Genomic DNA, 72,089 nt, shown 5'->3' on the forward strand with positions numbered 1-72,089 from the left:
TTATTTAATAAAAAAATGTGCATGCGTAAAAATAAATTTATTTTATTTGTTTATTCACTGACGCCAGAGTTAGGAATAAAAAAATACTGATTTAAATTTGTTTTGTTTTTTATAGCTGCGTAATATTTACCAACACCATAGTTGGAAATATTCATAGTTAAATATTCACTTGTGCTAGAGTCAGGAATATTATAAGCAAATTTTCATAGCATAAAATAATAAACATTTAGCAATTTAAGATGAAACTAGCAATGCAGCCTGCCTCAGGTAGGACGTTTAAGGGGTGATAATATCTTCCCTTTTACGTAACCAGTCCCGAATCATAAAATCTCTATTGACCAGTTAGGGTTCCTAGTGACCATAATACTAGGTGGCGACTCCTTAAACAAAGACAATTCCCCATTAAAGAACAGGATGCCAAAAATCCGTTCTTTCCAAAGGTTTAAAAATTTTTAAGGCCGCCGCGATGTCGGGTGCGACAACAAGTTAACTCGGATCATTTTTTTTATCTCTTGTTAAAATATATATTTTTTTAATTTTATATACATTGGGTTAATTAGGAATTAGATTTTATATTTACTTTAATTTGTTGCATATTAAATTATCAGTGTCTCATAACTCAAGTCGCAAATTCATTTAGTTGACCCACATATTCACAAAAATGTGAATATTAAACTAGAGGACTTCTATTTAAACATAAAAACATAGTAACAGATTGCATGAAATCTATCTGATTTGATTTGAAACCAATATATAAGCATATCTACCATTTTTATTGGAGTTTCCTTGTCTTGTTGAACTATCATCTTGTGTTGAATTTGTTGCCATTGAAACTCCTTCGTCCTCCAATGTCTCTCCACCAGAACAACCTTTAGGGATTAAGTCACGAGCAGTTGGCAAGACAAAGGGTTGCTATAAATCCCAGGAAATTAATAAAACAGATTTATTTGCACCAGATAGAACTTCATACAATTTTTTTTTTTTTTTTCATATGAAACTCTGTCGAATTCATATATGGCTAAACTTTAGTACACAAGGTATAAAATCCATACCTAATATCATGAATTATCAAAATAATCATTTGAAGAAGAAAAAAAAAGGAGAAGACCAAATAAGAGTTTATCAAGGATGAAGCTCAATGAGAGCTCTTGTGCCAAGCACGTTATGTATCTTATAGCTGATGAAACCTGCATCAAAGAAGAGCTTAGCCCACTCCATTTCATTCCTTTCTAGGCCAGTAACAGTCACCATCATTTCTAGATCCCAAAGCAGTTGCGTTTCATTTGACTCCTCGCCGTTTTGGCTCCCTCTCACTATGTCTATGATTATCACCTTCCCAACCTTCTGCTGGCCCTTGCTCGTAATTACATGTTTGCATTGCGTTAGTATTTTCGCGCAGTCTTCATCACTCCAGTCATGCAGTGTCCACTGTTCATCATTTTCCATGATTAGGACATGTTACAATTACAAAATAAACTAAAAAAACTATCCAGGTTTCACAATGCATGCATTGTTCATCAAGACTCATTAAACTACTCACGTCATTATTCATAACTATTTTTACTTTTTTAGGTCCATGTAGTTTTTGTGCTTTGTGCTTCTTATTAAATAATATTTATGTAGTCTTTTTTATTAAGGATAGAATAGTACTTTCAATTTAACCTATATATACTTTATTTATATTGAGGTTAAGACTATGCACTCATAATATATAGATTATTCAGAATTTTAGCCTCCTTTTTGTGTTTGATTTCAATTATTTCAATATGATATTAGAGCTGGTTTTATGGAACGAAGCTTAATCCCGACCACAACTTAATTTTTTGGAGTGATATTTTGTCTTCCGCTTCTGCAAAAATTTGGTATTTCATCTTCCCTTCAACCTTTGTAATTTGATATTTGCATTTAGTTTCTATAATTATTTTGGTATTTCATTAAGATGATATTTGTTTAGTTTCTGTAATCTTTGTTCTTTGTGACCGTTGATTATGGCTACTAAAAGAGATGATTCGCTTTAGTCTATGAGTATGAGGTTAGATGGGAAGAACTATTTGTATTAGAGTTATGTAATGAGAAATTTTCTTCAGGGTAAGAAGATGTGGGGGTATGTTAGTGGAACTTATATGATACCTAAGAATATTGAGGAGGGTGATGTTGTTTTGATAGATACATGGGAAGCAAATAATGCAAAGATCATTACTTGGATCAACAATTCTGTTGAACATTCGATATGTATGCTGTTGGCGAAGTATGAGACAACAAAAGAGGTTTGAGATCATCTGCAAAGGTTATTCACACAATCAAATTTTGCGAAACAGTATCAATTAGAGAATGGCATACAAGCTATTCATCAAAAGAATATGAGTATTCAAGAGTTTTATTCTGCTATGACAGATCTTTAAGATCAATTGGCTCTTATATAATTGGCAGAATTAAAGGCATATGGTGCTTATATTGAGCGTAGAGGGCAACAACGATTGGTACAGTTTTTAACAGCACTTTGCAATGATTTGAAAAGACTTAGAGGTTTAATTCTGCATCGTTCTCCACTACCTTTTGTTGACTCTGTTGTTAGTGAGTTATTGGCTGAAGAAATACATCTTCAGTCTTATTCTGAAAAGGGAATTGTTTCTGCTTCAAATCTTTCAGTATTAGCAGTGTCTTTTAAGTCATTCTCTAATCATCAGAATAAGCCTTACACACGGGTTAGCTTTGATGAGTGCAGTTTCTGTAAGTAGAAAGGTTATTGGGAGGCTCAATGTCTTAAGTTGAGACAGCAGAATCAAGCTTAGAAGTCTGGCAATTAGTCACAATCTAATGCTCATAAACCACTTCAGAGTTATAAACCACCACACCATAACACTGCAACAGTAGCTTCCCCCATAATATTTTGGCTGGGTAATTTCATAACTTTCTCTCCTCGCAACCACAAGCAATGCATGCTGCTTCTTCTTCCAAAGGTATGTTGCCTCATAGTTCCTCAGGTATGTCACACTTTGAATAGGTCTTAGATTCTGGTGCTTCCCATCATGTCTATAGATTCCTCATCTTTTACCTTTGTGTCCCCTTTGTCCTCCATTCTTGTTATGATTATTGATGGCACTCTCATGTCCTTAAAAGGTGTTGGTTCTGTTGTCACACCTCACTTGTCTCTCCTTAATTTTTATCTTATTCCAAAACTAAAATTGAATCTTGCGTTTGTTGGTCAAATATGTGATTCTGGTGATCATTTAGTCCTGTTTTCTGGTTCGTTTTGTTGTATACAGGATCTGCAGTCTCAGAAGCTGATTGGAACAGGCCATAGGGAGAATGAACTATATATTTTGGATGAGTTAAAAGTGCCAGTTGCTGCTGCTACCACTGCCACTACTATCGTTGATTTGTCTTCCTTTCGTTTGAGTCTTTCATCTTCTAGTTTTTATTTATGGCATTCCTGTCTAGATCATGTTTTGTCTTCTCGTTTGAGATTTTTGGCATCCACAGGAGCTTTAGGAAATTTGAAAACTTGTGACATTTCTTATTGTAGTTGATGTTAATTAGCAAAAAATTTTGCCTTACCTTTTAATCAAAGTATTTATGTTTCTTCTTCACCATTTGATTTGATTCATTATGATGTATAGGGACCTTCTCTTGTTGCCACAAAAGGAGAGTCTCGATATTATGTCTTTTTTATTGATAATCATACTCATTATTATTGGGTTTATTTAATGAAACATTATTATGAATTCTTTAAGATATATGCAGCTTTTCGAGCTCTTATCAAAACTCAATATTTTGCTATGATCAAATGCTTTAGGTGTGATTTGGGTGGGGAATACACCTCTAATAAATTTTTTCAATTGCTTACCCTAATTATTCCTCATTTAGAGTCTTTGGTTGTACTTGTTTCGTTCTTCGTCCTATGTAGAACGAAGTAAGCTATCCTCTCGATCTGCTATTTGTGTCTTTCTGGGTTATGGTGAAGGTAAAAAGGATTATCGTTTTTTTGATCCAATAACTCAGAAACTTTATGTGTCTTGTCATATTGTATTCCTTGAGCATATATCTTTCTTTTCTATTTCATCCACTACTCATAGCCGACTAAATATGATCTTATTAATTTCTTTTGTTTTTTTCTTTAAAAATTATGTTATCATGGTTTTATATGTTGAAATGTGTTTCTTTATGCATGCTCTCACATATACACTAACAGAGTTTATTCTTGCATTACATTAAAAACCGTTATTACAAAATAGAATTATAAGTTACTCTTTTAAAAAATTAAAAGAATAAAAAAAGTTGTCTTTTCATTTACATTGTTCAAGAGGCAAGAATTTCTACATTTTGATCCTTTTTGTTTTCAAAATATACATTTCAATCATAAAGCTTTATTTATATTATATTTCAGTCCCTAGCTAACAATTGAGAGATGAGAAAGAGAGCCATCAAAAAGGGAAGGAGAGAGAGTTTTTGGTCAACCCTGTTTTGGCCACACAAAAAATATTGATCATAGTGTCAATGAGTTTATCTTGAAGAGAGGAGTTCATTGAAAATGATTTGATCCTTTAATCTTGTTGAAAAAAATAGTTCAGAATTCAAAAAGTTTGTTTAATCTTGGGTTCTTAGTTTGATTTAGGGCTGAGTATTTTCAGTTCGGTCCGGTTTTGGACCAAAATAAACAACCAAACCGATTTTTTAAAGATTTTAAACCAAACCGAACCAAAAACCGGTTCAAACTGATTAATTTTGGTTCAGTTAGATTTTTTTCCCTTCCAAACCAGTTTAAACCAAAATTATGATGCTCGAGCTAATTTCATATTCAATCCACTCCTTCTACAGGGAATGTTACAAGGCCTACCGGTTGCAAACAAATAGAAAGCAATTCCTAACTTTATGCATACACCCAAATCTCATCCTATTGAGGTCACTAAAGATTTGATCAAGTGCATGATAACTGGATTCAACTAAAAGCATTTCCAAAAGCAATTACCAAACATCACCATAGGGAAAGAATTAAACAGAAGCGTAAGCAGGTCTTGGCCAACAAATGAAACTACTAAAATTATCAAGCACAATAAAGCCACAAGATTTGGGCCAATAACATGCAAATCTAAGAGATGAGAGACAGAGATAGAGAACATGGAAGAGAAGAAGACAGATTTGAGAGATAAAAGACAGAGAATAAGTAGAGGAGGCGACTAAGAATGCATTTAGGTTTAGGTATATAAAACCCTTTCAAATTTGGGAGCCAAAGGAGCATAGAGCAGGAGCTTAACAACTAACAAGTAACAATCGTAGAGCTGGGCATGAAGAAAAAGCAAAGAGGAGAGATGCAGAGAGCAAAGGGAGGGGGGGCAGCTGAATGTTACTTTAGGTTAAGGGTTAAAAAACATTCTATTTATACTTGCTTTTTTCTTAAGTGCGTGCCTGGTTGAACTAATTCGGTTCAATCGGCTTCAGACTTTAGAAACCAAAACCAAACATAATCGAAACTTTTTTATGGTTTTTTAATCGGTTAATTTGGTTTTTTTTGTTCGATTTTTTTAGTTTTTTCGGTTTATCGGGTTTTTTGCTCACTCCTAGTTTGATTAAAGTGTGTGTGTGTTGAAAATAGAGTTATAGAAGTTCTTAAGATTTTTTTTTGGTAAAATTGTGTTAAATTTAGATTTCAAGGATCCAAAAACTCGAACCCTAATTTTTTTTATTACTAAATGAAGCTAGAAAGTGTTACAATGGACGATGTGTTATTTTTCTAGATAGACATGCAGGGCTAGCCTTGCAAGCCTAAGAGTGTCAGGCCTATATTTTGAAAGGCCAAACACTAGCATGCATGGTTTACCCCTTCAAAGCCTAGTCACACATAGGCTTCATTCTCGTGGCCCATCAAGTTTTTGTTTCTTTTCTATTTATTTGTTTATTTATATTTAAAATAAAAATAATTTTTAAATAAATAATACAATAATATTTAAAAGATCATGAGACCAACTCTAAAGAATGAAAATTTTAAAAAAAAATGGATATAAAAAATGGATATAAAAGAAGTATCGATATCAATTCAGGTTAACCTTTCAAACTCGTTATCCAGATTATAAAACTAGTATAAACCTAACGAAAAAATCATTAAGCCTAATTTCGAATCAACCATATGTTAAAGGATAAAATTAAAAAAAAAATCAATTTTAAGACAAAACCTAAAGCAAAAAAATAGTAATCAAAATAATGAGAACTAAAATTGACCCACCTTTAATTTTTGGTTTGACCAGCGCAAATTCCAAGAAGAGGAGAGAGAACAGAGGGGATAAGGGAAAAACAATGTCCACGTCTATTAACTAACTAGATACAACATGCATTACCCTAATGGAAAGCCTACGGCGCGATGCTTTAGAAGACAAGATGGAAGGTTGTTTTTGGCCACCAAAGGAGTTCACACGCGCCACTTGAATGCAATGGGCCTCCTTCACATGATGGTGTGTATGGTACACACACTAACCTAGTTGGCCTGCCTATTCATCATAGTCTGCTATATTTTTTCAGTTTCAATTTTGGTTCCTCAAAATCTAATTATTTTACATCAATATTGTACTTTCATTTTATATTTCCCAAATAGTCATAAATCAAGGGTCGGGATTCTCAATACATTGCAAGAACCTTATATCTAAGGGAAAAAAACAAATTACAAATTCAAGTCTTAAATAAAATCAATGTGAATGGATTGAATTAGAAAAATGACCCAAAAAATAAAATAAACTCATCCCCTAACCATACAAATGACTCCCTGATATTAACAAAAAAACAAAAGATTGAACTGTCTAACCTCAAATTCGGTATATAAAATCTCATTCTTTTAAATAAATGAAAAAAAAAATATTTTTTTGCAAAACTAAATATCAACAAGTGACATAACATTTCTCTGACACCTTAAGATTCTCATACACAGGCATGAAAAATAAATCACCAAGACCAATTGCAAAAGAGAAATGTTAAAGGACCAAATAAAAAAAATAAATTGAGGTACTAAAGTGTAAAAAATCATAGGAATCTAAAAGAGAGAGACATTGCTCAATGAACAATGAGTGAATAACTAAGCTCTTTTAAATAAAAATTACAATAATTTTTGAATGAACAATGTTTCATATAAATCATCAAAACCAATTGCAAATCAAAATAATTTTAAAGGATTAAATAAAAAAATTAAAGACTAAAGTGTGAAAAAATATAGGGAAAAAAAAACATGGTTAGAATAAACTGTATTTCTCCTCATATGCCTACCTTGAATCACCGAATCCTTTTAGTCATTTGTTAATAATAATAATTTAACGATTTGTGTGGAGAAATTATGGTTGCTTCTTGATTTCTTGTCTTTTGTCTGACCAGTTCAGTGCAATAGACCTAACCAATATTTTCTTTATATTAATATTCTTTTTAAATTATGGTTGCTTCTTAATTTCTTGTCTTTTGTCTGACCAGTTCAGTGCAATAGACAATGCCACCCTAACCAATATTTTCTTTATATTAATATTCTTTTTAAATTATGGTAGCTTCTTAATTTCTTGTCTTTGGTCTAACCAGTGCAATAGACTATGCCAACATAACCAATATTTTCTTTATGTTAATAATCTTGTTAAATTATGGTTGATAACAAGACAAAATCATACCATTTCAACTCTATCATTTAAAAGATGTATTTAGTTAATTTGTCATGTTAGGCGTATAATTGATGAATTCATGGACCAAATCAGCACTTAGGTTATGTGTAGACTTTTGACCTTCAATATAATATTATTTAGAAATACTCAAATTTGCAAGTCTTTTTTTAATAGTTTTTTTGTGTTTTCTTTTGTAATTTCTTTAGTGCTAAATAACCCTCGTCAACATGGTATGTGCTGCGTTAATTCGTTTTTGTTAATGAAAGGTAAGCATATATGCAAACTTACATGGAAACAGCAAGAAATTACTTTGAGTAAAATTACGTCTGCAGGAGGAACTGCCTCAAACATATTCCCTCCAACATACTTCAAGTTTTTGCTGCCTTGCAAGTCAGAAACCACACGCGGGAGATCAAACACAGTGCAGTCCATGTGCGCAAACGCTTCTGCGATGCCCTTGGCCATGGTTCCTGAGCAAAAAAAATAATATAATTATTCCGTGTACTATATGTCCAAAAAAAAAAAAGTTTAACATAAAAAAAAATGTTAAGTGATACTAGCAATTTTAAAGAATAGTAGAATCATTAAATCATTGAATTCAATAAATTCAGGTAATTAATAATATAATTAAAAAATATTAACAATAAATAAAAATACTAATAATAATAATTAATTATAAAAAAAATTAATAATATCATACATGATAGAAAAAAAAAAATTATTGAAGATTTATCATTGTTTTGCCGTGAACATCACTTCGTTATCAGAAAAAACTCACCAAAATATTTGAATAATGCAAAAACACCCCACTTTCCAATTTAATTAATAATTTATGTCTATTTAAATACTAATTTGTCTTTCTGTCCACTTATTATAACAAAAAAAAAACGATGAAAGTAAAAAAAATCCTAAAAGTCAATGAAAGATTTTTTTTATAATTTAATGGTAATTGAGTAATTTTATTGTACTTGTCAATTTAAATTGTTTTATTTTAATAGTAAATTAATTAATTATTTTACTTGTAAATAATTATGAAAAAAACATTATAAAGTCATATACCGCGTGAAACGAGCGGTAGCAGATGATCAAGAGAAAAAACATTATTAAGTCAGGTCAAAATACATGGAATATAATAATAATATTAAATATAATTAAAATGGGTAAATGTTTTCCTGTACACTGTATAATATAGTACATAATAAAATATTGAGTTATTTTATAGCTAAATTCACCATCAAGATTTTTGGTCTGGTATTTCAGCTAAACTTAAAACTCTTAAACTTTACATCATATCTACTTAAACTTGGATAATACAAGTTTGATATTATTATTAATATTAAAAATATTATTATTTTTATTATAACGAAAAGTGCTAATATAATAACTAATGAATTTGAAAAACATATTATTAATTATAGGTTTTTTTTCTTTTTAATTAATCTTTTTTTATTTAATTCAGTTTATTAATATTAATTTTTTTCTATTTAGTTATCACACTTTCATGACATTGATCCCAAGTTAGACGGGTTGACCTGGTTTGACAAGTTAAACCAATTGATTCATTTTTTTTTCTTTTTCTTAATTAGTTTTTTTCTTTCAATTTTATTTTTTAATATCAATTTGATCAAGAATTCTTAAATTTTATGATTTGTTTTGTTTACCGTTTATTAGATTATTGTGATCTTATAAGAGGATTTTACCGTACCCCTCCTTGCAAAGTACTATTTATTTGAATAATGTTTTGTTTTTTATTGTTTTTTTTAATTAATCTTTTTTTTTTAATTTTATTTTATGATATTAAATTATTTTTTTTATTATCATATTTTTATGATATAACCTTATAGCCAGATCCATATTCAAAAACTCCAAATCTGATGGTATAATCAAACTCACTTCAATTTTTATCATACAAATTTAATATTTTTATTAATATTATAAATATTATTTTTAAATCAGTCACTACAGTAGGCAAACCCAATACTCAATATAGGTTTACATAAAAACCTATCATTCTGCTATTAGATTTTTTTAATATTTTTTATACCAAAATAAAATTAACCCACGGCAGCACAAACTGAATTTATAGTAATATAGCTAAGACTTGAATGCCACCAACTCTACCACAGCTAGTGCTTGACACGTCACCCATAAGATAAGACAGCGAAATGACAGGCCCAGAGTTCATTGCTTGGAAAATTCAACCACCTTATCCTATATTTTGTTTTAAAACAATTTTAAAAAATATTGAAATTTTTTTAAGTTAATTTTTTAAAATAATTTTAGATTATTTTTATCTATTGATATAAAAATTAAATTTTAAAAAATAACTATCACAATAATAAATATTCTGCACCTGCGATCAATCCACTACTCTCGAGTCAATATTAATAAAACCGCGTGTTACAATCCCAGCGTTTGACATTGACATGGATATGGAAGTGTGACGCTAATAAAGGCAAACTAGTCCAAAGTCATAACAAACTTTGTAATTTTAATAATCAAGTTGAGATTATATTTAATTGAAGAGTAAAATTAATAAAAAAAGTTGATATATAAAAAAATAAAAACAACACTGTAATTAAATGATAAAATTAAAAGAATGATAAATTTTATAAAAAAAAAATCAAAACCAATAAAAATCAAATTGAAAAACATAATTCCATCATTTTGAAATGAATAATAAAATTGAAAACCACTAATAATTTTACAAAATAACTAAGGATAAAAATTAGAAACCCAAGGGATAGAGACCACATTGAAGAATATAATATTTAGTAAATTGAAATTGAATGATAAAATTAAAAATAATAAAAAATTTTATAAAATGACTAAGACCAAAAATTTAAAATCAAAAGAATAAAGATTGAAATTAAGACGTTAACAACAAAAAAAGCTAAGCTGTAATTTTTAAGAAAAGAGAGATTATGGAAAAAAATATATATATCCATCATTGTCAAACTAGACCACCAATAGAGACATGTGTCGCACCAATAAGAAAAGAACTTAGTGACGCTTTCAACAACATGGTGGAAAAGCTTTTTTGGATGCCAAAAGGTGTCGCGCATGTCGCTTGAAAGGCATAGGTGTCCTCCACATGTCCACCTTTTTTTTTATTTTTCCAAATATAGAATTGCCCCTAAGCCAACTTTGTAATTACAAAATAATCATTGTGAAAAACCAAAAATGCCATTTGACCTCAAGCTTTGTTTTTTTATTTTAAGGGTATTTTTGTAGTTTCACTTTGCTTTTTAATTGTTTATTATTTTTATATTTGTGCAAAAACCCTAAGCTGTAATTTTTAAGAAAAGAGAGAATGAAAAAAAAAATGTCTATCAGTACCAAACTAGACCACCAATAGAAAGACATGTGTCGCACCAATAAGAAAAGGACTTAGTGGCGCTTTCAACAACATGGTAGAAGGGCTTTTTGGGATGCCGAAAGGTATCGCACGCGTTGCTTGAAAGGCATGAGTGCCTTCCACATGTTAACCTTCTTTTATTTTTTCAAATATAAAATTTCCCTTAAGCCAACTTTGTAGTTACAAAATAATCATTGTGAAAAACCAAAAACGCCATTTGACCTCAGGTTTTATTTTTTTTTATTTTAAGGGTATTTTTGTAGTTTCACTTTGCTTTTTAATAGTTTATTATTTTTATATTTGTGCAAAAACCCTAAGTTGTAATTTTTAAGAAAAGAGAGATAATGAAAAAAAAAATGTTTATCGGTACCAAATTAGACCACCAATAGAGACATGTGTTGCACCAATAAGAAAAGGATTTAGTGGCGCTTTCAACAACAAGGTAGAAGGGCTTTTTTGGATGCCAAAAGGTGTCACACGCGTCGCTTGAAAGGCATGGTTGCCTTCCACATGTCCACCTTTTTTTTATTATTTCAAATATAGAATTGTCCCTAAGCCAACTTTGTAATTACAAAATAATCATTGTGAAAAACTGAAAACGCCATATGACCTCAGGCTTTATTTTTTTATTTTAAGGGTATTTTTGTAGTTTCACTTTGCTTTTTAATTTTTTATTATTTTTATATTTGTGCAAAAACCAAAGTTGCCCCTCGGCTTAAATGATAATAGCCAAAAAACGATTATGAAAATACAAAAATATCCATTGACACTAGGTTTAATGTTTTTAATGACAAATAAGCCATTAAAAACATTATTATATTATTTAACACCCTTCAAAGTTAATTTTGAATTTTTGGATGGTGGGACAAAAACATTATTATATTATTTAAGTGAAAAAGAACTATAGATTTGTAACTACTATACTTTCTTAAGAGGTTTTAGGTTTTTTTTTTAATATTTTCTTGACCCTTCTTTCCTCCTTGCGAAAGCATTAGGTTCCTTTTTTTTATATAGTGTTTTGAAACATGAATTATAAACAGTGTTTTCTAAAAATAAATTTAAATTATTTTTGTTTAAAATTAATTTTTTTAATGTTTTCGGATCATTTTAATATACTGATATCAAAAATAATTAAAAAAGCTTATTTTGATATATTTTGAAGTAAAATACACTTTAAATCATAATTATTACCACACTCTTAAACAACCGTTATATAATATGTTAATTGGTTTAAGTTAATGTTTGCGGTCATCAAGGAAATGTACACAACCAAAAACCAAAAAGCAAGTTTTATACGTGGAGGAGCTATCCTTTTTATGAAATCCACTTACATTGACTTTTGTTATCATCTTAAATTCTATCAAGTTTTATACTTGATAGATTTATCTAGAATTTAGATGCGTTGATTTTTAAAATTTAAACACAAAATGGCTACGTTTTCTTATGTGAAAGCTAATATAAGGATATTAAAATTTATAACTATAAGAAGTTGATCAGATGGTTATGAACATTTGGTTGTTCAAGGCAATACTTAGAAGATTTTATTAAAGTTTTCTAAATATACTAGATCAATGTGAGAGATATATCTTTAAAATAAACAAATCAAACTTGAATGATAAAAAAACACTAAAATTACTATTTATCTTGATATTTATTCTTGCCAATATTCGTTTTGAAGGTATATAAATATGTAAATTGCGACGCATTTTCATCCGTCTCCTTTCTTTCTTGATATATATTTTCATATAACTAGAAAAAATATAGATTCATAATATAGAATCATTCAACTGAGTATTAGTTGGTGGCTTACTCTCATCACTAGAAAATTAGAAAGAATTGACAGAATATTTCTTCGCCATTATGGACAAACTTATGTCTACAATCACTATTCCAATGGAATAGCTGATGGAAAAATGTCACCAGCAATAAGATTCTATTGGTAAATTTTTTTAATGGGATTGCTGATGAAATATTCAGACCAAAAAATTAGATTTTACAGTCTATTTTTTGTTGGGAGTTCCATCAACAACATTAAGTACTAACAAAAATTTTTGTTAGAAATTCACCTTAATTGTCGACGAAATATTCCATTGCATATTTCATTAAAAATATTTATTCACCTATTCCATCGGACTGTGAGTGCTCATTTTTTATGGCATCACTGACATAATATTTCAACGGACTATACCATCGGTGTTTCCGTTAAAAATTCCAAAACCTCCTATAACTTTGCAGCGAAATATGACCAAACATTGCTGATGGAAATGCCAACATAATAGTCAATTCTATTGATATTTCTATAAGAATGTCAAATTTGTTTTGTGTTTCTTTGTTGGTATAATCCCCAAAAATGCATTTAGGATTACAATCTTAGAGCTTAAAAAAAAAATTGAGATAATTTCAAATTATTTTATATATATATAATTTATTGAATTTGTATTCTTAAGAAAAAAAACTTACATTTTTACTTCAAAAAATTTTAAAACTCTTTGCAAAAGTGAATTAAATTTTCACTGGCATCTATGAAGAATTTCAGTTAAAAATACTATATTTCAAATCTTTAAAAGAGATTTTTGGTGAATACTAATAATCAAATCAAACAAACACTTAGTATTTGTTAAAAAACATGATAGTTCAAGAATAAGATTGATCATTTATCAAATTGATAGTTGATGTTTTAGAATGTGTTTGGTATATTGTGGTGAAAATGTTGTTTGTAAAGTTTTTAATTTAATTTTTTTTACTTAAAATTATTTATAGTATTTTTGTATAGTTTGAATATGCGATAAGAATAAATTTAAAAATATAAAAAAATATTTATTATATTTTAAAATAAAAAAATATTTTAAAATATAATTATTGCCGTAATAGAAAATAGGCGTTGCCGTGTTCTGAATATATCACAATCCTAACAGGGTAAAAATGCCATTATATCCCAACTTGGCCATGAAAAGCAATAAATCACAGGATCAACTACTTTTGTTCACCCACCTACGGTATTTGGCCAGAAGATTTCTTTTTATATATTTTATACTAAAATGGTATTTTTAACCATAGCTTGACAAATAAACACAAAAGGGGATGTATTGATCCAGATTATTGTGTGATTTTCCACAGTACCTCATTCTTTTCATCAAAATTCTTTGTATCAAAGAGACTGCAAAGGTAGAATTTCAGAGCGAGGAATTAGAGAGAGTATATTTATTAACTAAAAACACAAAAGAAATTGTGTTTTTACTATGAATCACATCATTATTATATAATAGAATTGTTTCGTTGTTTATTATTTTACTGTTCATAAAGATATAAATCATTATAGATGGGAGCAATATAATGATATAATTATCCTTGCCAAAAAAACTTACTAAGCATGCAGCTACGAGATTGTCCTTTTTATGAAATACATTTGGCATTGAAAGAATGGTTTGTTCGGGTTTTTTTTAGTGCAATATAGATATTGATTTGCCATTCAGGACATAAAATTTTAATATTTGGGTTGGGGGCTTCTTTTGCCTTCTCAAGAAAAATAAATATGGTTGTCAAACCTCAGGCACATGGCATAGCTGCCAGACACCTAGCATTGGGGTTATGCATGTCTACCATACCCTAGACACTCGAGTCTGGCAAAACAACCACACCATAAATGCTCGGGTCAGGCATGACTGTTAGATCCTAGCGTCTTGGATCTGGAACGTCATGGGTCTGACAGGGGCACCAGAGCCATGTTGATTGAGTTAGGCAAGGGATGTCATACCAAGAAATTTGGGTTTGGCACCAATAGACCCAAGTAACATGGATCTGTCAAAGCAGCTTTTTGAACAAAACATGTTGTTTCATTTTAAAAAAAATGATGTCAAAAAGTTTTTGTTTCCAATTCAGTCTTTAATTTTTTATTTGTTCAATCACGCCCTCTAATGCAACCATATTATTCAATATTTTTTCTCACATTTACCTATTATTTTTCCTATGTTTTATATATATAATGCCTTGATATTCTTTGTTTTATGTTTTGAAGGTATTTTTGGATGTAAGACTAAACAAGAAGTAAATTGGAGATAATTGGCAGATTTGACCTCCAATTGATGTTTTGTGCAGAAATTTAGCTCTAGTGGTCAAAATAAAGTGATTCTAGTGGCATTATAAAGATAACATTCATGCCTTTCTATAAGTATATGGAAAGAAAAATAAAAATAGAAAGAGAATGGAAATCGTAAACTTCAAAGAAAAATCTCGCATTTTGCCAATGTTGACCTTTGGGCATTCTGATTTGAATATCTCAAGCTAGAAAAGTTCATTTGATGCAAACTCAATTTTGTTGGATTCCTAACTCGAAGACCTATTCGGCTACTAAAGTTCACTAGAAAAAGATCTCATATGAGAGAGATATAAGTTTTCTAAGATGACATATTAATTATACAGGCAGACAGGTTTTGTGAAGAAACAACTCCAAAATACTTCTAAAAGCATCCAAACCGACATCTAGGTCTTTATTTCAACAATTTAGCTCCTTTAAGTCCAAAGTCAAAGCTTGGAGATTTTATGCAAGGTTATTTCTCCTTTTTTAGAAAAATAGTTATTACACTACTTAAATGTAAATTGTCTACTTAAGAAAATATTATTTTGTAGAAAAAGAAAATTAGGGTTTCCTATCAAATAAAAAGAAAGAGAGAAAGGAAAGAGAGGGTCAGCCATAAAGAGAAGAGAAAATGCACCCTTTATTCCAAAAACCCAAAATCATGCATTCTTCTTTTCTTTTGATTAGTTATTCAATAGAGATACAGGGTTAAGCTCTTTTTCTTGGTTGCAAGGACATAGAAACCTTTGGATTTCAAGAACTGTAAGATTTATTTTACCTTTTCTTTTCAGTTTATATGATGAATATGTTTGTTTTTCTATGTTTATTTTCTGTGATTGTTTGTTTTAATTGCTGGAGCGGACTCTAATTTATTATTATAAACAATGTATTGTTAAGTTTGCTATCAAAATCGTAGTTGTTGTATATAAACTTGTGAAACAACTAAGTTTAATAATCGTATTGCATATATGTTATTAATCTTATGAAAAATATTCGATCAAATCAAACATGTACTGCAGACAGTTATATGCCTAGATTATTTAACTTATCTAGTTTTTAAGGCTGCCATTCAATTAAATTACTAGTGCGGACAATGTAGTTATTTGATGATTAGGGTTAGTTACACTGCAGATCGGTTAACTAACTAACATTAAAGAAAAGATAAATATTCAGAATATAAAATGATGTATCATTTCAATTATTGGTTTTGATTTTTGTAGGTGAACGTCTACTTGAAATCAAGGTTTGTTATCTTGATTGTTTTCTGATTTATTTAATTTAGCTTGAATATTTTATTCTATTTTAGCCTAGATAATCTCCAAACTCCCCCAAAATTGCATATTGTCTAGCATAAAAATCTGAATTAAACCTGTCTCATGGGATTGACCCCTTGTTTGCTCTATACTATATTATTTATTTAAGTTAAGGTAATTAATTTGCATGACTACGACATCGCAACACCCTCAATTGAGATTTTGATTTTAATAATCAATTCAAATGCTTCCCTGTCAAATTCAAATGTCAGCCTTGAAGTTGGCCGCCTTTTTCACTTTGATCATTGGTTTTGAATTTGTGTATTTTAACCCTCAATTGATCAATAAACTTCTAATTTTTTTAATTTAGCTCTTAATTTGGTCAAAATTCAGCCCCTATATTCCCGTCTCTTTTTCCAATTTGGTCCGTGGTCTTACATTTCATTAGTCAAGTCCTTAACTGCCCATCAAACTTTAATATTTATGCAATTAAGCCCCTAATTTGACCAAATTAACTCTTAAAAATATATTTTTGTCAATTTATTCACTGATATCAGGATTAGGAATAAAAATATATATACTAATTTTTTTTTAGTAGCTACGAATTTTTACCAACGTCAAAGTTGAAAATATTCGTGGTAGAATTTTTACCAACGCCAGAGTCGAAATTATTCGGAGTTGGAATTATTCAGGATCGAATATTCATTAGCGCCAGAGTCAGGAATATTATAAACAAATCATCATAGCATAAGCGAATAAATGTTTAGCAATTTAAGACAAAACCAGCAATGCAGTCTGCCTCAGGCAAAACGTTTAAGGGGTGATAATATCCCCCCTTTTACATAACCAGTCTCATACCATAGAATCTTTGTTGACCAATTAGGGTTCCAAGTGATCATAATATTAGGTGGCGACTCCTCAAACAAGACATTTTCCTTTAAAAGAACCAGATGCCAGAAATCTGTTCTTTTTCCATAATCGAGAATTATTTTTAGGGCCGTCGTGATGTCGGGTGCGACATATTTCAGGTACACATTGGATTATGAAAGATATTATGCTGGTTACACAACAGTATTAGAAGGGTATAGTGATGCATATTAGATATCTAACACTAAGAATTCAAAATCCATTAGCGGATATGTCTTTACACATAGTGGAGTAATTTGGTCATAAAAATCCTCTAAGTAAAATTGTATCATAGGATACATGATGGAATCAGATTTTATGTTGGTTAGAATCAGTGCCAATAATTTATATCCATTGCGACAATTAGTCTTAAGTTGAAAGCAATATATAATTCTCAATCTAGACATATACATCATAGATATAATATCATTAAATACTTATTATCAAATGAAATTATTTTCATTGACTATGAAAATCCAAAGTAAAATATTGCAAATCCATTGACCAAAGATTTATTAATAGATCTTATGTATAATTCATCGAAGGGAAAAGGTTTAAAAACTTAAAAGATAAAAGAGTATAATGATGGTGACCACAACTAGTTGATTAAAGATTCCAAAATCCAGATTCAAATAGAAAACTAAGTCATATAATATTTTTGGTAGCATTAAAAAATTATTATTTCCTATTTATTTCTATGATGAAATAGGTGTTAGCTGTAGTGTGATAAAATAGTGAGTTGTGCTCTTATTTATTTTTATATGTTGGTATACCAAATAGAGTATAAATGAATACTCTTAATGAAAAATCATTTATATAAGTGAGAAATGTGGTCATTTCTTTGAGAACTTTGATAAAGGCAGATTTCTATAAAAACATCCATAAATCCAGGATTTGTTTAGGGCTAAAATGAACATAATAATGAGAATCAAAGTAAATATCTAGGTAGAAAACTATGTGAATATTATTGTCTTGGTTACACTAAAGGTTGAATAGTTTAAGACATCGCGTTCCCTATTTAATCAAGTAAATATGATAGTTTTTCACTAAGAAATGCTTAAAGTTAAAAGAAACCCATCTTGATGTAGTGATCCACCAAATTAGTATCTCTCTATAAATTTTCAAGTCGTTTATACTAGTCGGGCAATTTTCATTTATTTAGAGAATTGTTGAAATTTGTTTTAATAAAACATGTTTAAAAGGCATATCTAAGATCAAATTTAAAGTGGTGTCCACTCACTTTTAAGGTCGAAACTTTGTTAAAAATTATTCTCCAACAAAAATTTATTAATATGAAACATTAATATGATTAAAATAAGTTATGGGTGAATGAGAATTGATCTCAAAGAACTATTAGTTGACATATTATTGTAAAAACAAAAACCCTTTATTCTACATAGAAAAGAAATAAGAATTTTTTTTGGTTTATATAGTGGGAAGTTAAGGAGTCATAAATGAGTCTTAACAAAGTAGTATGAGTTTAACCCACACATGCGTGATTACATCGGCTAAGCTTTGGCTCGAGCTCCTTCATCCAAGTTTCAGGTCTTTAGTCTTAGTTTTGGGTTTTTTTTTATAACATATTTGGATCATGAATTTAGGTTTATTATAAAATAATTCTTTAGCTAATAAATAATTATTTTTTGCTAGCCCAACTTTCTTTGCTTTCTCTCTTTATATTTTTTGTAATTTTTAAATTTTACTTTCATTAATATCTTGTTTATGCTTTTCAATCTTGGTTTTGGGTTATTTTTTGCTAACATATTTTGATCTTGAATTTGGGTTTATTATAAAATAACTCTTTGGCTCATAAAAGTAGCATACATGCTCTCTGAACACACATGAATTTAATGTAAAACAAGAAGAAGATATGCATAATCTCCTTTGAAAACGATATCCATAATCTTATAATACATTTAACTCCACAAAAACATGCAAAAGGGTGTGGTCATTATTGAGCTGTGAAGATCTTCAATATCTATAACTTTATTAGAGCAAAACCCCTTTTCTTTTCTCTACTTTTTTTATGTTTTATCATATCCACAACATTCTCTCATCTTTGTAACCTCTTGTCGTTCAATAGAGAAAAGAAGCGTTCGTCTTTGAAAAAAATACAGTATTTAATTTTGTTCTTAGATTTTATCAAACTATAAAACAAGCACAACAATGAAAAAAAGATGGAGTGATGGATGGTGGGTGAAACCTGGCAATTGCACTTTGGATTTTGGATTTCAAACTTGGTGGAAAAGGAGTTATAAGTAAGGAAAATTAATTCTCAATTTAACACTAATGTATTGTGTAATTTATCACTTGAATCCTAAAGTTTGAGAGTGAATTGATAACTATATAATATGTTAGGGATTAAATGTGAGGTGTCTCCCTCTCATAATCATATTAAAGTGTAAAGTGACATAAATAGAATGTATTTCAAAAGCAGACTTAAATTAAGGTTTACTTGTACAATGATTCAATATTTTTATTTAACAAAAGCTTCAAAATTAAATAAGAAATATTTGTCAGCTTTATGAAATTAAAATTGTCTATACTTCACAAAACATTTTAAGTGTAAAATAAAAATTGTTAAAGATCTTACTCGTTTTATATATATATATATATATATATATATATATATATATATATATATATATATATATATAAAATTTTCATTTGTAGTTTTCATCAATTCCTTTATTCGTGCTAAGAAAGCGTTTGAAAATATGGGCTAACCCGCGATTTTAAAAAATTTAAATTTAATTTTTGCTAAATTTTTTTTTTTTTAATATTTTGGATCGTTTTGATACGTTAATTTTAAAAATAATTTTTTTTTTAAAAAAAATCATTTTGATACATTTCAAAATGATAAACATTTTAAAAAGCAACTGCAACCATATTTTTAAACAGGCCAGACGGTTATACACGTTCGGAACATTGTTTAATTTAATTCAATTCTGTCAATCTAACTTCCTGAATCGATAACCAGTTCAAACCAACCGATTTCGGTTTGGTTCAGTTATTTTATATTAAAAACCAAAACTCAACCGACCGGTTTTGGTTTGATTTGGTTTAATTAAATATCGGTCCAATTTGATTATTTTATGTTAAAAACCAAAAACTATATTGTTATTTGGGGTTTTTTTGGACTTTTCTAATGGATTTGGTTTTGATTCAGTTCGGTTTTTTCAGTTTGGTTTGTTTTTTTAGTTTCAAGCTTATGAAACCAAACCAAACTGAATATTTTTTAAAATATTCTAAAAGATTTAATCGATTTTTTTCATGGTTTAGTTTTTTCAATTATTTTATTTTTTATTTTCTCAGTTTAATCGATATTTTAATTTTTTGCTCACCCTAATTTGACCTGTTAAAAACCTAAAATGATTTGAGACTCGGTTGTTCTAGGTAAAACTCGATTAAAATTCTATTAATATTTTTAAAAATAAATTATTAAAACAACATTATTTTGATATTATTTTTAAAATATATATACACACACACACACATCCATTTAAAAAGAAAATTATAACTGGTCTTCCCAGCTTAAGTTTGAAGGTTCGAGGTCATGCCCTAAATAAAAGGAGTCACCAAGTTGTCTTCTTTAGGGCTCGAGAAGCAAGAACACACTTGGTCATATAAACCAAAAGAGAGAATGATTATTATTTAAAAGTGTATTTTTATCAAGGTTTTATATCATCATTTTGCATTTGAAGTATCAATAATTCCTTAACTAAAACATGTTTTATAATAACATACCTAATAATATAAGATACATTTAATTTATGGTAAATGTTTATCTTAAATGCAGGCCTATCACACAAATAAAAGGATTAATTGATGAGTTTAAGTATTGAAATTGAAAGGACAAAGAGAAAGCCAAACTTAGAAAAGAGATGTTGGTGCAGTCCAAACTGGAACACTGTTCGGATGGGTCATATCTCGAGTTCTAAATGTCCAAATGACCTCAAATTTTTGGACAGATTTGGTAAGACATAGGCCTATAACTTTCATGTGGAATCCAAAATTTAAAAATGATATTTTAAAGTCCAAATTATAGCAACAACGGAGAAGTCTGAATCTGTCCTACAGTCCAGACATTGTTCAGTGTTCAGCCCATATTTCAAATTCTAGAACTCCAAATGACCTCAATTTTTTTTTCCTGAAAAGATAAGACAATTTCCTACAACTTTCATAGTATAGTTGGTTTTAATTCTGATATTAGTAATGACATTTTGTTCATACAAAAATATAAGGATTTTCACCAAGTCAAGAGTTGGCCACCCACTCAACAATTAGTCATCAAATCAATAGTTTCAAATTTTGGCCTATAAAAGGAGGCATTTGCTATGCATTTAGCGGCTTGATTGTTCAGATCAAGAACTTGTTCTTACTCCATCTCTTTATATATTTTGTAATTCTTAAGTTTTACTTTCATTAATATCTTGTTTATGCATGCTTTTCAATCTTGGTTTTGGGTTATTTTTTGCTAACATATTTTGATCTTGAATTTGGGTTTATTATAAAATAACTCTTTGGCTCATAAATAATTATTTTTTGCTAGCCTATTGTTTTGTCCAATCCAGCCCATGAATGTAATTAGTTTTCTTCAAGAAGAGTTTCTTTAAATCGTATTAGTTTTTGTAACTCAGAATCATCAAATTTAAAGCCAAAACATTCATGTTTAATTTTGATTTTATGATGGTTAATCAAAGTTAATAATGATGGTAATGAATTCTAGTAATCATCATTATTAATTCTTTATCAATTTTAATTCCAAAATCCATTTAAAAAAGGGTGAATGAAGAGTTTCTTGCATTGTTTATCCTGATTTTATATATTCTTCCTCATCTCAGTTTTAAAGTTATCTCTGCACTTTTTAAACTTTGTTTTTCCTCCTAATCTAAAGTTTAGACTCAATTTTATTAAGAAATAATTGAGTCTAAATAAAATGTTGTTATTGAAATCTTAAAAAATATATTATAAACATTTTAATTGTATTAAGTGAGGAGCAATAAAACATTAAGGATAAAAAATTTATTATAACGGTGACGACAACAATAGCAAGCAGTAGCAACAGCAACTTTATTATTTTACACATTAACATTATTTTGGACAAAACCATGATATCATGAATTTTCAGAAAACCATAATATCATGAATTTTCACACTTAAGCATAACAAAAGCAAAACATTACTAAGATCTTATCAAGGATAAAGCTCAATGAGAGCTCTTGTGCCCAGCACAGGGTGTATCTTATAATTGAGGAAACCAGCATCAAAGAAGAGCTTAGCCCACTCCTTTTCATTTCTCTCCATGCCACCAGCCTCAACCATCATTTGTAGATCAAAAAACAGCTGCGTTTCAATTGACCCCTCATCTCCATTCAGGTTCTCTCTCACCATATCTATAATTATCACCTTCCCAGCTTTCTGCTGTCCCTTACGCATAATTGCTTGTCTGCATCGTCTAAGTATTTTCACGCAGTCTTCATCACCCCAGTCATGCAGCATCCACTGTTTGTCATTTGCCATAAGATATGTAGCATGAATAAATGAACACGGGAAAACAATCCTCAAGGAAATAGAAAACATAAGATGCATATATATAAAAACTCCGTAGTATAGAGTTGGGTTAGAGATGATGTCCATCTTTGAATTCAAATCTTCATATGCATGTGTACGCAGAGGTCAGGAATGGAATAGTTTATATATGTGTCAAAATACAAGCTCAAGGACGCGCGGACGTGGGTATATAAGCACCTCTCAAACAAAAACTAATAAAAGATGTTTATATATATATGCAAATTTAACATATAGTGTTGGTAGAAGAATACTGTTACATTAATTTACCTTGAGTAAAATTGCTTCTGCTGGAGGAACTCCCTGAAACATATCCCCCGCTACATACTTCAAGTTTTTGCATCCTTGCAAGTCAGAAACCACATGGGGGAGATCAAACACAGTGCAGTCCATGTCGGGAAATGCTTCAGTGATGCCCTTGGCCATAGTTCCTAAGCCTCCCCCGACATCCACCAAAGAACTCACCCCCTCAAAGATGCCTTTACATTTGTTTAAAACCAACTTACTAGCCAGTATGCTATCTCTAGCCATGACATCATTAAGGAGATTGTTGAGTCTTGGATCTTGGCCAAGGTACTCCCAAGGTGTCTTTTCATGGGCAACACTAAATGCAATGCGATCATCATTTTGGAACCAAGTGCTCAAGCAATCCCATGGTTTTGTCAGAACCGGGTCGAGCACAAAAAGTAAAAGAGGTCTCATACTCCAGGGATTGTCCTTGAGTAGGAGACGAGCGGATTGGGTAAGCGAATAGGCTTCTTGGTTGTCAACGCCGTTAAGATTTTGCTGGGAAAAGAAACCAGAGCGCACGAGAATACGCATAAGGCGGTGGACATATTGAGCTTTTGATGGGTGGATTGGTAGGGCAGAAACAAGCTCCGAGAGGGTCATGGGCTTGCCATGTTCTTGGATCACGTCTGGTATGCCTAGTTGAACGACACATTTCAGAGTCATGGAGTTTATGAAGTTGAATATATGATTCCACACATGAGCTTGAGCTTGAAGGAGCTCACTAGCACTTTCCTCGTTAATCAACTCCATTGATTTTAAGTAGTGCAGATATGCTAGTGCATGTTGTCTTATTTATAGGAGTGAAACTTACTGTAACCACGGAGAAGGCTTAATTTCTCAACTGTATCCCATGAAAATATTAAAAGGATAAATTCTTAAATAACAATTGGATGATATGAATAACAAAGAAAACTCTCTGAAAATTTTAATCATACTATTAGGCTCTTTGATCTAAAACTTGAAAAATATTAATAATTGTTAATTAATCTCTTTTTATAGTCCAAAATAATCACTAGACTTTTATTAAAAAGAAGAAAAACCACGATGAAAAATAATAATAAATAGTAGATAAACAACTGTATAAATCTAAATACAAGATGTATATTTATAAATAAAAATAAAAATTAATTTAAGAATTAAGGGCATCATAATTAATTATAAGAGTCCTTGTAACAAGTTTTCTTTTGAATTAAGAGTCAAGATAGTTAATTCTTTTCATTTCCTTGTATATTCCAAACAATATAATCCAATTCAAATATTTTATAGATTAATTAATATTTTTTATATAGCTAAAAAAGATACAGAAGTTTGTTCTGGTGCTGTATTTTTCTTTTTTGGTTAAAAATAGAAGGATCCCAAAAAAGAGGCCTGCCATGTTAATATTAATAATGGGTTTGCCATGTTTTTGGATCACATCTGGTATGCCTAGTTGAACGGCACATTTCAAAGTCATGGAGTTTATGAAGAAAAAAATATGAAGTTAGTTGGAATGCATGGTGAGAAATGGAAGGATTTAGTCAGTAAAATTAACTTTGATTTTGTTAATCAACCATCAATCGATCATCAGATTTGTTTCTTAGATTTGTTTCTCAACATCATGTGAACCTCATATCAAGCCAATAAAAAAAATTATAATGTCCAACTCTAAATCAATCAAATATAAAAGAATTAAATTGAATAAACAATCAGGTTACATAACAAAAAAAATACAAATGAAAAAATTAAAACTTTTAGATGATTCACCTAATATAAAACAATCAAGTTAAAAAAATAATCAGGTTAAAAAAAAGACAAATTAAAAAAAAAAAAAACCTTTAAATGATTCACCGTTGATCAAAACAATGTTTACATCCCAAGTTTTTTAATTATATTGATAATTAGTTTTGATTTTTTTCCTTCAAAAGATACTTTCTTTCATCAAAACCAATAAAATATCCATTAAAAAAATGTGAAATCTTTCAATTTAAAGTACTTAAAGGATCCCAATTGCTTGATTTTTATAACAATTTTTTGTGGTCATAAATTCACCGGTTAACAGCAACTTATGGCTTAAAAGATTTCCTCAGGTGCTGTTTTTTTTTTTTGTGGTAAAAGTAGCATACATGCTCTTTCAACGCACATGAATTTAATGTAAAACAAGAAGAAGATATGCATATTCTCCTTTGAAAACGATATCCATAATCTTATAATACATTTAACTCCACAAAAACATGCAAAAGGGTGTGGTCATTATTGAGCTGTGAAGATATTCAATATCTATAACTTTGTTAAAGCAAAACCCCTTTTCTTTTCTCTACTTTTTTTATGTTTTATCATATCCACAACATTCTCTCATCTTTGTAACCTCTTGTCGTTCAATAGAGAAAAGAAGCGTTCGTCTTTGAAAAAAATACAGTATTTAATTTTGTTCTTAGATTTTATCAAACTATAAAACAAGCACAACAATGAAAAAAAGATGGAGTGATGGACGGTGGGTGAAACCTGGCAATTGCACTTTGGATTTTGGATTTCAAACTTGGTGGAAAAGGAATTATAAGTAAGGAAAATTAATTCTCAATTTAACACTTGAATCCTAAAGTTTGAGAGTGAATTGATAACTATATAATATGTTAGGGATTAAATGTGAGGTGTCTCCCTCTCATAATCATATTAAAGTGTAAAGTGACGTAAATAGAATGTATTTCAAAAGCAGACTTAAATTAAGGTTTACTTGGACAATGATTCAAGATTTTCATTTAACAAAAGCTTCAAAATTAAATAAGAAATATTTGTCAGCTTTATGAAATTAAGATTGTCTATACTTAAAAAAAAATTAAATATAAAATAAAAATTGTTAAAGATCTTACTCGTTATATATATTAAAAGATTTTATTTGTAGTTTTCATCAATTCCTTTATCCATGCTAAGAGAGCGGTTTGAAAACACAGGCTAACTCGTGTCATGATATTAAACTTGTCATGATATTATCATAAAAATAAATAAACTATGGATATGAAAAGAAAAGTGCAACCACAAACATCTAAAAAAACAAGTGTTTTATTTACATAGCTCCCTTCATTCGTGCAAAAGTAACGAATTTATATTTTATTTATTTATCATGATATTATCATAAAAATAAATAATAAATTCATTTTATTCATTATTTAAAATAAAATCATTTTTTTGTAATTTTCTTTTCAAAAATAAGTATTTTATTTATTTTTCTCTTTGTAAGTTTGTTTCTAAAATAATTCATATTAAAAGATTTCAAAACACAAAAAGAAAAAAAAAAAAAGAAATACACACACATATATACACATATATATATATATATTTGAATTTAAGGGATATGATTACAAGTGGTTCGGATTCCAAAAACTTTGGAAAAGAATCTTATTATTAAAAAATATTAATAATTCTTAATTAATCTCTTCTTATAGCCCAAAACAATCACAAGACTTTTATTAAAAAGAAAAAAAATAACGATAAGAAATAATAATAAATAGTAGATAAAAACTATATAAATCTAAATACAAGATGTAGATTTATAATAAAAAAAATAGAAAAATATAAGTAAAAAAATAATATTAACCCGCATTAACTTTTCAAACATGTAACTCAGATCATTAGAATAGAAGCACCCAACTTGACAAAACCATAAAGTACAATCTCTAACTAATCAAATTTTAAAGGATAAAATTGAAAAAAAAATTAAACTATAAATAAAGATTCAAAATAAAAAAAAAATAAGGATCGCCGTTAAAATAAATATTAAATGATAGAATTGAAAGCAAAACACATTAAACTATACAAAAGGATATAAAACAAAAAAATAGAAATTAAAAGAATAAAAGTCAACATGAAAATAAAAAATAAATTAGAGGACAATTAAAATTTTTTTTAAAATCAATGGTAGAATTGAAAAGAAAAATTAATTTAACAAAAGAAAAATTTTAAAAACAAGGATTAAAATTGAAATAAAAAATAAATTAGAAGAAAACTATTTTTTTTATTGAATCGTTAAATTGAAAAGAAAAAATGATTTAACAAAATGATCCAAAAAAAGCAATAAAAATGACGAGCAAATTGAGAAAAATAGCATATTACAAATTAGGATTGAATGATACAATTAAAAAAAAATTAAAATTTTACAAAAAATCCAAGAACAAAAATTTAAAGAAAAAAAACAAGGATTGAATTCAAAATATCAATAAATTAGGAGGCAACACTAAAATTTTGCATGACTAGCAGAATTTCGAGAAGAGAAGAGAGAAAAGAAAAGGGAAAAATAAAATGTCATTGGCGTTGTATTGCTACACCAAAGCCACCACGTGCCGCCACAATAGGAAGATGATGATGCTACACTTCTAACGACATGATAAAATAGAGTTTTTAGCTACCAGGAGGCACCACTTATACTGCTTGAACACGTTACACGCACTAGCTACTTTTAAAAAATTATATTACATTTGTGGCTGTTATTTGTTCCTAATTATAATATTTTAAGAGAATATTTTATTTTTTTTTAATTTCATAATTATCATTAATAGAAACCTTTTAAAAATATAATTTTGGATAATTTGATCTGCAATTTTTGAAATATGTTGATAAAAATTGAATTTACTTTCAAAAACAATTATGTCTAGAAGCATTTTTAAAATTTTTCTTAAACATTAAATATTAAGATATTGAAAAATATAGAAAATAATTTAGAAAGATCTCAAGTTTTGTTGAGGGATTCAAAAAAAGTCAAATAAATTTATATGCTTAAAGGTAGTATGATTGTCAAAGTATTTAACCGTAACTTCGAAACAAGTTTTTAGAATAAAGATAATAATTTAATGGAATGACATCTCAAGCTATCCGGAAGATATAGTGATTTTTTTAAAAATAATTATTTTATTAAATAAATAATAAATAAATATTATTAAACAACATAAAAACTTGATGTAAAAACAATCCAAAATATATATGTGTATATAAGGGGGGTTCTATTATAGTTATTAAACCTGAATTGGTTTGATGGGTTAATCCAAGACCTGATTGATTTGGTGGTTGAATTAATCCGGATAAGATAGAAGAACGGCAAGAGTAAAAAATGGTTAAACCCGTTCGACCCTCGAGATACCCCTTTTTTCATATTTTTAATTTGGTTATTAACTATTTTTAAAGTTCATTATATAAATACTAGAAAAATATTTTATTTTTTTAATTTAGTATTTGAAGTGCTTTAGTATATTTACTATATATTCATAAAAAAAAAAGTTATTTTTTCAATGTAGAATTTGAAATCTTTTAATATATATATTTTATGTTCATAAGAAAAAAAAGGTTATATTTGTTCATCATAGGATAAAAAAATCTTTTTAATTTAAATATTTAAACTTAAAAGGATAATATAATATCTTTTCAATGTGGGATAAAAAAAATTTTGAAATAACCTTTTAAATTTTATTATTTACAATATATATAACTTATATTCATAAAAATTATTTTTAAATTTTTTTTATATAAATATTAAAATTTTTAAAAATTTTTTTCAAATTAATTCAGTTTCACATGTATGAGTCGGATCAACTCTATGTCACGAGAAGGTACATCACGCAAAAACTATATTTTTATCGTGTTTATTCATTCGTGGTCATGGTTTGCTGGTTAGAAATTTGAGAATTATGAGGTTCGTCATCTTTATTTGGGTTTTTGTATTTAAGGGATATGATTACAAGTGGTTCGGAAAACTTTGGAAAAGAATCTTATTCATTTCTCAGAGAATACGACACACTTGTCCTACGGAGAGGACAGAAAGGCACTTCCTTTTCTATCTGAGGTAGGCACCGACTAGTTTTAAAATAAAATTGTTTTGATTAAAAAAATAATTTTTTTTTTTTTTTTTTGTGGCCATAAGCTTGCCGACAAACAGCACCCGAATAGACTTGTAGAAATTTCTCCGCACATGGGTGTTGTTTTAATTTTCTTTTTCTTTTTTTTTTTTTTGTTAAAAATAGAACTCCAAAGAATATGTAAAATTGTTATGAAGTTCACAAATTTTATTTGTTAATCCATGTCTCGATTTGTTTTTCCAAATAACATGTTTTTAAAAAATCAAAGGTATAATAATAAATACATATCTAAGATTTAAAAAAATATTAATAATTGTTAATTAATTTCTTCTTATAACCCAAAACAATCACAAGACTTTTACTAAAAAGAAGATAAATAACGATAAGAAATAATAATAAATAGTAGATAAAAAACTATATAAATCTAAATAAAGATGTAGATTTATAAATAAATAAAAAATATTAACCTCATTAACTTTTCAAACATGTAATTCAGATCATTAGAATAGAAGCACTCAACCTAACAAAACCACAAAATAAAACCCTAACTAATCAAATTTTAAAGGATAAAATTAAAAAAAAAAATTAAACTACAAATAAAGATCCAAAATTAAAAAATTAAAAATTAAAAAAATAAAAATAGTCGTTGAAATAAAAAAATTAAATTATATGACAGCTAAGATTTTTTTATTGAATGATGAAATAGAACCCATAAAATATTGAATGATATAATTAAAAAAAACAAAACAAAACACAATAAACCATACGAAAGGATATAAAACAAAAAAAAAATAAAAGAATAATGATCAACATGGAAATAAAAAATAAATTAGAGGACAACTAAAATTTTTTAAATCAATGGTAAAATTAAAAAGAAAAATTAATTTAACAAAAGAACAATTTAAAAAATAATGATCAAAATTGAAAAAAAAAATAAATTAGAGGAAAAGTAAAAACATTTTATTGAATCGTTAAATTGAAAAGAAAAATTGATTTAACAAAATGATAAAAAAAAAAAAAGCAATTAAAAATGAATAGCAAATTGAAAAAAATAACATATCACAAATTAGGATTGAATGATACAATTGAAAAAAAAATTTACAAAAAATCCAAGAACAAAAATTAAAAAAAGAACCGGATTCAAAATCTCAATAAATTAGGAGGCAACACTGAAATTTTGCATGGCTAGCATAATTTTGAGCAAAGACGAGAGAAAAAAGGGGGGGAATAAAATGTCATTAGCATTGTATTGCCACACCAAAGCCGCCACGTGCCGCCATAATAGGAAGATGACGGTGCTACACTTCCAACAACTTGATGAAAGAGAGTTTTTGGCTACCAGTAGACCCCACACATGCTGCTCAAACACGTTGCACGCACTAGCCACTTTTAAAAAATTATATTAGGTTTGTGGCTCTTATAATATCAATTTTGTTCCTGAATTATAATATTTTAAGAGAATATTTTATTTTTTTTAATTTGATAATTATCATTAATAGAAACCTTTTAAAAATATAATTTTGGATAATTTGATCTGCAATTTTTAAAATTTGTTGATAAACAATTGAATTTACTTTCAAAAACAATTATGTCTAGAAGCATTTTTAAAAATTTTCCTTAAACATTAAATATTAAGATATTGAAAAATATAGAAAATAATTTAGAAAGATCCCAAGTTTTGTTGAGGGATTCGAAACAAAGTCAAATAAATTTATATGCTTAAACTTAGTATGATTGTCAAAGTATTTAACCGTAACATCGAAACAAGCTTTTAGAATAAAGATAATAATTTAATTGGATAACATCTCAAGCTATCTGGAAGATATAGTGATTTTTTTTTAAATAATTATTTTATTAAATAAATAATAAATAAATATAAATATTATTAAACATGATAAAAACATGATGTAAAAACAATCTAAAAAAGTTGTGTATATATAGGGGTTCTATTATAGTTATTGTAACCCATCTAATTCTGAGTTAACTAGTAAATTTTTTTTTTTCTCTTGAGTTATCAAACTTTCATGATATGAATCTCATGTTTAATAAGTTAACGTAATTTGAAAGGGTTAACTCAGTTAATTCAGATTTTTTTTCTTTTTTTTCATTTGTTTTTTTTTCATGTAGGTTTTTTTTCCTTTGTTTTTTTCTTTTAAATTAATCTTTTTTTTTGTTTAATAGTTTTTTTCTTTGGCTTTTTTCTTTCTTTTTTTTTAATTAAATTTTTTTACAATTTAATTTGTTAATATTAATTTTTTTTGTATTTAGTTATCAAACTTTCAAGACACGGATCCCAAGTTTGACAGGTTAACCTGGTTTGATGGGTTAACTCAATTAATTCAATTTTTTTTTCTTTTTTTTCATTAGTTTTTTTCTTCCTGTAGACTTTTTTTCCTTTGTTTTTTTAATTAATCTTTTTTTTTGTTTAATTTAGTTCATTAATATTAATTGTTTTCTATTTAGTTATTACTCTCTCATGACATGAATCTCAAGTTTGACGGGTTAACCTAATTTATTCAGATTTTTTCTTTTTCTTCATTAGTTTTTTTCTTCCAATTTTATATTTTAATATTGTAATTAACTATAACTAAAAAACATTAACCTTTTACTGTGGACCGCACAGTGAAGTCCATAGTGAAAAGGCTGATGTCTTTAGTTTTTTTTTTTTTTTTTTAATTAATTTTTTGTTTAATTTAGTTTGTTAATGTTAAGATTTTTTCTATTTAGTTATTAAATTTTCATAAAACAGATTCCAGGTTTGATAGGTTAACTCAGTTAATTCAGATTTTTTTTCTTTTTTTTTTCATGACTTTTTTATACCTAAAGGTTTTTTTTTTTTTTAATTAATCTTTTTTTTTAATTTATTTCATTAATATTAATTTTTTTTTATTTAGTTATCACACTCTCATGACAAGAATCCCAGGTTTAACAGGTTAACTTGATTTGACGGGTTAACCCAGTTGATTCAGATTTTTTTTTTCTTTATTATTTTTTTCCTTCCAATTTCATCTTTTAATGTTGTAACTATAACTAAAATATTGCACTGTGCAAATTTATAGTGAAAGGTAGATGCCTTTTAGTTATAAGTTTTTTTTTATTTCTTTTTAATTTTTTTTGTTTAATTTAGTTTTTTAATATTAAATTTTATTCTATTTAGTTATCACACTTTCATAACACAGATCCCAAGTTTGACGGATTAACCAGGTTTAGCGGGTTAACCCGGTTGATTCAGATTTTTTTTCTTTTTCTTAATTAGTTTTTTTTTCTTTTAATATCAATTTGATTGGAAATTAAACTTCATGATTTGTTTTGTTTTTTTTTTTTCATTAGATTATCATAATCTTATGAGAGGATTTTATTGTACCATTCCTCGCAAAGTACTAACCATTGGAATAATGCTTTGCTTTTTTTTTTTTTCTTTTCAATTAATCTTTTTTTATTTAGTTTTATTCTTTAATGTTAATTTTTTTTATTTAGTTATTATATTTTCATGACACGATCTTACAGCCAGACTCACATCCAAGGTTTGTAGGTCTGGTGTTGCAGCTAAACCCAAGGCTTTTGGACTTGGCATTACAACCAAATCCACTTAAACTTGGGTAATGCAAGTTTAATATTATTATTAATATTATAAATATTATTATTTTTATTATAATGAATAGTGCTAATATAATAATTAATGAATTTGACAAAAATATTATTAGTTATAGTTTTTTTTTTTTTTGCTTTTTTTTTTTTAATTAATTTTTTTTGTTTAATTTATTTTATTAATATTAATTTTTTTTTCTATTTAGTTATCACACTCTCATGACATAGATCCCAGGTTTGACGGATTAACCTGGTTTGGCGGGTTAAACCAGTTTATTCAGATTTTTGTTCTTTTTCTTAAGTAGTTTTTTTTTTCAATTTTTTCTTTTAATATTGATTTGATTAAGAATTAAACTTTATGATTTGTTTTGTTTACAGTTCTTTAGATTATTGTGATCTCATGAGGGGATTTTATTGTATCCCTTCTTACAAAGCACTATTCATGTGAATAATGCTTTGCTTTATTGTTTTTTTCTTTTCAAATTAATCTTTTTTTTTAATTTCATTCTGTAATATTAAATTTTTTTTCTTCTTGATTATTACACTTTTATGACACGACCTTGCAGCCAAACTCATATCCAGGGCTCCAGGTCTGATTGCATCAAAGAGTCATGCAAGTTTAATATTATTAATAAATATTACATGTCAATTTCTTGTATGCGGGACTATCCCGATCTCATGATTAAGCCATAAATTTAGTATGCTAGCTTGAGTTAGGTATTTTTTTTTTATCATTTTTTAAAATTATATTTTTTTTTCAATTTTTCATTTAACATTTGCTTTGCTATTGATTAAGCTTCAAATTTTCTTTTATTTTTTTTTCTCTTTATGAGATTATCATGTCAATTTTTATTTTATTATTAAATGAGATCGTTGAGATCTTTTAAAAATATTTAGAGGGTATCTTTTCATTTCATGATACTATGAAGTGTTTATTTTTTCTTGATTAGTCATTAATCTTTTTTTTTTTTTTTAGTTTTTTAATTGTTGTTGGTTTTTTTCATCATATTATTAATTAACTAGAATTATTGAACTCATTCGATTCATTCCAAATTTTTGAAACTCTTTTAAAATGTTATCATCCTTTTATTATATTACATGTTAGAAAAAATTTAACGTGGTTGGCGACACAGCACAAACCACCACCTATCTTATGTAGTTAATGGTTATTTTTGAAATTTCATCCAGCCTCAAAGATAGATTAATGATTATTTTTCACATTTTTTTATTTTTAAAAAAGTAGTATCATAAGTAATCACTATTGTAAACGATAATGATTCTCCAATAACGTTAAAAAGATAACAATTAATTATTAAAAAAGTTTTGCAATACTAAATAATTAATAATTAATCAAATTCAGATATATAGATTATAGTTTTCAAAAGTCTTATATCGATGTTAAAAAGGGAGTGATATAACACCAATCCTTTTCTTTTAAAAAATAAAAAGGATCCGTGATTGATAATTTATATTGTTTTTGACTTATTGTGTCTCTCTTCTAAGTTGATCAGAATTCTTAAACGTAACAAAAAAAAAATGTAATTTCTTATCCTTTTGATGTGGTACAAACATATATATGGAATAATTCATCTCCTGATCTTATATTTTTTATATAAATTTATTTTTAGATTTCAACTCATCAAAATTAATATTTGAGATTATATAATAAAAAATACAAAGAATAAATATCAAGTAAAGAATAATAAATTTTTTTCACCAATATTATCGACTCATTAACTAAAATGGAATATTCTTCCGATCTTCATATTGCTCGAACACTTTTCATTGTCAATCATTAACTTCTTCCTGTTGTTGCCTCTTCTTATTGAATTTTCATGTGATAGAAAGTATAATTTCATACTTTGTTTTTTTTATTCATTAAAATCAAATATATTCATTAAAAAATATTTAAAAATAAAAACACATATTATATTAAATACTATTAAATTATTAAATTAAAAAATGTCTAAATACTTTATAGTTTTTGTTCCACCTTGAACGAGGACATGCAGTTTATTCCTAGGTCTCTGATTTTTTTTTAATATTTTTTTATTTTATCATTTAAAATTATATTATTGGCTCTGGATTTTGTAATTTTTTTATTTAAGGTTATACCGGGTTGTGGGTCAGTCAAGTTAACCCGGGTTGACTCAAGTTTTTTTATATTTGTTTTTATTTTACTTCATTCTTTTCTTTCAGTCCTTTTTTAAGAAAAAATAATTTTTTTATTCTGATCTTATATCCCCGATCATGGGTAATCGAATTAACTTGGGTTGACTCAAGTTTTTTTTTTTTCAACGTTTCTTTTTTTAAAAATAATTTTTTTCAGTTTTATTCTTTGATATTAAATTATTAGGCCTTAAGCATTGTAATTGTTGTTGCTTTTCTTTCTATTGAGTTGACCCGAGTTGTGGATTAGTCAAGTTAGTTTAAATTTACTTGAATTTTTTAATTGATTTAACTTCAGAATTTTATAGATTTTCTTTTAAAAAAAATATTTTTTAGCCGATCTCATATCACAAGTAACAGGTTGTCGAGTGAGCCTAAATTGCCTCAAGTTTTTTTCTTCAAATTTTTTTTTAATTTTATTATTTAACATTAGATTATTATGTTTTGAATTTTATTATTTTTTTCTATTTCCTTTATTATCCTAGTTTGTTATTCTCTAGATCGTAAATTAATCAAATTAACTCAATTTAACCTCGGATTATATTGTTTTAATAAGTTTTTTAATATTAAATTTTTTTTTTAATTATTTGACACCCGGTATACATGTACTACCTATCTAATAAAGCCTAAACCTATACTTACATGAAACTAAACCTGAAGCAGGCCCAATGGACCAACCAGCTTGGGTTTTAGCATTTGGGAAAGTTTTTAGAGAAGTGGGAGCTTGTCTAATTAGCATCATGCCTGGAATTAAAGAATGTAAGAAATATTTTCATTTTGTGACTGCTATAGAGGGAAAGGACGGCTCGCTGAAGAAGAAGAAACAACGCTAAAGAACGTAAAAAGGTACATTTAGTATGATATTACCAGTCGTAAAGCTAGGAACCCTTGCTCTCAAAACATTTTGCAAGCCCATTGCTAATCGTCTCAAGAAGGAAGCAGGGTTGCACCCTAAGTTCCGTCACTTCATCATCAACATGGCCCAGGTTTTCTTTTTTTCTTTTCTTTACATTTTTAAGTTATTTGCTTTATGGGTTTTGTCTGAAAATTTGTTCTTGTTAATGGCATACCTTTTCTTTTCTAATTTATAGTGTTTTTTGGCATTAATTGTGTTGGCTGGTTGCTTGATCACTGATACTGTGTTTCTAAATAATGGGTTGGTCTTGAACTTGGTAAATGTAACTTCATCAAATTAATTGATTGGAGGGTTTTGTCTAAAAATGTGTTCTTGTTAATGGGGTACCTTTTGTTTTCTGGTTTATTTCTTGGTTTTGTTATTAATACAGCGTTGATGGTCTTGAACTTGGTGTATAGATTCATTAGTGGTACTACAACCCTGTTGCGTAAGCAAGGTTATGTTGTTAAGTGTTGCTCTGTTAAGATTTGATTCACTCTAATCAATGGCAGATCATTTGTAATTGTGGCCTTTATTACATTCAGTAGGTAATCACTATAATACATACATGCTATGGCCATTTTATTTGTGTACTCTGCCTGCCTGCCTCCTATAGCATGGAAAGTTTTTATCCATTCAAGGTTGATTCTTTTCTCTTACTTTACGGGCTGGGAATTCACATGAAATATGTTTACCTTGCGTGTCTCATGATTAGGTGGAAATGTTTTTGTTGTTAAGCTGAAGAAATGTCTATCTTTGCAATGAAATGCGATGTTAAGCTGAAAATCATTATCTATTTTTGCACTGCACTTCATTTTGTCTTTTGTCCCTGGAAACTTGTTTTGTTGTAATTCATGATTTCTCTTCTCTTGTTTGAAAAAAAGAATGTAAGAAATATGTTCATTTTGTGACTGAATCAGGCAAATCATAGATTCACAACAAAAATGCAAAGACGCATTTATGGCCATTCAGTTGATGCTGTAATACGACCGTTGGATGAGGAGAAGGCTGTCCAAGCTGCTGCAGATCTTATTGGGGAATTCTTTGTGTTTTCGGTACTGGCATTTCCTGCCTTTATTGTTTGTCTAATTTGGATCTGAAAAATCAAGCATATCCATGGTAGGAAAAGTTTATTGTATGTGTGTGTTGTGTTTGTATATGCTTCCTATACATGAATGAGTCTGAGCTGCATGCTTTTGTACTGAGACTATGGAGATACTAGTTGGTTGGTTCTAATACCTCTTGTCACAACCTGCGATGTGTCTATCCTGTAAGGACTAGTCACAAGTTACAATCATTGAAATGGGCCTGGTATGATGTTGTACATACTATGGTGATAAAATAGCCTTTCTGGTTATTGGGTTATCAGAAGCTGCCAGTTGTTTTTTTATTTTAATGTTATTGTTGCTTTTAAAAAAACACATGCACATTTTGATTTACTTGACCATGTGGGTATCCAATTTCCACTATCGTAGGGCTACTGCAATTTGATATCTATGCCATAGTGTGTGAATGCACCAGGAGGCTTGTTATACTCATTTTGGGCTCATTTCAGTGAAGAATTTTTGTTTCCTAACCTTTCTGTGAATGGATCAAAGAAATGAAACCAATATAGTTTCAAATAAAATTAATCATTGACACCTGTTTACTACATGCAGTGGCGAAGCTAGAAATATTTTTTCATTGACAAGAAAAACGGAAATTCTGGGGGAATTGATGCATTTTTTATATGGAACTATGTGAAAAGATAAAAAAGAAATATAAGGACTAATGGGAGAAGTTAGAAAAATTAAGGTGGGGCAATTGATGCATTTTTTAATTTCCTTAGTGTAAAAAGATAATTTACAAGGACTTGGGGGGGGGGGTCACAAAATTAAGGGAGGCAATTGACCCCTTCTCCAAAATTTAGCTTCGTCCCTGACTACTTGTAAAGGCAAGTTGGAAGCAGACCTGTGGGTTTGCACCAAATTTGCTATCGTCGTACCTATAACATTATCAGCCCAAGAAACATTGTAGCTGACCTGTCCAGAAGTCAAATTTGACCTTCATCTATGTTATTTGCATGGTGATTTTTGAATGCTCGTGTTAACTGTACAAACTTTCTTTTCTATAAGCTGGCTAAACATATATAAACATTATCAGGTTGCTGGAGCTGCTGTTATTTTCGAGGTGCAAAGAAGTTCCAGATCTGAAGCGCGAAAGGAGGAGAAGCAAAGACAGGAAATTGAGGTATGCTATTCCTTGATTTAGCTTATTGCTAGTGTATTTTGAAATTACACTTCTATTCACATTCTTAGGCATCTTTTAAGATGCTTCCTCTTATTATACTTTGCTCATTGTGTTTTCTATTCTTTTTTACTTCTTGCCATTTTGGAGGATAGATGGTTGAGAAGAGATGGGTTATAGTGGATACAGGGTGTACCATCTCTTGTATAGATAAAGGGATTGCTGGTACCATGAAGACTAGGATGTAGAAAGCAATGGATGCCTTTGTAAACATAGAAATATTGGTGGAGGTATTCGAATCAAAAGTATTGGGCCTAGCTGATTTTGCAATTATATTTTTTTATCTGCAGTTTTTCTTTGTGACTGATGTGGAGTATCTTGTTGGCTCATTGCACAGAACTGCAGATCTTTTATGTTTTGAAGTGTTTAAAATACATCTTAATTTTTCTTATCATGCAGTCTTGGTTTCTTTTTCTTTTCTTTTTTCTTTTTTGTATAAGAAGGAAACTAAAGCAAAGAATTACAGTGAACACAAGCGGGGGAATGAGAGCCCTGAAACATGGGTGGACTTCTAATAATTGTGCCAATTTATTGTTGCCATTAACTTTAGGAATATACAGACATTAAATCCCCCGTCTATTTGACTTTAGAACTAAGTTTCTCCTACTATCTGTCACAGGCGATGATGCAAAGAGATGAAGAATTAGCAAAAGAAATTCAGGTTCTCAAACAGAAGCTTGATGAGGTGGAACAACTTGCTAGAGGACGAGGTCTTGGTGGGTTTTCCCATTTCAAGCATGGCCATGCTACTGAAGATGGAAATGGAAAACCAACTTGATCACTCAAAAACTAAGTAGAGCAAGAAGTTTACTGGAAGAACTGACCTAACTTACTTTGCACCCTTGCTCCTCGCTAGGGAAAGTAATTTTCTCCTTCCATATACTTCATATTATCTACGTTGGCTGAACTTCAATTCCTTGATCTATTGCGTTTGTATATTATATACCTACCTTCTTTGCGAATAGGCTATACTCTGTTCCTCAAATTCTCTGTTTGCATTTACAGAACCCCGACAATGGTGGAGAACTGAATACTTTGTACAAAGGCTTCAATTAACTCTTGCGGCCAGACATCAAGTGCTTATGAAGTTTCCAATTCTCAAATCGACAGAATCATATACTAGTGGATCTAGGCCCCATTTGTGGGTGAAAATCAATTAGATATGCTTTGTGTTTATGCTGGACCGTCTGCATATTCAGTTTCTGTTGTAATTTTCCAGATATATACATACCTACGGGTCTGGTCTTCAATGGAAACTCTATCTTGATCATATGCTTTAACAAAGTATGGAACAAATTTCTGTGAACTTCTTGTGCTGCAATATAAACAAGTAATTGATATGCCGGGCCTTGAGTAAGGTGAGACTAACCATGTATTTTGATCATTTTGGGAATAATCTTCAAGGAAAAGCATGAAATAATAATCTCCAAGGAAAAACAATGATATTTTTTTATGTTAAACTTTATTATTAACTATTCATTGCAACTTTTATAAGTAGTTTGGAACTGCTTTCCGAAGGATGTTTTATTAAATTTAAAATTTTTTTTTTTTCTATAAAATTAGTATTTTTAAGATTTTGGATTTTTTTAATATATTAATGTTAAAAATAATATTTTTAAAATAAAAAATATATATTATCTTAATATATTTTTAATTTGAAAAAACATCGAAAAATAATTATTTACATTGTTAAACTTGTTGATATCAACATTTAAGATTCGATGAATTCACTTTAACTCTCTTCGAACAATATTTTTTTTTTCATTTAGGCTTTTTTTTATGTAGTTGTTTATTGGAAATTGGTTATCTTAATTTGGGTTTTTTTTTTTTTTTTTTTTTTTTTTTTTATGGGACTCTTCTAATCTTAGCAAAATGTCCCCTTATTGGATTGATTTTGATTTTTCAGTTTTACAGAAATTTATTTGATTTTGTTGTTTGTGCAAAATTGAAAGTTTGGGAAACAAAATTAAAGAAGAAGAAAAAAGGCAACAACATTATAATTTTTTTTAAAGAAGAAGAAAAAAGGCAACCGTATTATAATTTTTTTTTATAAAAAAAATTATTCCATTGCCTTTTTACTAAATTTTACCTTGGGTTTTGCAAAAGTTCCTATTTGATCCCTTTTAACTTAGGGATCAAATATTTTAGTTCAAGAATTTATTTATTTTTTCTTTATCTTAGTTTCTAGTTTGAGAAATAAAAAAGAAAATGATGTCGGTGGAAGCACAAATAAAACAATGACAACCATAAAAAAAAAAAAGAAAAAAAAGACAAGTTGAATTCGGGTTCAAAAACTAAGATACCATCAACTTAACATGACAAAAAAGGTAGCAGAAGTTTTGAGTTTTCCTAGGAAAATTACGTAGAATTCCACGAATTTCTCACAGGTTTCTGCAACATGACACAAAATCACCTCCAATTCCAGCTCAGGAGGCCATTTTTCTTAGCATCATTTCAAGGGGGGACCGTGTGTTGAGTTTTGGCCCACTGTCGACCATAAGAAGTTGTGACTTTGCAGTCAAACCAAAGTCACCTTAACAAGGGACCCAAACAAGGCTAAAACCCATTTCTTGATCTTTAATACATGACACTACTAATGAACATTGTCAGCTTATAATGTAAAGTTCAACATGCAGAATGAGATAAGGCATAGCACTTAAAAAGCTAGGTGAATGCCTGCACTAAAAGTCTCACAGTTAGTGTGTCTTAATGATGTTAATTGAGAGTTTAAATATCTATAAGGAGTGCACAAGCAAACAAAATCCCATAAGTTTTGCATTAACAAAATACCTGAAGAATTTGGATCAATGTATCCCAGTTGTTCGGTTTCTTAAGTACATCAACCACATGTTCCATCAAGATAATTGGAAAAATCCATTAGCAAAAAAAATTTGCAATGAACACAGATAATGTAGTATGTGCTGCTTGAAAAACTAGATTGTGATTTTCATTCTAAATAAGATTTAGATATTGACTCCTCGTATTTGATAATTCATGATGAAGTTCATCAACTACTGCACGGTAAAACTCGAGATACTGAAAATAAGGCATATTATCATTTCCAGCAACTCTCGGTACCACGTTATAACCATACCAGAATTCTACAGATATATGCTCGATTGCAAGTATTTCTATAAGTATTTTTTTGGCTCACCCAATCATGATTGCAAGTATTTCTACAAGTAGTTTTTTGGCTCACCCAATTACAGAAGTTAACACTTTTAATCTGAACAGTCACTTTCCATAATTTTGGCTCCACGACTCACTCTTCTTGATGTGCTCGTTTTGCGTGGATTATCTCTTTTATAATCCACTCTTATTGGCCTGCTTTTTTTCCTTCCTGCCTGGGGAGAATTACCACTTTCAAAATAAGAGACAACAACTTCTTTTTTGCCTCCCTCTTTCCTTTCATTCTTGTAGACGAACCTCTTTGGTGGTTGGTTTACACCATAAAGGCGACTGAAGTAATAAAATGGGTCAACATAACAGGATGATGAAGACACAATACCTTTCATGTTAGTTAGCTGGACAAGTTCAATAAACTCTTGTATCTCTACGAAGCATGAGTGATCAGAGTAAGGAACTAAAAACATGTAGTGGTGATACCTTTCAGCATATCATAAATTACCGTCCAGCTTATCAGATGGCTGTCTCTTTTTGTAACGAGAAGTTAAGAGAGAGCCAAAAAGATTGACATCTCCTTTAACAGGTTTCGACACCCATGGAAGACCAGATGGCACAATTCCTATTGTTGGCCGCATTGTGTTTAATCCCTCTAAAGTTTCAATGCTGAAACTATTACGAGGAACTGCTCAGACTCTTGTTAGAGAAGTTTTAGTTGTGAATGTGTCATGGAATCTAAGAATATGCATGGTTTGTAAACGCTCTGGCCACACCCAAATCTTCAAAGAAGGAAAGGAAATTAAAGCTAAAACAAACTTGAACCAGAAATAGTTCGCAAATGTAATTTGCATGTAGCTCACTAAATTTCATTCAACAACTACTTTCTTGTAAAACGATGAGAAAATATGGGTGCCCTAGAATCAGAATAAAAACAATAAATAGGCATGTAAACTGAGCTAAGAATTTGGTTATGTGCTTTACAGAAACACATCCTTCATAATCCACGCATATAAAAGAACATAGTCTTCCATCAAACATCAACGATGATTGTACCTTTATGTTAAGCACACGTGAAATGTGAATTAGAAGCTCTTCTTTCCCCAAAGTATCAATACCAATAACGATGTCATGCTCTGGATGAGAAGCAATGATATCAACAACCTGTCATTACCAAGTAATTAAACCAGTAAGAAAATTTGTATAACTTATCTGTTACCTATTTTGAAGCACTGTAATCTCCGCCAAACCCATAAACTCTAAATAAATCTACTTACTTTCATGACCATTCCTAAGACACGAATACTAATCAATTGCTGACTATATTTTCTCATTTCCAGCACCAACAATATTTAGCTCTTTATCCATACTTCATCCCTATTAATCGGTATTCATTCTCCGCAATGCACATTAATCGTCAGCACCTACCAAAAAACACTCAAAGAAAGAACTGCTATGTGAACAAGAAATATTAAATCCTACCTGCTAAGCAGTAACTTCTCGAGTGGAAAAATCATAAGACGGATTACAATACGTATTATCCGAGTAAGGAACATCAACTGTCTCATTCTTGAGAACATTAAGTGGCTTACTCCTCGCATCCTTTGCCCTCTCGCTATCAACTTCCCATCGAAAATCCCTCAAATACATCAAGCATCCAAACTCCCCACAAAACAAAAACATGACCCCTTCCGTTACAATTCAATCCCATCAAATCTCCATAGTCAACCATCCAAAAAGTGATTTCCAGAAGGTAATGATTTCTTTTTCCAAAATCGATTCTCAAAATATATCATACATTGCGATTGAATAAGCAAGCGAACTCGGCCGGCCGGTTCCGGGATAAAAAAGAAAACATAAAAAAATTGGCTTACCAGGGCAATGGTGGGCATCGAGGGCCATGACATGGGTTTTGATTTGAGATCCGATGGTCGGAGAAATGAGAGAAAAAGAATGCCAGATGTGAAGATCGACGACACGAAGTAGAGAGAGGTTGAAATCAGAGAACTTGAAAGGTAAGAGTTTAGCTATTAGTTTGGAGCAAAAGAGAGGACCTTTTCCCCATTTTGAGGTCAAGCCTTGAGTGTGGTCCGTGTGTAAGTGAGTCCTGGCTTGACTCGATGAATCGGTCAACTGATATCAAGCATTTCTCCATCGAGATTAGAGAGAGAGGAAGAGGTTTTGATTTTTCATTTTGACGGGGAAATTTGATTTTATTTGAATTGTTTTTTTTTTTTTAATTTTATCTTATTGAGACACATCATGTGTGTTTTTTATATTTTGGAGGTAGAAAATTTGAAGAATGAAATCTTATAACATGTGCTTGATCATATTCGAATAAAAAATCAATAATTATAAGCTAATTAATATTTATATATCGTATAAGAATTTTGAATTATCTAAATTTAATCTTAAAAAAGCCTTAACAAAATGGGAAATTCATGTTTATTTGTTCTGCATTAAAACACATTTCACTACTCATTCACTGTTTTATTATTCATATAATGTTCATAGCTTTTTTTATTTTATTTTGATTCTTAATTTCCTTTTCTTTTCAATTGTTATTTTTTATAGCTAAATTAATAATCAATGTCTTAAAATTTACAATTAAGAGTCAAAGTTCTAAGTTAGATGATTTAAGTTCAAAACACTGAAAAAAAAAACCAAGTGGCCAATAATAACTTTGAGCAAAAAAAAAAAGTTTTTTTAGTCCAATTTTTTTTTTATTGTGGTGGTTTTTTACATGGATAATTCCAGAAAAAAATACATTTATATTTAAAGGGTGTTTGGGATGTGGTACCGGTTATTTTTGAAAATATTTTTTTTTTCCAAAACACATTAAAATAATATTTTTTTATTTTTTAAAAAATTATTTTTGATATCACAGCTTGGACAATTGAGAGTTGTAGGGGGTGTTTTAGGCTTCTTCATTTATTTTCCTCTTTAAAAGTTGGCTCGAAATGCTATGGAGGTAAAACCACCTAACTGATTTTTCTTCTTCTCTTTTTTAATATTATTAGGCCATGCTTTTCAGGCACAAGCCCATTTCTATACACACCTGGTGTGCGTCCAACCCAATTTTTTTAATACCTTTCCTTTTCAATGTTTTATTTTTTTCTTAATATCAATATTATTACAATACTTAATGATTATTTTTCATGATTTTAAGTTTTTTATTTATTAAAAATCAGTGTATAAAAATAATCATTATGGTAAAAATAATGATATTAATCAATTTTTTCTATAATAATTGAGGCTTAAGGATAGATAATATATAATACTAATAGAGTTAATGTAATAACTATTTTTTTTTCTCTTAATAAATTCAACATTAACTTTAGAATTAATATTCAAAATAATAAGGATTTATTGGTTGATAATTTATCATTTCAAGTTTTTATTATTTTTGGCGAATAATTATGTGTTGGTTCAAAATTGATAATGTTTCTTCATTAATATTTTCATTTCTCTATGTAAATTTATATTTTATTTCAAATGATAAAAATAAAAATAATATTCTAATAAATGGATACGAAACAAGTTTTTAGTGAAATGTCTAGACACCTTTAGTTACACACTCTTATAAAAGGCTTGCTTAAGCCCTCGTTTGATATTGTATTTGAAATAGGGTTAGGCAAAATTTAAATATATTTATTTATGGTTTTAATGTGCTATCAGTAAAAATAATTTTTTACAAAATAAAATAAATATTATTTTAATATATTTTCAAATAAAAAATATTTTAAAAACCAATGACTACTACTTTCAAGTACTATTCCCTAACATGGGGTTTCAAAGGATATGAGTGGCAAGGGCATCCCCATATTTGATGACTTACTCAACGCATGATTGTTAGATCGTGAATGAAGCTGAAGATCGTAAACAAGCTAGAAAGTGTAATCTTTCTAAAATAAATCACTCATGCTATCTAGTACTTGCACTCACTTTCACTGTGTTTAGCACAGGTTGTCCACATAAACTTTCCATGAGTGCACAATAAATTCTATGCACAAAGTGTTTTCTCTATCTAGCCTGTGCGTGTTTGGGAGTGTGGTTGTAATTGTGGTTGCTTTTCAAATTGTTTTTCACTAAGAAAAGTATGCCAATAATATTGTTTTTTAAATCATTTTTTAGATCAATACATCAAAATGATTTGAAAACATCAAAAACATATTAATTCAAAAAAAAAAAAAAAATCAAATTTTTTCATAAGCGCTTTTCGAACGCACTGCCAAATGCCCTCTTAAAGTGTATTTAGCATTGTAGTAATTGTTATGGTTGTGATTTTAAAAAAAACTATTTTATAAAAAGTATTTTTAGTTGAGGTTGGTTTGAAAAAATATATATTTTATTAAAACTGTGATTGAAATTAAGGTTAAACAAAAAGTAGTTTAATGTGTTTGGTTAATAATGCTTTTGAAATTGAGATTATAAAATAATTTAAATTATATATATATATATATATATTGATGGTTTTTAATTTAAATATTATAGATTTAACTATTGTTATTACATCATGAAATAAATAATACTTTATATAAAATATTTTTATTATTCCATTAAACTATTTACAATTTCATCACGTATTAAATACATCCGACAAGGACTATAATTTTTTGGTTTCTTAAGAGCGCAACAATATCAAGTAAAAATATAATCAGGAACAAAATTGAAATTGTGATCAAATGCTATATCATCAAGCAATCTTCGTCTAATTTATGTAGTGTCATTGAATAATATTTAACATTAGTTTTTCGAATAAAACACAATTAAAAATTAAAAATAATTTTCTTTTATTTTACTTGGTCGGACCTGGTTCAATGAATTTTTAGCTTTGGACTGGATCCGGTCCAACTGAAACAATGTGGAGCATGGCTCCATTGTTCAGTGATTCCTCCATGCAAGAAGCAGCAAAATTGTGCTTCTAAAAAACCTGCGGCACGACCATAATTTCTGATGGGTCCTACCAATATAAACTTGTGTTTTTTACTTAATCAAATGACAATATTTGTGGTTACGAGTGAACTTCACCCGCAGTCACACTACCAAAAAACCACTTAACATCATTCTTCTAGCTAATGGTTTTTTTTTTTTTTTTTGTATTTAATATCAATATTTTCACCAATGGCACATACATATAGCACAACAACCAGCAACCAACTGATGACTCTGATTTTTTAAGAAAATTTATCAATAATCTGATTATGGATCATTTAAAAGCAATATAAAAGGTACTCAAATATTTGGAGTCCACATTGGACTATGAACAATATTGTGCTAGTTACCCTAGAGCACCATAATGATATAATGATGCATATTAGATATCTAATACTAAGGATTCAAAATCCATTAGCGGATATGTCTTCACACTTAGTGGAGTAATTATTTCCTAAAACTCCTTTTAGAAAAAAAATTGTATCATACGAAAAAAATTCCATTACACTTAGTGGAATCAAAATTTATTGTTCTTGATGTTAGTTTATATGGTGGGATGTTGAGGAGTAAAAAAAAGTCTTAGCAAAGTAGTATGGGTTTAATCCACAAATGCGTGATCAAATCAATTAAGCTATGGTTCAAGCTCTTTATTCTAGGTTTCAGGTCCTTAGTCTTGGTTTTGGGGTATTTTTTGCTAACATATTTTGATCTTGAATTTGGGTTTATTATAAAAAAAACTCTTTGGCTCAGAAATAATTATTTTTTGCTAGCCTATTGTTTTGTCCAATCCAGTCCATAAATCTAATCAGTTTTCTTCAAGAAAAGTTTCTTTAAATCATATTAGTTTTTTCAACTCAGGATCATCAAATTTAAAGCCTAAACATTCAAGTTTAATTTTAATTTTATGACGGTTAATCAAAGTTAATAATGCTGGAAATCAATTCTAGTAATCATTATTATTAATTCTTTATCGGTTTTAATTCCAAAATCCATTATAAAAAAAAGGGTGAATAAAGAGTTTCTCGCATTGTTTATCTTGATTTTATATATTCTTCCCCACCTCAGTTTTTAAGGTTATCTCTGCACTTTTTGAACTTTGTTTTTTCTTTCTAATCTAGAGTTTAGACTCAATTTTATTAAAAAATAATTGAGTCTAAATAGAATGTTGTTGTTGTTTGAATTTTAAAAGATATATGGTAAACATTTTAGTTGCACTCAGGGAGGAACAATGACACATTAAGGATAAAGAATTTATTATAACAATGATGACAACAACAATAACAAGCATAACAACATTAGCAGCAGCAGCGCCAACAATTTTATTATTTTACACATAAACATTATTTTGGATAAAACCATAATATCATGAATTTTCACACTAAGCATAACAAAAACAAAACACTACTAAGATCTTTTCATGGATAAAGCTCAATGAGAGCTCTTGCGCCTAGCACAGGGTGTATCTTATAATTGAGGAAACCAGCATCAAAGAAGAGCTTAGCCCACTCCTTTTCATTTCTCTCCATGCCACTAGCAGCCACCATCATTTGTAGATCAAAAAATAGTTGCGTTTCAATTGACCCCTCGTCTCCATTCTGGTTCTCTCTCACCATATCTATAATTATCACCTTCCCAACTTTCTGCTGCCCCTTGCTCGCAATTGCTTGTTTGCATCGCTTAAGTACTTTCACGCAGTCTTCATCACTCCAGTCATGAAGTACCCACTGTTTTTCATTTGCCATAAGATATGTAGCATGAATAAATGAAGACGGGAAAAAAATCCTAAAGGAAATAGAAAACATAAGATGCATATATATAAAAAATCCTAAGAGTTTTGGGTTAGAGATGATGTCCATCTTTGAATATAAATCTTCATCTGCATGTGTACGCAGAGGTCAGGAATGGAATAGTTTATATGTGTCAAAATTTAAGCTCAAGGATGGACGTGTGTATATAAGCACCTCTCAAACAAAAACTAAAAAAAGATGTTTATATATAAATGCAAATTTACTATATAGTGTTGGTAGAAGAATGCTGTTGAAATTAATTTACCTTGAGTAAAATTGCATCTGCTGGAGGAACTGCCTGAAACATATCGCCCCCTACATACTTCAAGTTTTTGCTGCCTTGCAAGTCAGAAACCACATGGGGGAGATCAAACACAGTGCAGTCCATGTGAGGAAATGCTTCAGCGATGCCCTTGGCCATAGTTCCTAAGCCTCCTCCAACATCCACCAAGGAATCCACCCCATCAAAGATGCCTCTACATTTGCTTACAACCAACTTACTAGCCAGTATGCTATCACTAGCCATGGCATCATTAAAGAGATTGTTGAGTCTTGCATCTTGGCCAGCGTACTCCCAAATTGTATTCTCATGGGCAACACTAAATGCGGTGGCTTCATCATTTTGGAACCAAGTGCTCAAGCAATCATGCGGTTTTGTCAGAACTGGGTCGAGCACAAAAAGTAAAACAGGTCTCATACTCCAGGGATTGTCCTTGAGTAGGAGACGAGCGGATTGGGTAAGGGAATAGGCTTCTTGGTTAAGATTTTGCTGGGAAAAGAAACCGGAGTGCACGAGAATACGCATAAGGCGGTGGACATATTGAGCTTTTGATGGGTGGATCGGTAGGGCAGAAACAAGCTCCGAGAGGGTCATGGGTTTGCCATGTTCTTGGATCACATCTGGTATGCCTAGCTGAACGGCACATTTCAGAGTCATGGAGTTTATGAAGCTGAATATATGATTCCACACATGAGTTTGAGCTTGAAGCAGCTCACCAGCACTTTCCTCGTTAGTCAACTCCATTATAGTTATTGAACCTGGATTGGTTATTAAACAATCCAAAATATTTGTCTATATAACGGGGTTCTATTATAGTTATTAAACCTGATTGGTTAGACCCAATTGATTTGGTGATTGAATTAATCCGGATAAGATAGAAGATCAGCAAGAGTAAAAAATGGTTAAACCCGTTTGACCCTCGAGATACTTTTTTTTTCATATTTTTAAGTTGGTTATTAATTATTTTCAAAGTTCACTATATAAATACTAGAAAAATATTTTATTTTTTTAATTTAGTATTTGAAGTGCTTTAGTATATTTACTATATATTCATAAAAAAAGGTTATTTTTTCAATGTAGGATTTGAAATCTTTTAATATATATATTTTATGTTCATAAAAAAAGGTTATGTTTTTTATTATAGGATAAAAAAATCTTTTTAATTTAAATATTTAAACTTAAAAGAATAATATAATATCTTTTTAATGTGGGATAAATTTTTTTTTGAAATAATCTTTTAAATTTTATTATTTACAATATATATAACTTATATTCATAAAAATTATTTTTTAATTTTTTTATATAAATATTAAAATTTTAAATAATAATTTTTTCAAATTAATTGAGATTCACATATATGAATTCAAAACCTATCTTCTTAGTCGGATCAACTCTATGTCGGGTAGGAGAACGTTCCCATCACGCAAAAACTATATTTTATCGTGTTTCATTCGTGGTCATGGTTTGCTGGTTAGAAATTTGAGAATTATGAGGTTCGTCATCTTTTTTTTTTTTTTTTCTTTTTTTTTTTATGAAAAACAATTTTTTTTTCTTTATTTGGGTTTTTGTATTTAAGGGATATGATTACAAGTGGTTCGGAAAACTTTGGAAAAGAATCTTATTCATTTCTCAGAGAATACGACACACTTGTCCTACGGAGAGGACAAAAATCACTTCCTTTTCTATCTGAGGTATGCACTGACTAGTTTTAAAATAAAATTGTTTTGATTAAAAAAATAATTTTTTTTATTTTTTTTTGTGGCCATAAGCTTGCCGACAAACAGCACCCGAATAGACTTGTAGAAATTTCTCCGCACATGGGTGTTGTTTTAATTTTCTTTTTCTTTTTCTTTTTCTTTTTTGTTAAAAATAGAACTCCAAAGAATATGTAAAATGGTTATGAAGTTCACAAATTTTATTTGTTAATCCATATCTCGATTTGTTTTTCCAAATAACATGTTTTTAAAAAATCAAAGGTATAATAATAAATAGATATCTAAGATTTAAAAAAATATTAATAATTGTTAATTAATCTCTTCTTATAACCCAAAACAATCACAAGACTTTTACTAAAAAGAAGATAAATAACGATAAGAAATAATAATAATAAATATTAGATAAAAACTATATAAATCTAAATACAAGATGTAGATTTATAAATAAAAATAAAACAAAGTAAAAAAATAATATTAACACCATTAACTTTTCAAATATGTAACTCAGATCATTAGAATACAAGTACCCAACATCACAAAACCACAAAATACAATCCCTAACTAATCAAATTTTAAAGAATAAAATTGAAAAGAAAAATTAAACTATAAATAAACTACAAATAAAGATCCAAAATTAAAAAAAAATAAAGAACGCCGTTGAAATAAAAAATAAATTATATGACAACTAAGATTTTTTGATTGAATGATGAAATAGAACCCATAAAATATTGAATGATATAATTAAAAAAAAACACATTAAACCATACAAAAGGATATAAAACAAAAAAAAATAGAAATTAAAAGAATAAGTATCAACATGAAAATAAAAAATAAATTAGAAGACAACTCAAATTTTTTAAATCAATGGTAAAATTAAAAAGAAAAATTAGTTTAACAAAAGAACAACTTAAAAAATAAGATTCAAAATTAAAACAAAAAATAAATTAGAGGAAAAGTAAAAAAAATTTATTGAATCGTTAAATTGCAAAGAAAAATTGATTTAACAAAATGATCCAAAAAAAAAAAAGCTATAAAAAATGACGAGCAAATTGAAAAAAATAACATATCACAAATTAGAATTGAATGATACAATTGGAAAAAAAAAATCAAAATTTTACAAAAAAATACAAGAATAATAAAAAAAAAGGACTGAATTCAAAATCTCAATAAATTAGGAGGCAACACTGAAATTTTGCATAGCTAGCAAAATTTCGAGTGAAAATGAGAGAAAAAAGAGAGGGGAGAAATAAAATGTCATTGACGTTGTATTGCGACACCAAAGTCGCCATGTGCCGCCACAATAGGAAGATGATGTGCTACACTTCTAACAACTTGATGAAAAAGAGTTTTTGGCTATCAGGAGACCCCACATGTGCTGCTCGAATATGATGCACGCACTAGCCACTTTTAAAAAATTATATTAGGTTTGTGGCTCTTATAATATCAATTTTGTTCCTAAATTATAATATTATAAGAGAATATTTTATTTTTTAAATTTGATAATTATCATTAACATAAACCTTTTAAAAATATATTTTTGGATAATTTGATCTGCAATTTTTGAAATATGTTGATAAAAATTGAATTTACTTTCAAAACCAATTATGTCTAGAAGCATTTTTAAAATTTTTCTTAAACATTAAATATTAAGATATTGAAAAATATAGAAAATACTTTAGAAAGATCCCAAGTTTTGTTGAGGGATTCGAAAAAAGTCAAATAAATTTATATGCTTAAACTTAGTATGATTGTCAAAGTATTTAACCGTAACATCGAAACAAGCTTTTAGAATAAATATAATAATTTAATTGGATAACATATCTAGCTATCTGGAAGATATAGTGATTTTTCTTTAAATAATTATTTTATTAAATAAATAACAAATAAAATATAAATATTATTAAGCATGATAAAAACTTGATGTAAAAACAATCTAAAAAATTTGTGTATGCATAGGGGGTTCTATTATAGTTATTGTAACCATCTAATTCTGGGTTAACTACTAAATTTTTATTTTCCTCTTGAGTTATTAAATTTTTATGATATGAATCTCATGCTTGATGAGTTAACCTGGTTTGAAGGGTTAACTTAGTTAATTCAGATTTTGTTTTCTTCATTAGTTTTTTTTTTTTTCATGTATGTTTTTTTTCCTTTGTTTTTTTTTTTTAAAATTAATCTTTTTCTTGTTTGGCTTTTTTCTTTATTTTCTTTCTTTTTAATTAATTTTTTTATAATTTAATTTGTTAATATTAAATTTTTTTTTTGTATTTAGTTATCAAACTTTCATAACACGGATCCCAAGTTTGACGGGTAAACTCAGTTAATTCAGATTTTTTTTTTTCTTCATTAGTTTTTTTTTCTTCCTGTAGGCTTTTTTTTCCTTTTTTTAATTATTCTTTTTTTATTTAATTTATTTTATTAATATTAATATTTTTTCTATTTAGTTATCACTTTCTCATAACATGAATCTCAGGTTTAATGGGTTAACCTAGTTGATTCAGATTTTCTTCTTTTTCTTCATTACTTTTTTTCTTCCAATTTTATCTTTTAATATTATAATTAACTATAACTAAAAAGCATCAACCTTTTATTGTGGACTGCATAGTGGAGTCCACTATGAAAAGGCTGAAGTTTTTAGTTCTTTTTTTTGTGTGTGTTTGCTCTGTTTTTTTCTTTTTAATTAATTTTTTTTGTTTAATTTAGCATGTTAATATTAAGCTTTTTTATATTTAGTTATCAAATTTTCATGACACGGATTCCAGGTTTGACGGGTTAACCCAGTTAATTCAGATTTTTTTCTTTTTTTTTTCATGACTTTTTTCTACCTATAGTTTTTTTTCTTTGTTTTTTTAATTAATATTTTTTTGTTTAATTTAGTTCATTAATATTAATTTTTTTCTATTTAGTTATCACACTCTCATGACATGAATCTCAGGTTTGACGGGTTAACCTGATTTGGCGGGTTAACCCAGTTAATTCATATTTTTTTTTCTTCATTACTTTTTTCCTTTCAATTTCATCTTTTAATATTGTAATTATAACTAAAATATATCAACCTTTCACTGTAGATTATGTTGTGCAAATCTATAGTGAAAGGCAAATGCCTTTTAGTTATAGGTTTTTTTATTGCTTTTTTCTTCTTCTTTTTTTTTCTTTTTAATCTTTCTTTTTTTGTTTTAATTTAGTTTTTTAATATTAATTTTTTTTATTTAGTTATCACACTCTCATAATACAGATCCCAAGTTTGACGGATCAACCTAGTTTAGCGGGTTAACCTAGTTAATTCAATATTTTTTTCTTTTTCTTAATTAGTTTTTTTTCTTCTAATGTTATCTTTTAATATCGATTTGATTGGAAATTAAACTTCATGATTTGTTTTGTTTATTTTTCATTAGATTATCATAATCTTATGAGAGGATTTTATTGTATCCCTCCTCGCAAAGTACTATTCATTGGAATAGTGCTTTGCTTCTTTTTTTTTTTTCCTTTTCAATTAATCTTTTTTTTATTTAGTTTTCTTTTTTAGTATTAATTTTTTTTTTCTATCTAGTTATTATATTTTCATGACATGATCTTACAGCCAGACTCACATCCAAGGTTTGTAGGTTTGATGTTGTAGCCAAACCCAAGGCTTTTGGACTTGGCGTTACAGCTATATCCACTTAAACTTGGGTAATGCAAGTTTAATATTATTATTAATGTTAAAAATATTATTATTTATATTATAAATATTATTATTTTTATTATAATCAATAGTGTTAATATAATAATTAATGAATTTGAAAAAAAAAAATTATTAGTTATAGGTTTTTTTTTCTTTTTAATTTTTTTGTTTAATTTAGTTTATTAATATTAAATTGTTTTCTATTTAGTTATCACACTCTCATGATATGTACCCCTCCTTACAAAGCACTATTCATGTGAATAATGTTTTGCTTTATTGTTTTTTTTTTGTTTTCAATTAATCTTTTTTTTTTTAATTTCATTCTGTAATATTAAATTTTTTCCTTCTTAATTATCACGCTTTTATGACACGACTTTGCAGTCAGACTTATATCTAAGGCTCCTAGTCTGGTATTGCAGCCAAACCCACTTAAACTTGAGTCATGCAAGTTTAATATTATTATTAATATTATAAATATTACTTTTAGGTTAGATATTGCAGACAAACATAATACTCAATATAGCTTTACAAAAAAAAAACTAACACTCTTAGAGTATGTTTGGCAGTGTGGTAGCGGTTGCTTTTTAAATAACTTTTCGTGCTAAAATGTATGTCAATGATGTTTTTTTATTTTTTAAAAAATTATTTTTGACATCAATAGATCAAAACGATCCAAAAAATATAAATTATATTAAATTTTAATAAAAAAAATTAAATATTTTGAAAATACGGTTTCCACCGCGTTCCCAAACGGTAGCTTAATTCTTAATTTTTTTTTATATCTTTTATTAAAAAACAAATTAATCCACGTAACGCGAACCATGTTTTTAGAAATACAGCTAACTCCACGGCAGCTAGGAAAGACAGCGAAATGACAGGCCCATAGTGTAAAATACCTGTTCATGGCTTGGAAAATTCAACCACCTTATCCTATATTTTGTTTAAAAAAAATTAAGTTAATTTTTTAAAATAATTCTAGATTAATTTTATATATTGATATAAAAAATAAATTTTTTTAAAAATATATATATATATTTTAATTTTTTTTTAAATAATAACTATCACAATAATAAATATACTATGCACCCGCAATCAATCCACTACTCTCGAGTCATGGATATGGAAAGTGTGACACTAATAAAGGCAAACTAGTCACCACTGCGCTTGGTCGGCTAAATTATTTATTTCATAAAAAAAATAATGTTCAGCCAAAGTCATAACAAACTCTGTAATTTTAATAATAGATTATATTTAATTGAAGAGTAAAATTAATAAAAAAAAATTGATACATAAGAAATAAAAACAACATTGTAATTAAATGATAAAATTAAAAGAATGATAACTTTTATAAAAAGATAAAAAATCAGAACAATAAAAATTAAATTGAAAAACATAATTTTATCATTTTGAAATGAATAATAAAATTGAAAACCACTAAAAGTTTTACAAAAAAAACTAAAGATAGAAATTAGAAACTCATGGGATAGAGACCATATTGGAGAATATAATATTTAGTAAATTGAGATTGAATGATAAAATTAAAAATAAATAAAATTTTTATAAAAGGACTAAGTCCAAAAATTTAAAATCAAAAGAATAAAGATTGAAATTAAAATGTCAACAACCAAAACGGTTAAGTTGTAATTTTTAAGAAAAGAGAAATGATGGAAAAAAAAAATCATCAATGCCAAACTAGACCACCAATAGAGACATGTGTCACATCAATAAGAAAATGACTTAGCGGCGCTTTAAACAACATTGTGGAAGGGCTTTTTTGGATGTCGCAAGGCATCGCACGCGTCGTTTGAAAAGCATGGGTGCCCTTTACATGTTTTTTTTTTTTTTGCCAAATATAGAATTGCTCCTAAGCCAACTTTGTAATTACAAAATAACCATTGTGAAAAACCGAAAACACCATTTGACCTTAATCTTTATTTTTTAATTTTATGGGTATTTTTGTAGTTTCTCTTTGCTTTTTAATTATTTATTATTTTTATATTTGTGCAAACACCAAAGTTGTCTCTCAGCTTAAATGATAATAGCCAAAAAATTATTATGAAAATAGAAAAATACTCATTGATACCAAGTTTAATGTTGTTGCTTCCAATGATATTTAAATTATTTTATTATGCAATTAAAATAAAAAATATTTATTTACCCTTGTTTTATTGAATAATAACAAATAAGCCATATAAAAAAACTTCAATGCCCTTCAAAGTCAATTTTGAGTTTGTGGATGGGGGGACCAAAATATTATTATATTATTTAAGTGAACAAGAACTATAGATTTGGAACTACCATACCTTCTTTTAGTTTTTTTTTTTAATATTTTCTTGACCCTTGTTTCCTCCTTGTGAAAGCATTAGGTTCTTTTTTTATAGTGTAACATGAATTAAATCGTGTTTTTTTTTTAAATAAATTTTATTATTTAAAATTATTTTTTTTAATATTTTTAGACCGTTTTAATATGTAAATACAAAAAATATTTTAAAAAATTTATTTTAATATATTTTCAAATAAAATATACTTTAAACTATAATTATTACCACACTTTCAAACAACCAATATATAACATGTTAATTATTCTAAGTCAATGTTTGCAATCGTTAAGTAAATATGCACGTACACAACCACCACAAACGAGAAAACAAGTTTTATACATGGAGAAGCTATCCTTTTTATGAAATCCTCTTACATTATCTCTTTGTTATAATCTTAAATTCTATACTTGATAGATTTATCTAGAATTTAGATTTGTTGATTTTTAAAATCCAAACACAAAATGGCTAAGTTTTCTTATGTGAAAGCTAATCTAAGGATATTAAATTTATAATTATAAAAAGTTGATCATAAGAAGATTTGGTTGTTCAAGGCAATACTTAGAAGATTTTATTAAATTTTTCTAAATATACTATATCAATGTGAAAGATATATCTTTAAAATAAGCAAACCAAACTTGTATGATAAAAAAACACCAAAATTACAATTTATCTTGGTATTTGCTCTTGTCAATATTAGTTTTGAAGGTATATAAATATGTAAATTCCGATGCATTTTCATCTTTCTCCTTTCTTTCTTGATATATATTTTCATATAACTAGAAAATTATTGATTCGTAATAGAGAATCATTCAATTGAGCATTAGTTGGTGGCTTACTCTCACCACTAGAAAATTAGAAAAAATTGACAGAAAATTAAAGAAAAACTTATGGTGACAATTACTATTCCAATGGAATTTCTGGCTGAAAAATATCATCGGTAAAATGCTCATAATGGGATTTGTGTTTCATCATAGCTTTTATTTGCAATTTTTTTTTTTTTTGGGATTGCCCATGAAATATTCACATCAAAAAATTAGATTTTACAACCTATTTTTTGTTCGGAGCTCCATCAGCAACATTAATTACTGACAAAATATTTTGTTGCATATTTTGTTGGAAATTCACCTTAATTGTCGACGAAATGTTCCATTACATCTTTCATTGAAAATATTTATTTACCTATTCCATCGGACTGTGAGTGGTCATTTTTTTATAGCATCATTGATATAATATTTTGATGGACTATTTTATCAATGATTCTGTATATTTTTTTAAATGTTATTTACTTTATTTTTAATATTTTTTAAAATTAATTTTATTTTTAATTTTATTTATGAGTATTTTATTTTATTTAATTTTGGTATCCAATTTGGTCCTTATTCTTTTTATTGTTATTTTTTTTTATCATTTTATTGATTTTTATTTTAATTTTCAACTTAGTCCCTCATTATTTTCTTTTATTTAGTTTTTATACCAGATTTTATCCTTATTATTTTGATTTTTTTTTAATTTTGGATGATTAGAAATTTTGCTTCATGATTTTTTAGTGTTTTTCTTTTCTAAGATAATTTTAATCTCATGACCCCAGTCATGGGTTTTAAAGATTAACTCAATTTAACTTCTATATTTTTTTAGTTTTTTTTTATAAATTGATTTTTTTAGTTTTTTTTTATCTTTTGATGTTAGGTTATTGGTCCTTAAGTTTTGTGATGTTTTTTTTGCTTTTCTTTATGTTGGGTTATCCCGATCTCATATCTCAGGTCACGAGTTAGTCAAATTAAATCGGGTTTTTTTTTCCAACTTTTTTAAATATTCGCTTTTCATCATTTAGTTTGCTTAAGAGTTGACATCTATTGTTTTATTCAATTTCTTCTATGCGGGACTATTCCGGTCTCACGATCAGGCCATAAATTTAGTATGCTAACTTGAGTTAGGTAATTTATTTTTTTTATCATTTTTAATTTTTTTTTTCAATTTGTCATTTACCATTTGCTTTGCTATTGATTAAGCTTCATATTTCTTTATTTTTTTTTTCTCTTTATAAGATTATCATGTCAATTTTTATTTTATTATTAAATAAGATCGTTGAGATTTTTTAAAAATATTTAGAGAGTATCTTTTCATGTCATGATATTGTCAAGTGTTTATTTTTTCTTGATTAGTCATTAACCTTTTTTTTTTTTAATTATTGTTGGTTTTTTTCATCATATTATTAATTAACTAGAATTATTGAACTCATTCGATTCATTCCAAAATTTTGAAACTCTTTTAAAATGTTATCATCCTTTTATTATATTATATGTTAGAAAAAATTTAACGGTTGGCGACACAGCACAATCCTGAAACCACCACCTATCTTATGTTTTGACATACTATACAAAATTAATCAAAGAGATAGATAGGTAGTTAATGGTTATTTTTGAAATTTCATCCAGCCTCAAAGATAGATTAATGATTATTTTTCACATTTTTTATTTTTAAAAAAGTAGTATCATAAGTAATCACTATTGTAAACGATAATGATTCTCCAATAACGTTAAAAAGATAACAATTAATTATTAAAAAAGTTTTACAATAATAAATGATTAATAATTAATCAAATTCAGATATATAGATTATAGTTTTCAAAAGTCTTATATCGATGACACAAAAAGGGATTGATATAACACCAATCCTTTTCTTTTAAAAAAATAAAAAGGATCTGTGATTGATAATTTATATTGTTTTTGACTTATTGTGTCTCACTTCTAAGTTGATAAGAATTCTTGAACGTAACCAAAAAAAAAAAAAGTAATTTCTTATCCTTTTGATGTGGTACAAACATATGGAATAATTCATCTCCTGATCTTATATTTTTTATATAAATTTATTTTTAGATTTCAACTCATCAAAATTAATATTTGAGATTATATAATAAAAAATACAAAGAATAAATATCAAGTAAAGAATAATAAAGTTTTTTCATCAATATTATCGACTCATTAACTAAAATGGAATATCCTTCCGATCTTCATATTGCTCGAACACTTTTCATTGTCAATTATTAACTTCTTCCTGTTATTGCCTCTTCTTATTGAATTTTCATGTGATATAAAATATAATTTCATACTTTGTTTTTTTATTTATTAAACTCAAATATATTCATTAAAAAATATTTAAAAATAAAAACACATATTATATTAAATACTATTAAATTAAAAAATATCTAAATACTTTATAGTTATTGTTCCACCTTGAACGAGGACATGCAGTTTATTCCAAGGTCTCTGAATTTTTTTCAATGTTTTTTTTTATCATTTAAAATTATAGTATTGGCCCTGGATTTTGTGATTTTTTTGTTTTTTTATATAAGGTTATACCGGGTTGCGAGTCAGTCAAGTTAACCCGGGTTGACTCGAGTTTTTTTACATTTGTTTTTATTTTACTTCATTCTTTTCTTCCAGGTCCTTTTTTTAAGAAAAGTAATTTTTTTATTCTGATCTTATATCCCTGGTCACGGATAATCGAGTTAACTTGGGTTGACTCAAGTTTTTTTTTTCAATGTTTTTTTTTAAATTAATTTTTTTTTTAATTTTATTTTTTGATATTAGATTACTGGGCCTTAAGCCTTGTAATTGTTGTTGCTTTTCTTTCTATTGAGTTGATCCAAGTTGTGGATTAGTCAAGTTAGCTTAAGTTTACTCGAATTTTTTTGTTAATTTAACTTTAGACTTTTGGTTTTTTACAAAAAATATTTTTTAGCTGATCTCATATCATAGGTAACAGGTTGTCGAGTGAGCCTAAATTGCCTCGAGTTTGTTTTTTAAAATTTTATTATTTAACATTATATTATTTTGTCTTCAACTTTATTATTTTTTTCTATTTCCTTTATATGAAAAGTATAGATTATCCTGGTTTGTTATTCTAGGTCGTAAATTAATCAAACTAACTCAGTTTAACTTGGATTATATTGTTTTAATAATTTTTTTAATATTAATTTTTTTTTTTATTTGACACACGGTAGGTATACATGAACTACCTATCTAATAAAACCTAAACCTATACTTACATGAAACCAAACCTGAAGCTGGCCCAATGGACCAACCAGCTTGGGTTTTAGCATTTGGGAAAGTTTTTAGAGAAGTGGGAGCTTGTCTAATTAGCATCATGCCTGGAATTAAAGAATGTAAGAAATATTTTCATTTTGTGACTGCTATAGAGGGAAAGGACGGCTCGCTCAAGAAGAAGAAACAACGCTAAAGAACGTAAAAAGGTACATTTAGTATGATATTACCAGTCGTAAAGCTAGGAACCCTTGCTCTCAAAACATTTTGCAAGCCCATTGCTAATCGTCTCAAGAAGGAAGCAGGGTTGCACCCTAAGTTCCGTCACTTCATCATCAACATGGCCCAGGTTTTCTTTTTTTCTTTTCTTTACATTTTTAAGTTATTTGCTTTATGGGTTTTGTCTAAAAATTTGTTCTTGTTAATGGCATACCTTTTCTTTTCTAATTTATAGTGTTTTTTGGCATTAATTGTGTTGGCTGGTTGCTTGATCACTGATACTGTGTTTCTAAATAATGGGTTGGTCTTGAACTTGGTAAATGTAACTTCATCAAATTAATTGATCGGAGGGTTTTGTCTAAGAATGTGTTCTTGTTAATGGGTACCTTTTGTTTTCTGGTTTATTTCTTGTTTTTTTTTTATTAATACAGGGTTGATGGTCTTGAACTTGGTGTATAGATTCATTAGTGGTACTACAACCCTGTTGCGTAAGCAAGGTTATGTTGTTAAGTATTGCTCTGTTAAGATTTGATTCACTATAATCAATGCCAGATCATTTGTAATTGTGGCCTTTATTACATTCAGTAGGTAATCACTATAATACATACATGCTATGGCCATTTTATTTGTGTACTCTGCCTGCCTGCCTCCTATAGCATGGAAAGTTTTTATCCATTCAAGGTTGATTCTTTTCTCTTACTTTACGGGCAGGGAATTCACATGAAATATGTTTACCTTGCGTATGATTAGGTGGAAACGTTTTTGTTGTTAAGCTGAAGAAATGTCTATGTTTGCAATGAAATGCGATGTTAAGCTGAAAATCATTATCTATTTTTGCACTGCACTTCATTGTGTCTTTTGTCCCTGGAAACTTGTTTTGTTGTAATTCATGATTTCTCTTCTCTTGTTTGAAAAAAAGAAAGTAAGAAATATGTTCATTTTGTGACTGAATCAGGCAAATCATAGATTCACAACAAAAATGCAAAGACGTATTTATGGCCATTCAGTTGATGCTGTAATACGACCATTGGATGAGGAGAAGGCTGTCCAAGCTGCTGCAGATCTTATTGGGGAATTCTTTGTGTTTTCGGTACTGGCATTTCCTGCCTTTATTGTTTGTGTAATTTGGATCTGAAAAATCAAGCATTACCATGGTAGGAAAAGTTTATTGTATGTGTGTGTTGTGTTTGTATATGCTTCCTATACATGAATGAGTCTGAGCTGCATGCTTTTGTACTGAGACTATGGAGATACTAGTTGGTTGGTTCTAATACCTCTTGTCACAGCCTGCGATGTGTCTATCCTGTAAGGACTAGTCACAAGTTACAATCATTGAAATGGGCCTGGTATGATGTTGTACACACTATGGTGATAAAATAGCCTTTCTGGTTATTGGGTTATCAGAAGTTGCCAGTTGTTTTTTTATTTTAATGTTATTGTTGCTTTTAAAAAAACACATGCACATTTTGATTTACTTGACCATGTGGGTATCCAATTTCCACTATCGTAGGGCTACTGCAATTTGATATCTATGCCATAGTGTGTGAATGCACCAGGAGGCTTGTTATACTCATTTTGGGCTCATTTCAGTGAAGAATTTTTGTTTCCTAACCTTTCTGTGAATGGATCAAAGAAATGAAACCAATATAGTTTCAAATAAAATTAATCATTGATACCTGTTTACTACATGCAGTGGTGAAGCTAGAAATATTTTTTCATTGACAAGAAAAATGGAAATTCTGGGGGAATTGATGCATTTTTTATATGGAACTATGTGAAAAGATAAAAAAGAAATATAAGGACTAATGGGAGAAGTTACAAAAATTAAGGTGGGGCAATTGATGCATTTTTAATTTCCTTAGTGTAAAAAGATAATTTACAATGACTTGGGGGGGGGGGGGGTCACAAAATTAAGGGAGGCAATTGACCCCTTCTCCAAAATGTAGCTTCGTCCCTGACTACTTGTAAAGGCAAGTTGGAAGCAGACCTGTGGGTTTGCACCAAATTTGCTATCGTCGTACCTATAACATTATCAGCCCAAGAAACATTGTAGCTGACCTGTCCAGAAGTCAATTTGACCTTCATCTATGTTATTTGCATGGTGATTTTTGAATGCTCGTGTTAAACTGTACAAACTTTCTTTTCTATAAGCTGGCTAAACATATATAAACATTATCAGGTTGCTGGAGCTGCTGTTATTTTCGAGGTGCAAAGAAGTTCCAGATCTGAAGCGCGAAAGGAGGAGAAGCAAAGACAGGAAATTGAGGTATGCTATTCCTTGATTTAGCTTATTGCTAGTGTATTTTGAAATTACACTTCTATTCACATTCTTAGGCATCTTTTAAGATGCTTCCTCTTATTATACTTTGCTCGTTGTGTTTTCTATTCTTTTTTGCTTCTTGCCATTTTGGAGGATAGATGGTTGAGAAGAGATGGTTTATAGTGGATATTGGGTGTACCATCTCTTGTATAGATAAAGGGATTGCTGGTACCATGAAGACTAGGATGTAGAAAGCAATGGATGCCTTTGTAAACATAGAAATATTGGTGGAGGTATTCGAATCAAAAGTATTGGGCCTAGCTGATTTTGCAATTATATTTTTTTATCTGCAGTTTTTCTTTGTGACTGATGTGGAGTATCTTGTTGGCTCATTGCACAGAACTGCAGATCTTTTATGTTTTGAAGTGTTTAAAATACATCTTAATTTTTCTTATTATGCAGTCTTGGTTTCTTTTTCTTTTCTTTTTTCTTTTTTGTATAAGAAGGAAACTAAAGCAAAGAATTACAGTGAACACAAGCGGGGGAATGAGAGCCCTGAAACATGGGTGGACTTCTAATTATTGTGCCAATTTATTGTTGCCATTAACTTTAGGAATATACAGACATTAAATCCCCCGTCTATTTGACTTTAGAACTAAGTTTCTCCTACTATCTGTCACAGGCGATGATGCAAAGAGATGAAGAATTAGCAAAAGAAATTCAGGTTCTCAAACAGAAGCTTGATGAGGTGGAACAACTTGCTGGAGGACGAGGTCTTGGTGGGTTTTCCCATTTCAAGCATGGCCATGCTACTGAAGGTGGAAATGGAAAGCCAACTTGATCACTCAAAAACTAAGTAGAGCAAGAAGTTTACTGGAAGAACTGACCTAACTTACTTTGCACCCTTGCTCCTCGCTAGGGAAAGTAATTTTCTCCTTCCATATACTTCATATTTTCTACGTTGGCTGAACTTCAATTCCTTGATCTATTGCGTTTGTATATTATATACCTACCTTCTTTGCGAATAGGCTATACTCTGTTCCTCAAATTCTCTGTTTGCATTTACAGAACCCCGACAATGGTCGAGAACTGAATACTTTGTACAGAGGCTTCAATTAACTCGTGCGGCCAGACATCAAGTGCTTATGAAGTTTCCAATTCTCAAATCGACAGAATCATATACTAGTGGATCTAGGCCCATTTGTGGGTGAAAATCAATTAGATATGCTTTGTGTTTATGCTGGACCGTCTGCATATTCAGTTTCTGTTGTAATTTTCCACATATATACATACCTACGGGTCTGGTCTTCAATGGAAACTCTATCTTGATCATATGCTTTAACAAAGTATGGAACAAATTTCTGTGAACTTCTTGTGCTGCAATATAAACAAGTAATTGATATGCCGGGCCTTGAGTAAGGTGAGACTAACCATGTATTTTGATCATTTTCGGAATAATCTTCAAGGAAAAGCATGAAATAATAATCTCCAAGGAAAAACAATGATGCTTTTTTATGTTAAACTTTATTATTAACTATTCATTGCAACTTTTATAAGTAGTTTGGAACCGCTTTTCAAAGGATGTTATATTAAATTTTAAAATTTTTTTTTTCTATAAAATTAGTATTTTTAAGATTTTGGATTTTTTTAATATATTAATGTTAAAAATAATATTTTTAAAATGAAAAATATATATTATCGTAATATATTTATAATTTGAAAAGACATTGAAAAATAATTATTTACATTGTTAAACTTGTTGATATCAACTTTAAGATTCGATGAATTCACTTTAACTCTCTTCAAACAATATTTTATTTTTAATCTTTTTTTTTTTCATTTGGCTTTTTTTTATGTAGTTGTTTATTGGAAATTGGTTATCTTCATTTGGTTTTTTTTTTTTTTTTTTTTTTTTTTTATGGGACTCTTGTAATCTTAGCAAAATGTCCCCTTATTGGATTGATTTTGATTTTCAGTTTTACAGAAATTTATTTGATTTTGTTGTTTGTGCAAAATTGAAAGTTTGGGAAACAAAATTAAAGAAGAAGAAAAAAGGCAACAGTATTATAATTTTTTTTTAAAGAAGAAGAAAAAAGGCAACCCTATTATATATATTTTTTTTAAATTATTCCATTGCCTTTTTACTAAATTTTACCTTGGGTTTTGCAAAAGTTCCTATTTAATCCCTTTTAACTTAGGGATCAAATATTTTAGTTCAAGAATTTATTTATTTTTTCTTTATCTTAGTTTCTAGTTTGAGAAATAAAAAAGAAAATGATGTCGGTGGAAGCACAAATAAAACAATGACAACTTTAAAAAAAAAAAAAAAAAAGACAAGCTGAATTCGGGTTCAAAAACTAAGATACCATCAGCTTAACATGACAAAAAAGGTAGCAGAAGTTTTGAGTTTTCCTAGGAAAATTACGTAGAATTCCACGAATTTCTCACAGGTTTCTGCAATATGACACAAAATCACCACCAATTCCAGCTCAGGAGGCCATTTTTCTTGGCATCATTTCAAGGGGGGACCGTGTGTTGAGTTCTGGCCCACTGTCGACCATAAGAAGTTGTGACTTTGCAGTCAAACCAAAGTCACCTTAACAAGGGATCCAAACAAGGCTAAAACCCATTTCTTGATCTTTAATACATGACACTACTAATGAACATTGTCAGCTTATAATGTAAAGTTCAACATGCAGAATGAGATAAGGCAAAGCACTTAAAAAGCTAGGTGAATGCCTGCACTAAAAGTCTCACAGTTAGTGTGTCTTAATGATGTTAATTGAGAGTTTAAATATCTATAAGGGGTGCACAAGCAGACAAAATCCCATAAGTTTTGCATTAACAAAATACCTGAAGAATTTGGATCAATGTATCCCAGTTGTTCGGTTTCGTAAGTACATCAACCACATGTTCCATCAAGATAATTGGAAAAATCCACTAGAAATTTTTTTTGCAATGAACACAGATAATGTGGTATGTGCTGCTTGAAAAACTAGATTGTGATTTTCATTCTAAATAAGATTCAGATATGGACTCCTCGTATTTGATAATTCATGATGAAGTTCATCAACTACTGCACGGTAAAACTTGAGATACTGATAATAAGGCAAATTATCATTTCCCGCAACTCTCGGTACCATGTTATAACCATACCAGAATTCTACAGATATATGCTCGATTGCAAGTATTTCTACAAATATTTTTTTGGCTCACCCTATCATGATTGCAAGTATTTCTACAAGTAGTTTTTTGGCTCACCCAATTACAGAAGTTAACACTTTTAATCTGAACAGTCACTTTCCATAATTTTGGCTCCACGACTCACTCTTCTTGATGCGCTCGTTTTGCGTGGATTATCTCTTTTATAATCCACTCTTATTGGCCTGTTTTTTTTCCTTCCTGCCTCAGGAGAATTACCACTTTCAAAATAAGAGACAACAACTTCTTTTTTGCCTTCCTCTTTCCTTTCATTCTTGTAGACGAACCTCTTTGGTGGTTGGTTTCCACCACAAAGGCGACTGAAGTAATAAAATGGGTCAACATAACAGGATGATGAAGACACAATACCTTTCATGTTAGTTAGCTAGAAAAGTTCAATAAACTCTTGTATCTCTGCGAAGCATGAGTGATCAGAGTAAGGAACTAAAAACATGTAGTGGTGATACCTTTCAGCATATCATAAATTACCGTCCAGCTTATCAGACGACTGTCTCTTTTTGTAACAAGAAGTTAAAAGAGAGCCAAAAAGATTGACATCTCCTTTAACAGGTTTCGGCACCCATGGAAGACCAGATGGCATGATTCCTATTGTTGGCCGCATTGTGTCTAATCCCTCTAAAGTTTCAATGCTAAAACTGTTATGAGGAACTGCTTGGACTCTTGTTAGAGAAGTTTTAGTTGTGAATGTGTCATGGAATCCAAGAATATGCATGGTTTGTAAACGCTCTGGCCGCACCTAAATCTTCAAAGAAGGAAAGGAAATTAAAGCTAAAACAAACTTAAACCAGAAATAGTTCGCAAATGTAATTTGCATGTAGCTCACTAAATTTCATTCAACAACTACTTTCTTGTAAAACGATGAGAAAATATGGGTGCCCTAGAATCAGAATAAAAACAATAAACAGGCATGAAAACTGAGCTAAGAATTTGGTTATGTGCTTTACAGAAACACATCCTTCATAATCCACGCATATAGAAGAACATAATCTTCCATCAAACATCAACGATGATTGTACCTTTATGTTAAGCACACGTGAAATGTGAATTAGAAGCTCTTCTTTCCCCAAAGTATCAATACCAATAACGATGTCATGCTCTGGATGAGAAGCAATGATATCAACAACCTGTCATTACCAAGTAATTAAACCAGTAAGAAAAGTTGTATAACTTATCTGTTACCTATTTTGAAGCACTGTAATCTCTGCCAAACCCATAAACTCTAAATAAATCTACTTACTTTCATGACCATTCCTAAGACATGAATACTAATCAATTGCTGACTATATTTTCTCATTTCCAGCACCAATAATATTTAGCTCTTTATCCATACTTCATCCCTATTAACCGGTATCCATTATCTGCAATGCACATTAATCGTCAGCACCTACCAAAAAACACTCAAAGAAAGAACTGCTATGTGAACAAGAAATATGTAAATCCTACCTGCTAAGCAGCAACTTCTCGAGTGGGAAAATCATAAGACAGATTACAATACGTATTATCCGAGTAAGGAACATCAACTGTCTCATTCTTGAGAACATTAAGTGGCCTACTCCTCGCATCCTTTTCCCTCTCGCTATCAACTTCCCATCGAAAATCCCTCGTATACATCAAGCATCCAAACTCCCCACAAAACAAAAACATGACCCCTTCCGTTACAATTCAATCCCATCAAATCTCCGTAGTCAACCATCCAAAAAGTGATTTCCGAAAGGTAATGATTTCTTTTTCCAAAATCGATTCTCAAAATATATCATACATTGCGATTGAATAAGCAAGCGAACTCGGTCGGTCGGTTCCGGGATAAAAAAGAAAACATAAAAAAAATTGGCTTACCAGGGCAATGGTGGGCATCGAGGGCCATGACATGAGTTGTGATTTGAGATCCAATGGTCGGAGAAATGAGAGAAAAATAATGCCAGATGTGAAGATCGACGACGCGAAGTAGAGAGAGGTTGAAATCAGAGAACTTGAAAGGTAAGAGTTTAGCTATTAGTTTGGAGCAAAAGAGAGGACCTTTTCCCCATTTTGAGGTCAAGCCTTGAGTGTGGTCCGTGTGTAAGTGAGTCCTGGCTTGACTCGGTGAATCGGTCAACTGATATCAAGCATTTCTCCATCGATATTAGAGAGAGAGGAAGAGGTTTTGATTTTTCATTTTGACGGGGAAATTTGATTTTATTTGAATTGTTTTTTTTATTTATTTTATCTTATTGAGACACATCGCGTGTGTTTTTTATATTATGGAGGTAGAAAATTTGAAGAATGAAATCTTATAACATGTGCTTGATCATATTCGAATAAAAAATCATTAATTATAAGCTAATTAATATTTATATATCGTATAAGAATTTTGAATTATCTAAATTTAATCTTAAAAAAGTCTTAACAAAATGGGAAATTCATGTTTATTTGTTCTGCATTAAAACACATTTCATTACTCATTCACTGTTTTATTATTTATATATTGTTCATAGCTTTTTTATTTTATTTTGATTCTTAATTTCTTTTTCTTTTCAATTGTATTTTTTATAGCTAAATTAATAATCAATGTCTTATAATTTACAATTAAGAGTCAAAGTTCCAAGTTAGATGATTAAAGTTCAAAACACTGAAAAAAATAACCAAGTGGCCAATAATAACTTTGAGCGAAAAAAAAAAGTGTTTTTTAGTCCATTTTTTTTTTATTATGATGGTTTTTTACATGGATAATTCCAAAAAAAAATATATTTATATTTAAAGGGTGTTTGGGATGTGATACCGGTTACTTTTGAAAATATTTTTTTATTCCAAAACACATTAAAATAATATATTTTTTTATTTTTTTAAAATTATTTTTGATATCAACACATTAAATGATTTGAAAATATCAAAAATATATTAATTTAATATAAAAAAAATTAATTTTTGTAAAATTGCTTTCCAATTGTAGTGGCAATCACTGCTTGGACAATTGAGAGTTGTAGGGGTGTTTTAGGCTTCTTCTTTTATTTTCCTCTTTAAAAGTGGCTCGAAAGCTATGGAGGTAAAACCACCAAACTGATTTTTCTTCTTCTCTTTTTAATATTATTAGGCCATGCTTTTTCAGCACAAGCCCGTTTCTATACACACCTGGTGTGCGTCCAACCCAATTTTTTTTAATACCTTTCCTTTTCAATGTTTTATTTTTTTCTTAATATCAATATTATTACAATACTTAATGATTATTTTTCATGATTTTAGCTTTTTTATTTATTAAAAATCAGTGTATAAAAATAATCATTTTGGTAAAAATAACGATATTAATCAATTTTTTCTATAATAATTGAGGCTTGAGGATAGATAATATATAATAATAATAGAGTTAATGTAATAACTTTTTTTTCTCTTAATAAATTCAACATTAACTTTAGAATAATATTCAAAAATAATAAGGATTTATTGGTTGATAATTTATCATTTCAAGTTTTTATTATTTTTGGCGAATAATTATGTGTTGGTTCAAAATTGATCATGTTTCTTCATTAATATTTTCATTTCTCTATGTAATTTCTCTATGTAAATTTATATTTTATTTCAAATGATAAAAATAAAAATAATATTCTAATAAATGGATACGAAACAAGTTTTTAATGAAATGTTTAGACACTTTTAGTTACACCACTCTTATAAGAGGCTTGCTTAAGCCCTCGTTTGATATTGTATTTGAAATAGGGTTAGGCAAAATTTAAATATATTTATTTATGGTTTTAATGTGCTATTAGTAAAAATAATTTTTACAAAATAAAATAAATATTATTTTAATATATTTTTAAATAAAAAATATTTTAAAAACCAATGACTACTATTTTCAAGTACTATTCCCTAACATGGGGTTTGAAAGGATATGAGTGGCAAGGGCATCCCCATATTTGATGACTTACTCAACACATGATTGTTAGATCGTGAATGAAGCTAAAGATTGTAAACAAGCTAGAAAGTGTAATCTTCCTAAAATAAATCACTCATGCTATCTAGTACTTGCACTCACTTTCACTGTGTTTAGCACAGGTTGTCCACATAAACTTTCCATGAGTGCACAATATATTCCATGCACGAAGTGCTTTCTCTATCTAGTGCGTGTTTGGGAGTGCGTGTTTGGGAGTATGGTTGTAATTGTGGTTGCTTTTCAAATTATTTTTCACTAAGAAAAGTATGCCAATAATATTTTTTTTTAAATCATTTTTGAGATCAATACATCAAAATGATTTGAAAACATCAAAAATATATTAATTCAAAATAAAAAAAATCAAATTTTTTCAGAAGCGCTTTTCGAACGCATTGCCAAATGCCCTCTTAGAGTGTATTTAGTACTGCAATAATTGTTATGGTTGTGATTTTAAAAACATTATTTTATAAAAAGTATTTTTAGTTGAGGTTGGTTTGAAAAAATATATATTTTATTAAAACTGTGATTGAAATTAAGGTTAAACAAAAAGTAGTTTAATGTGTTTGGTTAATAATGCTTTTGAAATTGAGGTTATAAAATAATTTAAATTATATATATATATATATATATATATATATATTGATGGTTTTTAATTTAAATATTATAGATTTAACTATTGCTATTACATCATGAAATAAATAATACTTTATATAAAATATTTTTTATTATTCCATTAAACTATTTACAATTTCATCACGTATTAAATACATCCGACAAGGACTATAATTTTCTTGGTTTCTTAAGAGCGCAACAATATCAAGTAAAATATAATTAGGAACAAAATTGAAATTGCGATCAAATGTTACATCATCAAGCAATCTCCGTCTAATTTATGTAGTGTCATTGAATAATATTTAACACTAGTTTTTCGAATAAAACACAATTAAAAATTAAAAATAATTTTTTTTTATTTTACTTGGTCGGACCCGGTTCAATGAATTTTTAGCTTTGGACTGGATCCGGTCCAACTGGAACAGTGTGGAGCATGGCTCCATTGTTCAGTGATTCCTCCGCGCAAGAAGCAGCAAAATTGTGCTTCTAAAAAACCTTCGGCACGACCATAATTTCTGATGGGTCCTGCCAATATAAACTTGTGTTTTTTACTTAATCAAATGACAATATTTGTGGTTACGAGTGAACTTCACCCGCAACCACATTACCAAAAAACCACTTAACATTATTTTTCTAGCTAATGGTTTTTTTTTTTTTGTATTTAATATCAATATTTTCACCAATGGCACATACATATAACACAACAACCAGCAACCAACTGATGACTCTGATTTTTTAAGAAAATTTATCAATAATCTGATTATGGATCATTTAAAAGCAATATAAAAGGTACTCAAATATTTGGAGTACACATTGGACTATGAACAATATTGTGCTAGTTACCCTAGAGTACCATAATGATATAATGATGCATATTAGATATCTAATACTAAGGGTTCAAAATCCATTGGCGGATATGTCTTCACACTTAGTGGAGTAATTATTTCCTAAAACTCCTTTTAGAAAAAAATTGTATCATATGAAAAAAATTCCATTACACTTAGTGGAATCAAAATTTATTGCTCTTGATATTAGTTTATATAGTGGGATTTTGAGGAGTAAAAAAAAGTCTTAGCAAAGTAGTATGGGTTTAATCCACAAACGCGTGATCAAATCAATTAAGCTATGGTTCGAGCTCTTTATTCTAGGTTTCAGGTCCTTAGTCTTGGTTTTGGGGTATTTTTTGCTAACATATTTTGATCTTGAATTTGGGTTTATTATAAAAAAAACTCTTTGGCTCATAAATAATTATTTTTTGCTAGCCTATTGTTTTGTCCAATCCAGTCCATAAATCTAATCAGTTTTCTTCAAGAAGAGTTTCTTTAAATCATATTAGTTTTTTCATCTCAGGATCATCAAATTTAAAGCCAAAACATTCGAGTTTAATTTTAATTTCATGACGGTTAATCAAAGTTAATAATGCTGGAAATCAATTCTAGTAATCATTATTATTAATTCTTTATCGGTTTTAATTCCAAAATCCATTATAAAAAAAAGGGTGAATAAAGAGTTTCTCGCATTGTTTATCTTGATTTTATATATTCTTCCCCACCTCAGTTTTTAAGGTTATCTCTGTACTTTTTGAACTTTGTTTTTTCTTCTAATCTAGAGTTTAGACTCAATTTTATTAAAAAATAATTGAGTCTAAATAGGATGATGTTGTTGTTGTTTGAATTTTAAAAGATATATGGTAAACATTTTAGTTGCACTCAGGGAGGAACAATGACACATTAAGGATAAAGAATTTATTATAACAAAGATGACAACAACAATAACAATACTACCAGCAGCAGCACCACCAATAATTTTATTATTTTACACATAAACATTATTTTGGACAAAACCATAATATCATGAATTTTCACACTCAAGCATAACAAAAACAAAACACTACTAGGATCTTTTCATGGATAAAGCTCAATGAGAGCTCTTGCGCCTAGCACAGGGTGTATCTTATAATTGAGGAAACCAGCATCAAAGAAGAGCTTAGCCCACTCCTTTTCATTTCTCTCCATGCCACTAGCAGCCACCATCATTTGTAGATCAAAAAATAGCTGCGTTTCAATTGACCCCTCGTCTCCATTCTTGTTCTCTCTCACCATATCTATAATTATCACCTTCCCAACTTTCTGCTGCCCCTTGCTCGCAATTGCTTGTTTGCATCGCTTAAG

The 72,089-nt window shown here is 28.8% G+C and overlaps 6 protein-coding genes, 1 long non-coding RNA gene and 1 pseudogene across 10 annotated transcripts in view; 2 read left to right on the forward strand and 6 right to left on the reverse strand.

Moving 5' to 3' along the window:
* Positions 1-1,122: 1,122 nt before the first annotated feature.
* LOC140954413 (trans-resveratrol di-O-methyltransferase-like) lies at positions 1,123-8,090 on the reverse strand. The gene is made up of 2 exons (XM_073403834.1): positions 7,950-8,090; positions 1,123-1,428 (listed from the first exon to the last, which is right to left on the reverse strand). The coding sequence occupies exons 1-2, from the start codon at positions 8,088-8,090 to the stop codon at positions 1,123-1,125; spliced, it is 447 nt and encodes a 148-aa protein (XP_073259935.1).
* Positions 8,091-22,220: 14,130 nt separating this feature from the next.
* Positions 22,221-23,861, reverse strand: LOC118050422 (trans-resveratrol di-O-methyltransferase). Its single transcript, XM_035060770.2, has 2 exons — positions 23,059-23,861; positions 22,221-22,722 (listed from the first exon to the last, which is right to left on the reverse strand). Exons 1-2 carry the CDS (start codon positions 23,827-23,829, stop codon positions 22,414-22,416), a joined length of 1,080 nt encoding a protein of 359 aa, XP_034916661.1. The 5' UTR covers positions 23,830-23,861; the 3' UTR covers positions 22,221-22,413.
* An 11,543-nt stretch (positions 23,862-35,404) lies between these two features.
* On the forward strand, positions 35,405-39,179 carry LOC118050425 (uncharacterized). 3 transcript variants are annotated; one of them, XR_012167737.1, is made up of 5 exons: positions 35,405-35,641; positions 36,471-36,605; positions 37,693-37,779; positions 38,456-38,697; positions 38,842-39,179. XR_012167737.1 is itself a non-coding variant. In XM_073404157.1 (4 exons), exons 1-4 carry the CDS (start codon positions 35,513-35,515, stop codon positions 38,612-38,614), a joined length of 510 nt encoding a protein of 169 aa, XP_073260258.1. In that variant the 5' UTR covers positions 35,405-35,512; the 3' UTR covers positions 38,615-39,179. The 3 variants fall into 3 exon arrangements, 1 of the variants encoding a protein (XP_073260258.1); XR_012167738.1 differs by lacking the exon at positions 37,693-37,779; XM_073404157.1 differs by having other exon boundaries at positions 38,456-39,179.
* Positions 39,180-40,870: 1,691 nt separating this feature from the next.
* LOC118050421 (uncharacterized) lies at positions 40,871-43,119 on the reverse strand (annotated as a pseudogene).
* A 4,001-nt stretch (positions 43,120-47,120) lies between these two features.
* Positions 47,121-48,736, reverse strand: LOC118050424 (trans-resveratrol di-O-methyltransferase-like). Its single transcript, XM_035060771.2, has 2 exons — positions 47,944-48,736; positions 47,121-47,615 (listed from the first exon to the last, which is right to left on the reverse strand). The coding sequence occupies exons 1-2, from the start codon at positions 48,700-48,702 to the stop codon at positions 47,307-47,309; spliced, it is 1,068 nt and encodes a 355-aa protein (XP_034916662.1). The 5' UTR covers positions 48,703-48,736; the 3' UTR covers positions 47,121-47,306.
* Positions 48,737-59,799: 11,063 nt separating this feature from the next.
* Positions 59,800-63,548, forward strand: LOC118050426 (uncharacterized). Of its 2 annotated transcripts, none has more exons than XM_073404156.1 (5): positions 59,800-60,050; positions 60,876-61,010; positions 62,100-62,186; positions 62,863-62,998; positions 63,289-63,548. In XM_073404156.1, exons 1-5 carry the CDS (start codon positions 59,922-59,924, stop codon positions 63,297-63,299), a joined length of 498 nt encoding a protein of 165 aa, XP_073260257.1. In that variant the 5' UTR covers positions 59,800-59,921; the 3' UTR covers positions 63,300-63,548. The 2 variants fall into 2 exon arrangements, with proteins under 2 accessions (XP_073260257.1, XP_034916664.1); XM_035060773.2 differs by having other exon boundaries at positions 59,801-60,050; positions 62,863-63,104; positions 63,249-63,548.
* A 2,758-nt stretch (positions 63,549-66,306) lies between these two features.
* Positions 66,307-67,603, reverse strand: LOC118050427 (uncharacterized). The gene is made up of 2 exons (XR_004687873.2): positions 66,846-67,603; positions 66,307-66,526 (listed from the first exon to the last, which is right to left on the reverse strand). It is a non-coding gene; the product is annotated as an uncharacterized lncRNA (long non-coding RNA).
* A 4,113-nt stretch (positions 67,604-71,716) lies between these two features.
* Positions 71,717-72,089, reverse strand: part of LOC118050428 (trans-resveratrol di-O-methyltransferase) — a 1,581-nt gene continuing 1,208 nt past the window's right edge. The window contains exon 2 of the mRNA XM_035060775.2: positions 71,717-72,089. This exon is cut by the window's right edge and continues 42 nt beyond it. Coding sequence (XP_034916666.1) covers positions 71,823-72,089 — 267 coding nt within the window. The 3' untranslated portion in view covers positions 71,717-71,822.

The sequence above is a fragment of the Populus alba genome, chromosome 13 (assembly GCF_005239225.2).
Source record: "Populus alba chromosome 13, ASM523922v2, whole genome shotgun sequence".
Classification (NCBI taxonomy): Eukaryota; Viridiplantae; Streptophyta; class Magnoliopsida; order Malpighiales; family Salicaceae; genus Populus; species Populus alba.

What these genes read in the sequence shown, in the direction of transcription:
- LOC140954413 (XM_073403834.1), bottom strand. Translation starts at nt 8,090, where the DNA reads ATGGCCAAGGGCATCGCAGAAGCGTTTGCGCACATGGACTGCACTGTG. An exon ending in AGGCAGTTCCTCCTGCAGAC is followed by an intron (nt 1,429 to 7,949) that starts GTAATTTTACTC and finishes AATGATGAACAG; the next exon opens with TGGACACTGCATGACTGGAG.
- LOC118050422 (XM_035060770.2), bottom strand. Translation starts at nt 23,829, where the DNA reads ATGGAGTTGATTAACGAGGAAAGTGCTAGTGAGCTCCTTCAAGCTCAA. An exon ending in CAGAAGCAATTTTACTCAAG is followed by an intron (nt 22,723 to 23,058) that starts GTAAATTAATGT and finishes AATGACAAACAG; the next exon opens with TGGATGCTGCATGACTGGGG.
- LOC118050425 (XM_073404157.1), top strand. Translation starts at nt 35,513, where the DNA reads ATGATATTACCAGTCGTAAAGCTAGGAACCCTTGCTCTCAAAACATTT. An exon ending in TCATCATCAACATGGCCCAG is followed by an intron (nt 35,642 to 36,470) that starts GTTTTCTTTTTT and finishes TGACTGAATCAG; the next exon opens with GCAAATCATAGATTCACAAC. An exon ending in AGCAAAGACAGGAAATTGAG is followed by an intron (nt 37,780 to 38,455) that starts GTATGCTATTCC and finishes TATCTGTCACAG; the next exon opens with GCGATGATGCAAAGAGATGA.
- LOC118050424 (XM_035060771.2), bottom strand. Translation starts at nt 48,702, where the DNA reads ATGGAGTTGACTAACGAGGAAAGTGCTGGTGAGCTGCTTCAAGCTCAA. An exon ending in CAGATGCAATTTTACTCAAG is followed by an intron (nt 47,616 to 47,943) that starts GTAAATTAATTT and finishes AATGAAAAACAG; the next exon opens with TGGGTACTTCATGACTGGAG.
- LOC118050426 (XM_035060773.2), top strand. Translation starts at nt 59,922, where the DNA reads ATGATATTACCAGTCGTAAAGCTAGGAACCCTTGCTCTCAAAACATTT. An exon ending in TCATCATCAACATGGCCCAG is followed by an intron (nt 60,051 to 60,875) that starts GTTTTCTTTTTT and finishes TGACTGAATCAG; the next exon opens with GCAAATCATAGATTCACAAC. An exon ending in AGCAAAGACAGGAAATTGAG is followed by an intron (nt 62,187 to 62,862) that starts GTATGCTATTCC and finishes TATCTGTCACAG; the next exon opens with GCGATGATGCAAAGAGATGA.